Source organism: Panthera pardus, unplaced genomic scaffold, assembly GCF_024362965.1.
Source record: "Panthera pardus isolate Hobbes unplaced genomic scaffold, ASM2436296v1 HiC_scaffold_24, whole genome shotgun sequence".
Classification (NCBI taxonomy): domain Eukaryota; kingdom Metazoa; phylum Chordata; class Mammalia; order Carnivora; family Felidae; genus Panthera; species Panthera pardus.
The window spans coordinates 71712910-71784998 of record NW_026526810.1 but is presented as its reverse complement, the minus strand read 5'-3'; the positions used below and the strand labels follow the sequence as shown (position 1 = coordinate 71784998).

General features: G+C 36.3%; 1 long non-coding RNA gene across 1 annotated transcript; it reads left to right on the top strand.

Annotated features, from left to right (window-relative positions):
* Window positions 1-28831: 28831 nt before the first annotated feature.
* Window positions 28832-55566, top strand: LOC128772789 (uncharacterized). Its single transcript, XR_008416941.1, has 3 exons — window positions 28832-28917; window positions 29672-29781; window positions 55348-55566. It is a non-coding gene; the product is annotated as an uncharacterized LOC128772789 (long non-coding RNA).
* The last annotated feature ends 16523 nt before the right edge of the window (window positions 55567-72089 follow it).

The window sequence follows — 72089 nt, the reverse complement described above, 5'->3', positions numbered from 1 at the left end:
TTTATTTATTTTGAGAGACAGACAGAGAAAGAGACAGAGAGAGAGAGAGAGAGGAAGAGAGAGAGAACAAGTGGGGGAGGGGCAGAGAGATATGGGGGGGGGGGGGGAGAGAGAATCCCAAGCAGACTCTGTTTTCTCAGGTAGAGCCAGGCACAGGGCTTGAATTCACAAACTGTGAGATCATAACCTGAGCCAAAATCAAGAGTTGAACACTTAACTGACTAAGTCACCCAGGTGTTTCTATTTCCTAATTTAAAAATGAGGTCAACCTCATCATGTATATCAAGCAGGAAAAATCATATTGAATCATCCACTCAACAAATTCTTATGTCAATAGTCCTAAGACACCAAAATCTATCTGTATTTACTGAAGAACTACCGTGTACAAGGCTTAAAGCTAGATTCTGGAAGGATACCAAAATACATGACCTTTGTCTTTAAATCCAGAAACCTTGATGGGAATGTGGATGTATTCACAGAGATATAAGCAAAATATCATGATAGCATAGAGAAAATGATGAAAACTCCAATATGAGGTGGGTAAAAGGAATGAGGAGAAAAAGAAAGCAATTAATATGAAGAGGGTCTGGTGTAGAAATTGAGGCAACATGCGTATTTGACACGAGTATTTTCTTAACACAAGAAGAACAACAAGAAGTATAAAAAATTATGTTAATTCTCATTTACTTTTCAAAAGATAAGAGGAAAACTGATTTATCTATCCATCTATCCCCTTCCTTTAATGCACTCACATAAATGCACAAAGATAATTATAAATCACAATTTTTTAAGATGACCCATGGGCTACAGCTTTTTAACTTAATTCACAGGACAGGAACAAGCTCCATAGCATGAAATAGACTGATTGGGCATTCCTAGTACAGTTCTGGCATTAGGACTCTCCAGCCTATGGACTGCCTAGGACTCTCCACCCGCTCTCAGCCTGTAGGGTACACCATTATTGGAAGTGCAGTGAAAGATATTAATGTGAAGAGTAGACCACAGCTACTTGTTCCTTTTTGTGGTTGAAGGAGGTGGTCTGTGGAAGCAGTCTAGAGTTGATTAGTCCCTTTTCCTATTGTTTAGTTGATATGATGAGAGTAAATGAGATTTAAAAATTATCACTAAGGAGCCTTTTTGAATTCACGTTTGTGGTATTTACAGAGCTTCAGTATTAGCTCACCAACAACTATAACGTTTTTTTTTTTTTTTTTTAACTTTAATTTTGAAACAGACATTTAAAAACATCACCTGCTTGCTTTCAGAATGGTTTTAGAGAAGCTTATTAAAATATGTGTCCACAAAAATGCTTTTAAAATAAAGAGATTTTTTTTTAAATAGGTGGAAAACATACTATCACAGGAGGAAATACATTAACTGGTTATATCCTACACTTAGCTTAGAGATTCCTGGCAGCTGATAACAAAGAAAGGAGGATGGATTTCATAACTCTTATTATCTTGGAAAATATATAGCTGCTTCTTCAAAGAATGAAATTTTTTGTTACCAATTTAAAAAAAATTACATATAAAAGTCACTGAACAAAATATATATTGTTATATTTACTATTATAGTTTTATACGATTTTTCCTATATAGACTCTTGATAAAAATCAAGGGCATCATATCAAAATTTTAGTAATTTTTAAATTATTTGTAATAATTTTTGATGATTTTTGGTAAACAATTTATAAATTATTTAGTATAAAATCTGTGACAGTGGTGAGGAACTTAGATTATGTGGTCCAAGTGTACTACTTTCTGATTTAACTTGCTGTGAGGTAATTCTCAATCTATTAGACAAATGATCCATACATGCTCCTCTAAATGTTCTCTTTGGGTATGTACTACTTTGAGCTTTTGTTTAGAAACTAGATTGGGAGGTATGTCCTCTCTCCTGAAAATTATGTTGCTAATAAAACACATTTTGAATACAGGTTCTGTATTAGGAATAAGTATGTTTAGCTCTCAGGTGTTTAGTGTGGTAGTATAAAATACAGTTGTAGAAACAAAATGCTAATGTTCAAATGCAAAACTTACTCTCTTTTTAGTGGTGGGACCTCAGTGCTTTAGCATCTTTTATAAAATGAGATTAATGATAGAGAGGGTTTAGGCAAGGATAAAATACATAGGTATTATGTACTTACTATGTAATTGAACGCTCTTATTGTCTCAGACAAGTGCCTGTTTCACATGCTGTTATGACCTTCAGGAAGTTAGACTGGATTCTGCTTATAGAGAAGAACTCCCTCCTGCACAGAGGTGAATTGAAAGATGCCAATCCTCAAGGCTAGTCTTTTCCTTTAAGACGCAACTTTTGAGATACTCAAATTCCTTAAGATGTATTTGAAAAGTGCATGGCCAGAATAATTTTACCCTTAAACTTTAAGAATAAGCCATCTACCTCAGATATGGTTTTATACCTTTGAAATGTTTGACCTTGAATTATACCAAAATTGCCAGCTAGACTAGCAAAAGTTAGTGGTTAAATCCATTTCTAGAAAATTAAATAAATGATGTACCAGACTGGATTATTGAATATTGCTATCATAAATTTTAGTTTAGTATAATTAATATCAGAAGTATTATTAGTTAGCAATAACAAGGCGAGAACTTATAAAATATAAAGATTTGAAAACACAAAGCCTATACTATGACATTTCAGTAGGGCTGCTTAAAACATTTCATAATATAGGAATGGGTCTCATTGTAGACATGGCTTAGGAGAGAAAATATGCAATACTGGACATAGGGGCCCAGTGGGGAACCCCAGTGAGTCAACGGGTCTTTCTCTTGCTTCTCACTGGACCGAACTGACCCCCAAACTCAGGGGCACATTAATTAATTAATTAAGAAGTATTGTCTCTGGTATATTTTTAATTTACTGATGTAATCTCCTATCTGTGGTCACCAGCTGTGATACCTAGAGTGACCTATGCAGAGTTATTATTAAGGAAAAAATAATGATTTCTTTCTACCAAAGTGCCTCTTTATTAAGCATGAGTTATTAGTACTTGCAGTGTTTTATCTGGCTTTAATCTGAGTCTAGGTCCACTAGACCTAGAGCATATTGGAAAGGTATTCCCAAGCCCTAGGACCCAAAGGGCTTCAATAACTATTAGTTGAATTGGATTGAGAGGGATTAAAGAAGTAAACACTCCAAATCATCTATTTAAATCTTCCTTAAAAGTGATAGTTTGGTGTTTAAATACCAAGGGCTTTGGCTGGACGTCAACAGGAATGGCAGAGTAAGGATCTTCAAAAAGTTACTCCTACATAGAGGAATGAGAATATTTGCAAAATGGTCAAAATAACTCTTTCAGAACTCTGGAAATTACCTAAAGGCCTGCAGCAATCCAAGGAGCATTTATTCAAGAAAAATGGTTGAATCTTTGTAGGAATAGCAAGGTTTATGGTTTTATTTTAACTTGCTCCAATTCCACCCCCTACTCTCCAACTCTGCAGTAGTCTTGAAAAACCACAGTCCCTCAGTCACACTGAGAACAAGCAACTTAGCAGCCCCTGGAAGGGTCATGATGAGTTGAAGCTTTTTCAAAGCCCCATTTTCAGACAATTATCAGTAGACCTGTTGGTAGTTCTTTGGAAATCTCCACTTGTAGGGTTTGTATTTACTTGGCTCAACTCAGATCTCTCAGTGAAAACAGCTTTTTTTCCCCTGGGAGGAAAGTATCAACTGAAATTGTTTGACATCACTTCTCTCTAAAGAAGCAATGATAGTTGGAGCAAACAGGAAGCTGAACCAAAATACACCAGGGAATTTGATGTCCACAGGGGACTTTGAAAATTTCCTACATATTTTAGGGAAGGTAGAAGGCCATGTATGAACAAAGCTATGCACATGCCCAGGACAGTATGAATGCCTGGGAAAAACATGAGGAGGATTGACCTTAAGGCTCTGTGAAGTTGTGATAAGTACTAAAGCAGAGATGTAAGCTGACTACCTTGACATTGAAGGGATGCCCCAAATATCCATACAGAACAGCAAAGGCTGAGAAACGTAACTGGTTTCAAGAATTTGAAGAAATCTCTGTCCAGTCATTAGCTAACTATTAAGCTACCTGAGCAGTGACTTCAGTAACTACACCCAACAAAGAATACAAGCTTTCCAGAATAACCATTATTTCAGGAAAGTCACTAAATGAACAATTAGTAGCAGCAGTAATAATGAACCCTGGGGGAGAAAATCTGATTTCCAGGGTTTTCACGCTGTATTAGTTTAAAATGTTGTTTTGGTGGCACCTGGGTGGCTCAGTCAGTTAAGCATCTGACTTTGGCTCAGGTCATGGTCTCACGGTTTGTGAGTTCGAGCCCCACATTGGGCTCTGTGCTGACAGCTCAGAGCCTGGAGCCTGCTTCGGATTCTGTGTGTCCCTCTCTCTCTGCCCCACCCCTGCTTGTGCTGTGTCTCTCTCTGCCTCTCAAAAAATGAATAAACATTAAAAAAAAATTAAAAAAACATAAAATAAAATGCTTTTAGCAAAAATGTATGACACATATGAAAAAACAAGAAAATTTGGCCCATACACAGGAATAAAAGCAGACAATAGAAACTGCCCCTGAGAGAGTACAGATGTTGCACTTAGTGTACAAAGATTTAAAAAAAATTTTTTTTAATGTTTATTTTTGACAGAGAGACAGAGCACGAGCAGGGGAGGGGCAGAGAGAGAGGGAGACACAGAATCTGAAGCAGGCTCCAGGCTCTGAGCCGTCAGCACAGAGCCCAACGTGGGGCTCGAACTCACAGACTGCGAGATCATGACCTGAGCTGAAGTCCGACACTCAACCAACTGAGTCACCCAGGCGCCCCAACTGTACAAAGATTTTAGATCAGAAAACTAAAATATGTTCAAAGAACTAAAGGAAATTCTATTTAAAGAACTAAAAAAAAATGTATTAGAATGGAGTAATTGGAATGTATAGGAGCAAAGTTTTTGTATACTATTGAAGTTTATTTGGTATTAATCTGAACTAGAATATTGTAAATTAAGATATTAATTATAAAGACCAGCACAGCCACTAAAGAAAATAACTCAAAAATACATATTAGAACAAGTGATATTGAATTAAAATGATACACTAAAAAATATGTTTAACATGCAAGAAGCCAATATTGGGTGAATTAAAGAATGAAAAAAGACGTAAGACATAGAAAATAATAATAAAATGGCATATATAATCATAGCTTATCAGTAATTACATTAAATATAAATGGATTAAATGCTCCAATAAAAAGGCAGAAATTGGTAGAATGAATTAAAAAACACAATCCACCTATATGCTGTATATAAGAGACATACTTCAGAACCAAAGACACAATAGATTAAAAGTAAAAAGAATGTAAAATGATATACTGTGAAACATTTACCAAAGTAGAGCTGGAGTGACTATACTAATACCAGACGCAGTAGAATATTAGAAAAAAAATTGTAATAGAGACAATGAAGGACATTTTATAATACTAAAAGGATCAATACATCAAGAAGATATAACAATTATAAACATACATGCACCCAATGACAGAAGGCCAAAATACCTGAATCAAAAACTGAAAAAATTGAAGGGATAAGTAGATAATTCATCAACAAAAGTTGTAGACTTCAATAAAACAGTATCAGTAATGGATAGAATATATAGACAGGAATTCAACAAAGAATTAGAAGACTTTAAAAATATTAGAAGACAAATAGACTTAATAGACATTTATATAATACTTCACCCAGTAATGGCAGAATACACATTAATTCTAGTGTACATGAAATCCTCTCCAAGATAGATTACATACTGGATCAACTTTCAGTAAAACTAAATAAACTGAAATCATGCTAAGTATGCTCTATGACCACAATGAGATGACATCTGAAATTAATAATAAAAAAATTTGGGATAAATTCACAATCATGTGAATTAAATTAAATTAAAAAACAAACTGAAAAACAAATGGGTCAAAGAAGAAATCACCAAAATATTAAAGACTTTGAGATGAAAGAAAATGAAAATACAATATACCAAAACTTATGAGATACTGCTAAAGCAGAAAAATTCATAACTGTAAACATCTAAATTAAAAAGAACAAAAATCTCAAATTAATAATCTAAGTTTCTACCCTAAGAAACTAGAAAAGGAGCTCTAAATCCAAAGCAAAAAGAAGGAATAAAATACAGATTAGAGTAGAAATAAATGAATTTAGAGAATAGGGAAATAATAGTAAAAAATGATGAAACCAGAAGTTGGTTCTTTGAAAAGACTGACAAATTTGGAAATCTTTTGGTAGGCTGATGAAGAAAAAAAAGAGAAGATTCAAATTACTAAAATCAAGAATAAGAGAGAAGATACTACTATTGATACCACAGAAATAATAAGGATTATAAAGGAATACTGTGAACAATTGGCTGGAAACAGATTTTATAATGTATGTTAAATGGGAAAATTCCTAGAAAGTCAAAAACTACCTAAACTGAGTAGAAAAAAGGAGGAAGAAAGAAAGAAGAAGGAAAGAAAGAAAGAAAGAAAGAAAGAAGAAAGAAAGAAAGAAAGAAAGAAAAAGAAAGAAAGAATACTGCATTTTTAATACTACTTAACTCCTTGCAAAGAAAAGACCAGGCCCAGATGGCTTCACTGTGAATTAAATCAAACATTTAAAGATGAATTAACACCATTTCTTTACAAACTCTTCTAAAAAATAGAAGAAGAAAGAATACTTTCTAATTCCTTCTGAGTCTAGTATTAACCTGATACCAAAACCAAAGATACACAATAAAAACTACAGACCAATATTCTCTATGAATTTTGATCAAAAATTCTTAACAAAACACTGGCAAACTTAATTCAGCAATGTGTAGAAATGATTTTACATCACCAAGTGGGATTTATGCCAGGAATGCAGGGTTGGTTCAACATTCAATAATCAATGTAAGTCTCCATATTAACAGAATAAAAAACAAATCCACATGACCATTTTAATAGATGTAGACAAATCATCCAACAAAAATCCAGCATCCTTTCATAATAAAAAAATTTAATAAACTAGGAACAGAAATTTATCATCTACCAAAAAAAAAAAAAAAAACACTTATGGAAAGGACATTTGTGAAAAACCACAGTTAACATAATACTTAATGTTCAAAGTCTGAATCTTTTGCCCCTAAGATCAGGAACAAGATTAAAATTTACTTCTACTCAACTTTTTCCTGGATGCTTTAGATGGGAAATCAGACAAGGAAAAGGAATAAAAGACATGCAGATTGAAAGGCATAAAATAAAACTGTCTGTCTTTACAGATGACATGATCTTGTATGCAGAAAATCTTGAGGAATTCACACACACAAAATTATTAGAGTTCAGCAAGGTTACCATATGAAAAAGCAATATAAAAAATAATTATATTTTTATACCCTTGCATTGAATATTCCAAAATGAAATGAAGAAAACAATTCCATTTATAATAGTATCAACAGAATAAAGGCTTAGGAATAATTTCAGAAGAGCAGTGCAAGACTTGACACCGAAAAACACAAAACACTGTTGAAGGAAATTAGACTTTGGGGTGCCAGGGTGGTTCAGTCGGTTAAGTGTCTGACTTTGGCTCAGGTCATGATCTCACAGTTTGTGGTTTCAAGCCCCACGTTGGGCTCTGTGCTGACAGCTTGGAGCCTGGAGCCTATTTCGGATTCTGTGTCTCCCTCTCTCTCCCTGCCTCTCCCCTGCTCCCACTCTGTCTCTCACTCTCTCTCAAAAATAAATAAACACTAATTTTTTTTTAAAAAAGAGAAAGAAACTAGACTTCAATAAATGGAAAGACATCCTGTGTTCATGAATTTGAAGTCAAGATTGTTTTGATGGCAATCCCTATCAAAATCATAACTACTTTTTTTCAGGAATTGGAAGCTGATCCTAAAATTCATACAACGGGACATTATTCAATCATAAAAGAGAAAAAAGTTCTTATACATGAAATAATACGGATAAACTTTGAACATACCATGCTAGTGGAAGAAGGCAGACATAAAAGGCCACATATTATATGATTTCATTTAAAGTAAATGTTGAAAATTGGCAAATCTTATTAGTGGCTGCCAGGGTTGGGGGATTGGGGAATGGTAAGTGACTGCTTAATGGATAAAGAATTCCTTTTTAGGTGACATAAATGTTCTGAAAATAGTGGTGATGGTTGTACAACTTTGTAAATATACTGAAACTGTTGAAATGTACAGTTTTAAAGGTAACTTTTATGGTGTGGAATTATATGTCAGTTTAGTTAATGAAAGAGTGAGTGAATGAATTAAATCAACTGAAAATGTTCTGCCAGCCTTTACTAGATCTTCCCTTCCACATTAAATCTATTATCTGACAGCTAGTCATCAAAGGTAAACACAATTCCTTGAATCATGGCTACTTACACATGCCATTGTATACTTACTTCTGGCTATTATGTGCTGGACTAAATATATTAGTATATATAGTTTCATCAGAAACTAACATGGAAAAAACTATCTTGGGTTTAATTAGTATTTTGTTGGTTTTTACCCTTAAAATTGTTATAACTTTTTAAAGCTTTTACTTTTAACTTTAAATTTGGGGAGAATGATTCTTTTTTGTAACTACTATTTTTGCTAGCCAAACTGTTCCCAGGTAAGGACATATTCATGTCTATTGTAGACCAAATAAATCAATAAATGAATAAAATAAAGAATGAATATCTTCATGTAAAACAATATTCATCTCATTAATAAACTCTTATTTAAATTCAAATATAGTCATTATGATGCATTAAGTTAATATATTCTGATAATAATGACACATTATCCTTTGTAGCAATGGTTGGGTAGTCATGAACTGTAGCAATGGTTGGATAGTAATGAACTATGTCATGTCAAAAGGGAACTGAATAATTTAGTTATTGCAAATTTTTGTTATAAGTCACTAAATTATTGGGCCATTTGTTTGCTGAATGTCAATGGCTTTTCTGGATATATGCAAAAGAATGTATCATGATGTCTTTGGTGTTGAAATGCCCTTTTCTAGTCAGATGATAAAGTATTGGAGTAGGCATTTATAGACTGTGGTTCTAGATTAATGTGAAATACAGCCATATAAAACATCTATACAACACCACATTTCTAGATGAAATAAGCACTTCAATTGATTTGTGTCTGTGGTAAGTTTTCTTAGAGATGATAAATCAAATGAAATATTCTCTCAATCTGGATAATTTCTAGTAATACTAAATCAAATCAATTGAAATAATTTTCTCATCTGCCCTTCTAATTGAGTCAAAAATTTTGATTGACAAAGCTGGAGATTTTTTCAGTGTGGATTTCTTTTATGTTTATGTATGTTATGTATTCTCTTTTGATTGAGATATATGTTTAAATATATGTTTAAATTAAGATAATCATAAGCATGGTGAAGCCCTACTCAAAATACTTTACATGCATTGGCATCTTAAAGATGAAGTAATTAAGGCACCAGGAGGATAAATAAGTAGCCTGAGGTCACTCAGACCACCCAACTAGCAAGTAGCTGAGCTGAAATTAAAATCTAGGCAGTGTGTTTTCAGAGGCCATTCTTTTAACTACTTTTCAATACTGCTTCTTCATAAAAATAAGGAACCAGGACACATTAATAGTTATTAGTTGAGGTTATGAAAAAATAGGGGCAGTATTAGGCTGGAAGGATTTGCCTAAGTGTAGGTCTGAGATTATTTGTGGATCTTCACAGCTATTAGCAATTAGTATGACAGCCATTTCTCACCTCTAGTATAAAAAGTCAAATATTTAAAAAGCATATTAGGTACGTCAAACATTTGGTCAGCCATAGACTCAAATATTAGCTGATAATAACTGGTATGAGTATTAGTAAGAACAGATTTTCCACTGCTTCACCAACTTTTCCACCTAAACACCTCAAACAAGAGAGAAGAGTGAATTGGCATTCCATGGAGGCCTAGGGAGAAACCATTGTTGGACTGAAGTATCTTGCTGAAACTTCTATCTTACAGATGTATATGATAAATTTTTAGGCAAAATATATTCAATTTCACACACAAGAAAACCTGTTTTAGAACAAAAATAGGTTTTACCCAACACTTGGAAATAATTTGTCATTCTAGGAAGATGCACCATGTTGAATCTGGATATGCAAATTGAGTTTAGGAAACACAGGATTTTATCTCACGTCCATTAGGATGGCTATAAAAAATACCCAGAACAAACAAAATAAGACATGTAGGCAATGATGTGGAGAAATTGGAACTCTTGTGCACGATTGATGGGAATATAAAATGGTACAGACTGTGGAAAACAATCTGGTCCTTCCTCAGAATAGTAAAAATCAAATTACCATATGATCCTGCAATTCCATTTCTGAGTATATACCCAAAAGAATTGAAAGCCAAGTCTTGAAGAAATGTTCATGCACCCATCTTCATAGCAGCATTATTCATAACAGCCAAGAGGTTGAAGCAACTCAAGTGTTATTTTTTTTAATGTTTATTTATTTTTGAGAGACAGAGAGAGACAGAGCATGAGCATGGGAGGGGCAGACACAGAATCTGAAGCAGGCTCCAGACTCTGAGCTGTTAGCACAGAGCCCGACGTGGGGCTTGAACTCGCACACCGTGAGATCATGGCCTGAGCGGAAGTCAGACGCTTAACCAACTGAGCCACCAAGGAGCCCCAACCCAAGTGTTATTAATGGATGAACAGATAAACAAAATGTACTCTATACATACAATGGAATATTACTCAGCCTTAAAAAGAAAGAAAATTCTGACACATGCTACTACAACATGGATAAACCTTGAGGACATTATGCTAAGTGAAATAAGCTAGTTACAAAAAGATAAATACTAAAGGATTCCATTTATATGAGGTACCTAGAGTAGTCAAATTAATAGAGAAAGTAGAATGGTGGTTGCCAGGGTCTCGGGTGGGCAGAATGGAGAGCTCTTTTAATGGGTACATAACTTCAGTTTTATAAGATGAAAAAAGATAGGGAGATGAGTGGCAGTGACGGTTGTACAATAGTGTGAATGTACTTAACGCCACTGAATTGTACACCCTAAAAATAGTCAAAATGTCACATTTTGTTACGTGTATTTTGCCCAAATTAAAAATTAAAGAATAAAAAGAAAAAGAAGCATAGGCTTGTGTGAGAAAAATATCACATAGGGTTATGTGACCGAATCATCAATTTCCTGTTATCATCTTTATCCAAAATAAAGATCACTGTCTTAGAGGACCACCTCCAGTAAGCCTATAGTAAAGCTTATACTAAGCCTAGAGCCTCATACTATAGGGTGACCATGCATTTGTTAACCAAACAGGTATCTTTGAGAATGAGAGAGGCCACTATCAATAATATTACAACGCAGTTGGCATAAACCAGGATTGTTTTATTCTCAGCAAAGAAGCCATAGTGGTCTTTGAAAAGTGTCAGATCATGTTCACTGAAAACCTGCAGTAGTCTCCTATTTCCACATGTGGCTAATGGTTACCAAACTGGATAGTGCTGATCCAGATGATATATATCCCCAAGCTATCTATTTTTCCTTAAACATCGGGCTTTTCTTCACTTAAAGAGGTTTAATAATTTCCGTAACTTACCACTACTGTGTGAGCTCCATTAGAGCAGGGACTGTATGTTCATTCACTTCTGCCTTCCCAGCATTCAGTCCAGTTTCTGGCATGAGGTAAGGACCTCATATTTGTTAAAATAAAGAATGATTATATTAGCAGTATTCAAACAAAATATGATTTTGTTTTAAGACCAGAAAAATATTTAGAAAAACAGCATAGCATTTGAGGAATTGTGTTCTGGAACTATATATTTTTTCCATTTCTAATTTCTCTGGGAAGTATTGTAATAGATAATATAGAAATATTTGGACCAAAAGATAAATAAGTAGGCATCAAAGGATCAAGATTATGTCAGTTAACTGGTATACCATATCAGAAAAGCGGAAAACACATTTGAATTTTTTCTTTACTGAGTTTTTCATTTTTCCTAGTATTTCTTTGATGTAATGGAAATATCCAACATATTCAAACATATGTTTGAAACACAACCATTAATTGGGACATATTTTACTAATCACTATCCTGTATGGCTTCTACTTTCAAGATATGAATGAGGAAGGAATGGGAAATATTGGTGGCATGCAAGACTCACAAACAAATACAAAAACTGTGTGAAGTCCTGCTTCTTCTCTTCTTCTTTACTTAACTTGGCTCAGATGAGGAATATTTAAAGCTTTGTATGTGTGTATATGAGAGGGAAAGAAAGAGAGAAAAGGAGGGAAGGGGAAAGGTGGAGGGAGAGGGAGTGAGGGAGAAGAAAGAGGGAGAGAAAGGAGAAGGGGGGAGAAAGAGAGAGAGAGAGGAAAATCTGCTTACTCATGAAAGTCAGAGCATAAGAAAATGGTACAGGGATTTGTATCATTATGACTCTGTATTCTGGGCATAGTTCTCAGACGAGGCCTATTATAGGTCAATGGATTTTTCAATTTTATTATGTTGCAAGCAAATTATGAATAGTATCTGCATTTTATTTATTTCTGCATTCTTCACAGTACCAAGCTCTCAGTAAATGTTATTTAAAAATGATAGATTCTGGCTCAGTCCCTTAAGCGTAAGATTCTTGATTTGGACTCAGGTCATGACCTCATGGCTTTGAGATTGAGTCCCATCTCAAGTTCTGCATGGGTCTCTGAGCTGACTGTAGAGCCTACTTAAGATTCTCTCTCTCCCCCCCCTCTCTGCCCCTCCCCTGCTTGCACATACACTGTGCGCATTTTCTCTCTCTTAAAAAAAAAATGAGTTTCCCAATTAGCATTTATTATCAACCAGTGGCTACCAAAATTATATTTCAGTAACAATATATGGATATTGCCCAAATTTGCAATGATTTGTTATTATAAATAATGATCTAAAAGCTCAACATTTCACACATCCAATGCAAGTGTTTTCTTGATATATTGAATTACTGTGATAAAAAGTCTTATTGCTTTGGAACAGATGACTAATGATGCAAAGATGAATACTGAAGATATTCTTGTTAAATGGATGGAGGCATCCCAAAAGGTTTTGAGGAAAGAATCTACTAACCACTTATCTATGTGCAGTCTCAAGCAATTTAAGAGGAAACTGGTGTGGGAAGTAAAGACCAATGGCGAAGACTTTTCTGTTATTTTTTAATTCGTGGCATAATGTTCAGTTAGCTCATAGGTGCACAGAACTTAATCCCTTTCCTCTCATTCTCTCCTTTTATAATTTGTATGCCATGGAGAGGTTGGAGAAGCCTGTTAAGGGACAATGGTGGGAGAACAGAAGACCACAGAAGAAATCCAATAATGAAGCTACTCTGCCTGGAAAGTCACCCATTGGAAAGTAGTGGCCCTGAAAAGTAGTGACCCTGGGAAGTAGTGGCCCTGGGAAGTAGTGGCCCTGGGCCATAAGTTGGTGCAGGCACTTAGTTTTTGCAGCCTCTGATTTCATGTGAGCTGCCTGACCGCCAAGAATTTGATCAGTACGTGTTAAAATAGGCACTTTTTCTCAAAATAAACTGGATGCATAATATATGCGTCTCAAATCCTGATTTATAGCAACTCCAAATTTCAGAGATAAGGATTTAGGTAGAGTTGCATTTAAAACAAACATTTTGCCATTATCTGTAAAAATATAGTTCTTCTAACTTCAGGATTTAGTCTTCCAAAGTCTTTTCCCTTTATATGTACATGTACTTACACACACACACACACACACACACACACATATAGTGAATGATGATGGCATATAATAAAATAATACCACTTTCAAAACCACTTACCTTTTAACCTACCTGAAACAATGTCCATTTACACTGATTATGTGGTGGTTGGGTCAGATGCCTTCTGACTTCTTTTTCTGTTGAAGTTGCATTCTATAAATGACAGAAGCTTTAACCTTTATTTAGTGGGAGAAGCCATTAATCTGTCTTCAGACTTTCCCCTACCTCCCACAGAAAAAACAATTTGCTCTTCAAAAGTTTGTTTGGAAATGAAACTGAATTCTGTGTTTCCTCTACAGATGGTTGACCTCTTTCAGTTGGTGGCTGCATTACTCATTTAAACAATTATACAGGTCAATATAGTGTAATCTAAATTATTTAGTCTCTTAGTGTTTTTCAGACACGACTGACAGTTGGAGAGGCTCCAGCTGCTGGTTGTACCTGGATTTGAACCCCACCCAGTGATAATAGTTTCACTCTGAATTCCAGAGCCCATCCATTGACAGTCTTGCACACTGGTCCTGAGGGAGTTATAACTTAATAATCGATATGCCGACACATGATGATTAATTCTTTTCAGATGAAAGGTTTCAAATGTGTGTGATTTTCAAAGACTTGTTGCTACCTGGAAGGTTTTTTCCTTCTGAAGCCTAACTTGAAAACACCTTTCTTTTTTTGTTTGTCCCCCACAGGGAGCAATTCAAATCTACCAAATAGACTAGCAAAATATTATGATAACCTTTTCCATCCTAATTTGTACTGGAGGCTGAGTGTGTACTAGGATCAACATTAATTACTGTATAACATTTCAGCAGTGTGGTTCATGGAAATGTCAGAGAGTTAGCTAAAGGGGACTTGGGGTCTTGGAAACATCAGGGGGGAAATAGCTAAAGAACATGTGTTCCACAGGACAATGGGGATTTACAAACATGAAATTTAGGACTAAGATGAAAATAAAACCCAGTACTAGGGTGTTAACGCTAAGCAAATCCAGTAAAAGTTAGGTTTATCGAGGTAGAACAAAGTCACAATGCAATACAATCTGGTGGTCTTTCCATCATCTTTGACTAATTTTAAAATTAGTAAAATTTAGTTTCCAGCAGTGAACTCAACAGCTTGTAAAAATGATTCTTTAAATAAGGAATCCAGTTTGTTAAAGTTAATATATCAGTTTGAATTAATGAATTGTAAATTCAGATTCCTTTTGCAGCTTGAATTCAGACTAATTACAGGTTTTAAATTGTCACTAGTCGGAGCTCAGCCAAGGCATATCTCCTCTCTTCTTTACTTATACCCTGAGAATTCATGAATCAATTTTTTTCTGGGTCATGACTTTGCCCCACCAGGAGAGAGAAAACCCTTCAGTGAGAAGAAAATCCAATGGCAGCGATCCCAGTCAGTCAGAATACGCAAAATACAAGGAAGTAAACAACAGAGGAAATTTCCCAGCTCTAAAGGAAAAAGGCTTAAAAATCATATATACAATCGAAACAGTAATGAATTTAGTAAATACTTTTAGGCACAGCAGTATCCACTTCTATCCTTGTAATTTAGGATTACTGAATGTTTTTAGGAAAGGGACTGGTTTTTGCAAGCCTTTTTTTTAAACAGCAGAGGTCACCTTAGTACAAACCTCTTTAGGGGGGAAATGCTTTCTGTTCAGTGGTGATAAATTAAGTACTTTAAAACCATCAGCAAGTCTTCTCTTATTTCACTGAAACTCAAAAATCAAACACACATGCTTACTTGGATTTTTTAAAAGTTGGACAAAATGAAATTGTTTTAAAATTAAATTGCTTTCAAGATTATATCTTTTTTTTAAAAAAAAAATGATTCTTTTCCAAAATGAATGAGAATAATTTGAAACAATTGAAGTCATCATAGCATCAATTATACTTCCAACTTGCTTAACAAAATTCCATTTTGTATTTACTATTAGAAAAATATCCAGTAAATTGTCCTGGCTCAACTACTGTGGCTTATTTTAGAAACAAATTGTATCTATAAAGTATATTCACTAACAAAAGCTAATAAATAGGTGACTAGATATAAAAATTCCAAAAAAGTTATCCTATAAAGCTCAATTTAATAAGACATGCATTAGTTTAGGTAAATTGATAATAATTTCAATTCTTGTTTTGTGACTATTCTAAGTTTATGGTTCATCCAATGTTGAGTTATAAGCTAGTAGGGACATTTATTTTTCAGATATTTAAAGACCAGAAGGCATACAATGGAATGTTTGTTTTATGGGATTCTATGTAAAATATCTTTTAGTTTCTAAAGTTTATTAGAATATACTTTTAATTGATAATTACATCTAGTTACATTATAGAATCTTTAAATATTTAATGCATATTTTCTAATGAACTCATTATCTACAAGATGTGATCAATTTTAAACAAATACTTCCAATATCCTCTTATTATATATGCCAACATATCACTTTTATATTATAATGAACAACATAACTATCTTGACAATGAGAATAAGATTTATTAACACTCTCCTTTTCTTGCCCTGTCCTTCTCAGATGACAGATGACAAAGTTTTTGTAAGTTTCGAACCAAGACTGCTAAGACAATTGCCATCATTCAGTGAATGGAGGGAATATTCAAAGACATAAAAATGCCCAGGAAATTCTTAAAAGCTATTTTAGATTTTAATCGCTTTATTAGATTTCTTGCTTGAGTGATTTGTGCAGAAAACATTTTATCTATTTTGTTTTCCTCTGATTACCAAACTGTGTTAGACACAAAAGTCTACTTGAAACTAGCTTACAGTTTAAAGACAGGTTTAATAACAGGTGAACACTGGAAAATATGCAAACAAAATGGCAGACATGAATGACTTCATTTAAGGCATAATTGCTTCTCATCAACCCAAGAAATCATGCAGAAACAGTCTCTGTTTTACCCAGCCAGGAAGAGACCAGAGAAATCACTCAGGCAGAGATACTAAAAGGAAGGTCCATTCTTGGGTCTCAGCCAAACAACCACTCCACACACAGATCCAAGCGTAAAGACAATAGTCCTTAGAATCACAGTTCATCATAACAGATAATTATACAGCAAGTAAGACAATAAGGTTTTTTGGCCTCTGACTATATAGACTAATTGCTGGCTATGGAGCTCTGCCTGGAAGGCATACAGCACAGCCTCTGCAATGTCTTCTTATTCTGTGAAGACTGGTGTAATTTGGGTGGACAAGAGGTTTAGTGTCTAGTGAATTCCATATGGTGGTTTTTTTTCTCCTTTGTGAATTTCCTTTTTCCCCTGACAGACAGATAGTGGTTTTCCAATAGCAGTATTCCAAATGACTGATGACATATCTACCTGGAAGGAGTTTTAAAAGGAAATGCTGACCGGTATTCCCAAGAAGTTTTTGGTTGATTAAAAAAAAGAAAGATCAATAAACAAAAGACCTAAGAAAATCTGACCACTTAAATATGGGGTTTGCCTTTATACATTATGCAATATTAAGATTAGGATATGATGTTAAGTTTTACTTAAATGCACATGGGTGTCAGAAGATTTGCTGGATAACACAGGCAAACCCCAGAGTTAGCAAACAATCCTTGCTTTCAAATATGCATGTGGAAGGAAAAGAGTCTCACCTTTATTTTGATTTTGTCTTGTTTTCTTTTGTGCTCTTTCCACTCTCTGACAAGATCTATCACGATCGCTTGCTTGCTTGCTTTATTTATTTGTTTGTTTATTTATTTATTTATTATCAGGAAAGGTTAAAGGTGTCTGTTTTTCAGATATTTGCTTATGACAGCGAGTTCTTGGCAAGATGGCAAGGAGATGCAGAGGCTCTGGAACAGTGACCTACTCTTCTTCCACTGGAAACAAATATGTCTCCAATTTGTGCGGCCTGCAATGCCAGCCAATTAACTTGAAGTTGAGTTTTGACTCAAACTCATGACCCTTCAAGCCATAGATCCCTATTATACATCTGGCGTCATTGAACCAAGTTAGGGTAAAAATAATCTCCGCTATTGTTTTTGTGTGTGTGTGTGTGTGTGTGTGTGTGTGTGTGCGTTGCTTCTTTTCCTTGCTTTTAAAACAAAACAAAACAAAACAAAACAAAACAAAACAAAACAAAACAATTGAGGTTTCTAAGACCTACTGAAGTCTTTAGGATTCCTAAAGCTTTCTACATGATATTTGTATGTTTTCTCCTCTTTAGGAGGGAAAAGGGGCTGGAGCACAATCATTTTTATTGAATAAAGTTTGCAGTTCATGAAAGGCTTTCTTGCTCCCATGTACAAGCACTGACCATTACATCATGTGCCCTGAGGGTTGTGCTAGAAAAGAGAAAAGAAGCCGAAATCAGCAAAAATAAAAGAGTCTTCCTGACTTGAATTGAAAAATGTGCTTGTTTTTTGTTAAACACTACAAATTTGCAGGAAGGCTGGCAAGTGTAATAGCATTCTGAGCATATGCTCCCTCAGAGACACAAAGCCCTTGCTTAAAGAAATACACACAAAATGTACACTTTGATCCCCAAGATTTGTTCAAAGAAAACTAGAGTTTCCAAGCTGTGTCATCTATTTTGAAGTTAGTTTAAAAATCTGATTAAACAGGATTGAGTATGCACTACCCAAACCAATTTTACTTCATTTACTTTTATTGTAAATTAATTTGAAATTCTTTTTTTCCAGTGGAAAAAGAAAGAAGGTGGGATATCTTTTGAAACAAGGTGAGCTGAGGATCCAAAGAAGCAAAAAAGGAGTCCTGAGCATAGTGAGTTTACTCTCTCTTTTTTTTTTCTTATTTTTCTTCTGTTTTCTACAAATGCAGTGACATTTGACTACTGGAGATGTTTGGTGCATAAGATTATATATAACATATATAGTCAGGCAATATAAATGATATTATGGTAGAGGTGCCAGGAATGTAATGATGTGCATATGTCCAAAAAGGACTTTGAGTGGTGCTGCAATTTAGTGGCTTTTAAATACTCATCTCATTTTGACCCTGAATGTCTATTTTTAATTGGGAACAAAGTGAATTCACTATTTATCTGTGGTTTGATTTGCAGAAGAAAATGAAAACAAAACCAAGCCCAACAAGGCCAATCACTCTGCTATTGTGGCGGTATTTTAATGTATTCTCTGATTCTGTGTGAATATTTTTTTTTGAAAGTACACAGATCTTAAATATCGTCGCTAGAGAGTTGATATGGTTTGGATTTCAGATGATAAACACTACCAAACGGTGTCATATTAAAATGTAAAAACTATGCACGCGTGCCACAGCCTCTGCCTGCTATGAATTTGGTTGTACGAATGTTTTTTTGACTTCTAAATCACACATTTGCTAACATGAGCTCTGCTAGATATCAGTTTGCGCACAGGCACAATGTGTCTCAGTCAGATTCATAAAACAGATAGCTGAACTAGACTTTGACTTTTGACATCAACAATCTGACTTCAATATTTCTCCACAAAAAGAGTCTCCTGACTCTGTGTGCCGTTTCCCTGTGATGGATAGCTTTTCAGCTGCTGACAGCACGGAACATAATAAATGTTTTCATTAGCAGTGGGGGCTGCATAGCCCATGTCTTAAGTTTTACAGCTAGTGGCTTTGAAATGCCACCCAGAAACACCTGCAGCATTGCCTTGTCTCTGCAGAACTGCAAAGCCACTGTGCAAAAATATTATTATAAGTTGTCTGTATATCAGCATTTCTCTGCTAAACAACCTTTTAATTGCCTACCCTCTAATTTTTCTTTGCCTGGAAACACTTGCAGCCACATATTTTAATTTAAGCTGCTCTGTTTGACTCCTCCGATCATCTGGGTTTTCATTGTCATTGCTTCACAATAATTTAATGTCATATATAATGGCATCAAATTGAGGAAAGCCCTAAAAGCTGCCAATCCAAAGTGATCTCAGAACGTTCCGCGTACAAGCCTAGATAAGCTTGATTTGTTTGTGCCAACATTATTCATCACATTCTGTGTCTAACTGGGCCAGTGTTCTCTTGCTCTTGCATTTTCAAATCCTCTTCCCACATACACTGAAGCTTCTTAATCAGTGTGTTTTCTATACCATAGTTAACAAAATGGCTGAAAGTATGCATTTGCGACACAAAAAAGAGAGAGTATTATGATGATGCTTACCCTACTACCATCTAAACATTTTACCATACTGTTTTTTAACTTGCTTCTTGTTTTAAAAATCTCATTTTGTTTGCCACTAGATGAGAAGAGTTGAGCCACATATAAAATTCAACATTTGTTTTAGATTTTCATTTAGTAATATTATGGAGAGCTAACTACCATTAATGAAAACTTTATTTGTGAGTCTACTCCAAAGCTGATCATATATGTCTTCTTGGGAGGAGAAGAGTTTTATTTTATAGCTAATTAAAAGTTTCTAAAGATGCCATGGATTTTTTTTGTGCAAATTAAAATTAATTAGAGTTATTAAGGAGCCATGAAAAGAAGGATTTGAGAAATAGTGAGAAATATTATTTAAACCCTAATGGAATTCAGTGAAACCCACAGGTCTATTACAGGCCCCTGATTTGCCAGGATCACTGCAGGGAATCTAACATTAATAAGCACACTGGTAATTAAATCATTTGTTACTTTGTCTGTAATGTTGTAATGTTTCACTGATACTCTGTCAGAGCTCTTTGTGCAGATCAGAGCTAATCAAAGGTAATCAATTTTCAGCATTTGAGAAATCTGTAAATGATTATACATTCATCAGATCATTTAGTGGAGTGCAAGGAAAGTGCAATGCAATTAATCTTCCTGCATGAGGAGGAATTACCACCACAGAATTCAACAGTTATAATTAATTTCATTGTCTTGCTGTGAATTTTGATTGCTTTTCTTTGGACTGTATAGTACAAATGATGATTCATTGCAAAGTATTTGCAAAGCAAACACACCAGTGTGCTATGCAAATTAAAGTAGCTGTATAACAGATAGGTTTCAAACTTCCTATTTACTCAGGGTTGTTGAGTACTAATTTGCCAAATAATAATTGCTTGTTAACTTTATACACTCTTCCCTTGAATATCAAGATTGGTAACCAACATAAATAGAAAGCACGTGCTATTTTGTATCTTATGGTATGTATGCAAAATACTAGTTAGCGCTTCAACTTGTTCGCTTTACCAAGTAATTTAAGCATGAAAAATATTATTTACCTCTGAAATAATTTGCTACTTATTTTACTTACACAAAATAGATAGTGGCAATAGATTTTGCATAGAGATTTTCTTGTGAATTGCTTTTTCCATTATTGTGACTTTAAGTCTTTAAGAGACTTTCACTAGCACTTGCAACATATGATGCATAGAATCTATTGATACCTAGAATGTTGCTTGTTTAAAAAATATGTAATTTTGGGTACAGAGTAGGGTGTTGCCAGAATAGATTCTCCAAAATTTATAGATTTCCTATGTAATTTCTTTTCAGTTTCCCAATGTTCTGCTAATTTAAAAATGTGCCTCTGGAAACAAAAATCAACGCAACTGAAAAGGTTCGCCTCACATTTTGTGCTAAAATGAAATGAATTTAAAAATGAAATTAAGGTTAATGGCAAACAATGAAAAATGTGCATAACTTTAATGTTAACTGCCAAATGACTCCAATTCCAGAGTACTTAGAATGTGGAGCTTACTTTTTCTTTTCTTTAAATTACCTTGTGAAATCCAAGTCTCTAATGTTTTCTCCCAAATTAAACTCTATAAGGCTTAAAATGAGCTCAACATTTTAAAATCCATATAAACCCACAAACCTGAAACCCTATTTTATTATTTCCTAATCAAGAAGTTGATATAGGTGCCTTGTTCCCAGTCAAAAACCAACATGAGATGTCACTTTTCCCCCAAACTTATTGTGTGTGCGATGTCACTGAGGCCTTTGTTGAATGCACATTGAGGAATAAGTCTCTTCGTATATGTTAATTTTTTAACCAGTAAATTAGTTCAAACCATTGCTTGCTAAAACCACAAGGGTTAATATAAGACTTTGCTATTCCGAAAAACAAAAACAAAAACAAACCAAAAAAACCCGAATGGGTTAACTGACTAAATCAACACGTTCCAAATAATATGCAATTAAAATGTCAAGGTATTGTTGCTTAAGATTCATGGTAAGATAAATAATACTAGGAAATAGACGAAAATAATGCAAACATAATAGTAAATTAATGCTATTTTTTTTCTGAAAGAATTAAATTATTAAATCATCTGGAAATCCAAAGAGATAGTCAAAGGGCAAATGAGGCCCCAAACTACCATTTTGCTGTCAAAAATCAATAAAACAACTGGGAATATTCTCTGATAGCATCAAATCTTCAATACACTTTAAAACATTTGCCTAATGTGGAGATGCAGTGAGTGTCTCATCTAAGATTTTGATAAAAGACGATTAGTATATAGGTCAAAAGTTTTTTGTTTCTTAACTTTAAATGTACTCATATTACCTATTTTTTTTCATCAGAACTGTTTCTTTTTAATTTGTTCAAGTTGCCCATCTTTGCTAGTCTCTTGTCTTTAATGATTCCCCATTGTTGCTGGGATCATCATGTTCCTGTTTGACACTTCTCTCTAGTTTTCATGTCTGATGCACCCTGCCGATTTCAGGTATTGAAGTTGGTTCAAGCAGTATTCTGTGCTAAACATAGTTCAACTAATTTAAAATTATTTGAACTGCCAAACTTAGAAAATTCATGTAATAAAAATTAATCCTCTTCACTGATGCCTTCCATCGTAATTTCTTAAGATTAAATCTGCAAATCATCCGTTTGATCATTTTGACTAACTTCACTGGTGAAATCATCTGGAAAAAGTATATTTGAGTTAATAGAGGAAATAGAGACATAAACAGAGTGTAGAAAGAAGATAGAATAAAAGTTAACATACAGTACAGTTTGTTTTGTGTAAAGATCACAGGCTTTTGGACGAAAGAGACTTAGTTCAAATCCTAGGTCAACTTCTTTAAAGCGGTATGAGCTTGAACAATTTTTCTTATGTAAACTTATAAATCTCATCTCTAAAATGGGAATAACAGTCTATTTTGTAGGAAGTTGTTTTATAGCAAATGTACATTAACATGGTCGGCACACAGTAGGCACTCACAAGAATGAAAGCTGTTGTTTTGACCCATGGAATAGAGAAAAGAAAATGTGTAAGTTGACGGTGGAGATAGTGGAAGAAAGGAGCCTAACAACTGGGGTGTATCTGTGATTGTAAATCACAAATAGTTCTCCCATCATACTGGCTTCTGAGTTACAAAAATCAGGCAAACAAAAATATAGAATATTATTAATTAAGGAATTTAAAACACATTTGAGTTGGAGAAAGAAAGGTTACAGATGTCTCCATTCACTGTTTCCAAAAAAGGTTTTCTTTTCTTTTTTTCTCCACTAATACCTTTGAACTGCTTCAAGCTTCTATGTCTGAAGGTTCATAAACTTAGGTGTCTTGTGTATCTATTTTTTAAAAAAAGTTTCAAATCTCTTGAATTATTCACTTCTCTTTCAGTTGCATTGGGACAGACAAGCTGGAAATGGTAGGATTATTTCAATAATTTCTACTGGCTGTTTCAGTATTCTTTCTTATTAACAATACCTTAAAATATCATTATGGTGACTTACCATTAATTTAGTTAAGCAATGATTTTCTAGATAGGATTGTAAAATCTAAGACATTCAGAAAATGTTGGCTTATCAGAGGTCAGTTTGAAAAATTCGGTCAAGGGTCAATATCAAGTTCTCAAAATGCAAGCTCAATATTTTTTAAAGTAAAAATATTTCTGGAAACATAGATTTTTTTGTAGGTGGGGGAAGGATAGGTTTTCATGGTATAGTTTCTCCATAATTCTTGGTTTGCTCTCTTCTAGATCTCTTGCAAAATTTCCTAGTTTCAGTATAAATGAAAACCCTTTGTAAGTGAAAAACAAAGTCAGGGATAGTTTATAAGATTGGAAAAATCTAAGTTTTATTTTGTTTTAAGTAATTACAAATCCAAAGAAATTCCCTTTTCTGGCATTCAATTAAAAATTTGATGAGACTTGATATTTCCCCCAGTGCAAATTTCAGGGAAACTTTTTATGACTCAGTAATTATCTTTATTAACAAAATATATTTGATGAATATTGTTTCCACTGGTAATTTCCATCTACTAAGTAACAATGGCTTTTCATTTTTCCTATATTTTTTAATTCAGAAAGTCTAATATCCTTTTGTTGGACATCCAAGTGACTTTGAGGCATCTTCAACTATAATAGTTAATACAATTCAATTGAGGAATGAGCCATATATATTTTTGATAGATTTAGCAACTGTTCTGTTCATATAAAGCACTAGTCTTTGAAATTTTTCTTTGGTGTAAGATGGAGAACAATATAAATAATCTATCTGACTTAAAGTATTTGAAAAAAAGAAAACAGAAAACTTGATGGGTTCTTACAATATCATAATTTATGTGAACCATGAAAAAAAAACCATGCATACATAACACCTTTCCTGTCTGGCTTCATCTGTATTTCTTTGTTGTCAAAACAGGTTTCCATATTTAACTTCTTTTTTTGATTATGCCTTTTCCTTTATTTCATGGAATGATATGTTATTATCTCTGAAGTGTAGATTTCTGCCAAGTTCTATGCACTTCAGTGTTAAGAGTATGGCCCACAGCTCTGGGAATCTTTGTTGAAGCTGTGGAAATAAAATGAATAGTATAAAAGCTTGATGGCATCTGTGGATAGGAAACTCATTAAAGGCCCCAGCCCTCTGTTTTATTTCCAACCACATTTTCCCTGTGGGATTTCAATGTCTTGCAGGATGAAACCAGCAGGACTCATTACTTACAAAACAATGTTTAGAGTCCTTTCGTGGTGCTGGAATGCTTCTGCCAGTCAGGTAAAGAACCTAGGCCTTTATCCTTTTGGGGACAATGCCGGCCAGCTCACAAACGCTTGGAAAAGTCATGCCTTTGAATGTAACTGCAGGTGTTGCTCCCCAAAGCCTGTTGGTTGGTACCCTCCTATGCAATGTACAATGGGATAATAGAAAATTCACTTTGGAATTCAAACAAAGTCTTAGAGAAATGGAAATAATAGGAACACAATTTTGAGACTTCCTTAGTTTTTCCCACGAACTATGGACCATGACTAATACCCTCAGGGCAAAAAACATCCCTTTGCCTTTAAGGGATGTATACAATTCAGTGTTTCAGATAAATAAGTTTCATGACCTCACCAATTCTGTGGGTTCCATTCATTGACTAGAAAATAAATTTAAGCAAGAGAATAAGGCCACGTTATGGACTGAACTTTAAGACACTCAATCTAATAAAAGATCAACGCATATGGGTATAAAGTATAACAAGTAGTTTTTTTTTTTTCCCTAAAAGAAATCACTGCTTTAACTGGGTTCCCTAAATCAAATTAGTATAGTTCTGACTGAATTGCCTGTCTCTCTCTTTGGCAATGTGGCTAGTGGCATTTTGGAAATATTCTTAGAACTTGTAAAATTCCTGCAAGAATAATAAGGACCTTGCCATTGTGGAATCAAAGAGATTCAATCACTTAAAGTAGTACTATAGGCTTGTCAAGTGGAATTGCTTTTACAGATTTGCTGAATAACTCATCCATAATGGCTGAAAATTTCAGCCATTTTGTTAAAACACCCAAGGCAGAAGAGATTAGTGTGCACCATAGAAAAGCATATGTATAATCACGAAGAAGTTTAGACCACGTCTGCACCGTGAAGTACCATTTAAACATCCCAAGTTCTAGTCATTACATTATGGAAAACAATGTGAGCTATCTAAAAAATGAAGTGTGGCTTGCTCTTTGCTAGCTGAGGAGACTTTAATAGCATTTAAACTTGGTAAAATGTATTTCTAAACAAAGTTGCTATCTTTGCAGCTTATCTTTACAGATGACAAGGTCAGGTAGAATTTGACTGGAGGGAATTTTAAAAAAAAAACAGTTAAATGTGGCAACTATAGAGAAGAAGTTAAACAGTGAGAAAGCGCTAACCTAGTTGTTGAAGAATTAATATCAATTAGATTCCTATTAATAATAATAGGATAAACTGACAACAAACATCTGGGTTGCTAAAACGAGAAACAATTAAGCTCTTCCCTTTTAAACACATTTTGACAATGGAGACATGTTATGTTATTTTTCAATGGGTAAGTTTCAACTTGAAGGTTTCTAGCATTTATTTTCACAATTTTATCATAATTCTGAAAAAGAAATCAGGAAATAAATTGCTATTTTAAAGATTGTCCCTCGAGCCACTGGTGCTTTGCAGAAGTGGATTCTGGAGGGGAACAGTATATTTTTAAATGTCAAATTCACCCCATATTTTCTATGTGGAAAATGTCATGAATACTAAATTTTGTCCAAAGGCTCAAGTACGCTTAATGGAGAATAAGTATTTTTCCTCCTCCTATATTTTGCATTTTGGACTTTGGGGGCTATATTTAGTGTGGGTTGTATCTGGTGTTCAGTAGAATAAAAACATGTATGTAAAACTTATCTTCAGCTTGAATTTAAGTTCATCTGCTTGCTACCTTGTTTAAACAATAAAAAGGGAAAATATTCCCCAGGAAAGATGTTTAAATACCGGTATGTAAACAATGATGTCACCTTTCAATTTGAATGAAATATTAATGGAAAGAAGAGCAGATGAATATCAGAATGTATTAAGAATAGAGTAAATGCAACAGAAGGCTATTTTCTATCAAAAGAAAGGTGGTAAGAAATTTAACAGATATAGTTCATAGTCTCAGTGAAATTAATACATTTGGAATAGAATATATAGAAGTCATTTAACTTCTCTGTTCCAAGAATCTCAAGAGCCTAGACACATGCAGATTAAAAAATTAAGTCAGAAAGATGATAATTCAATCAACAATCTCTTCTGGTTTTCACTGTTTGCATAGCTTTTGCCAGAGGTCATGCAATAGGTCATTTGCACTATCAGGAATCCAAACTTTAATTCTAGCAGTATTTCTCCAACACTCCCATGTCCTCCAAAGCAAAGTTGTCTACATAAAAAGGATTAGAAAATGTCTCTTGTACACAAAGCTATTTGGAAAAAAAAATCAACTAATTAGCCCATCTAATGAGTCATTCAGTAGTAAAAGCAGCATTTATTTGACATGTTCCAAATATGTCAGTGATGGCCGCCTCTCCTTCCAAATCATATTGGGTCCTTGTCTACCAAGCTTCCCCATTCCAGTTAGCTGTGCTTAGGATTCTCGAGGAAGCCAATAAATAAAAACTTCTTGCTCTCCTAAGTTTAGAATCAATTAAAAGATAGGTATTCAATTGTACTCCTCAAACTAGTATAACACTGTATGCCAATTATACTTCAATACTAGATAAGTAAGTAAACAAATGATAGGTATTCGAGGCAGCTGGATGGAGCTGAAATGCTAGCTTTATTACTGGTAAGTGGTGGAAAATCGGGTCTAACAGGTGAGCCACTCAAAACACCACTCAGTAAATAAATCTCCCACCCCTCTCAGGCAATGTCACATACCTGCAGGCCTCCCTAGTAGGGCTAGGGTCTCTTGACTCACAGGAGGGTGGACCTAGACATTCTCCCTGTTGTCAGCAGACCTGAAGGAGAAAAATGCTGAGCTTTCTCCTGAATGTATCTTCAGAGAAATTGCTCCCCCTTTCCTGAGACCTAAATGTGAAGGCTGCATGGGTCCCCTTGGACCTTTCTCCTCCTAGGAAATAGAAGGGACATTCCCTCTCCTTTAAGGAAAGAAGAGGAGTTAGAAAGCACATGTGTGTGTTTCTTTTTAACTTGCCTGGATTATTTTCTCATGTAGGTATTTAGGGACTAGAGAGGAGGATTATATATATATTTTTTTTCTACCTACATATCTGCATATAGCTTCCTATACCTCAGCTCATGGTGCAACTTTCTATGTGAGAGTATCTAAGCCAGACACTATAGCTGAAAGAGGTATATAATAATGATAAACCAATGAATTTTATTTTGAAGGGGCTTGAGGAGATAGGTGTCCATACGTTTGTCTTAATGTATCATATTATGCCTCTCCCTCATTCTCATATTTTTGCAGGCTCTTCCCAATTGTTTTTTTCCTCACTGGTGAGTGACCCTTCTGTACCAGTCAAATAAATCAGTTGATTTGGGAAAGTAAGTTTATTTGAGAAGGACATGAATCCCTATTACTTAAAAAACTTTCTTTTGTTTTACATTAGATCCCACCAAAGCATGCCATCGTAAACAGGCACTGTATAAAACTGATTTTTGTTTTTCACACACGAGACAGCTTATTTTTGCTACTCAAAGCACGGTCTCAGGGCTAGCAGCATCAGAATTATGGGGAGGCTTTAGAAATACAGAATCTTGCATGCCATTCTTCAGCCAGAGCCTGTAATTCACAGGGGGCTCCGGGGCATGTTCACTTTTGAGAAACACTGGTTTAAGAAATCGTTACCTTCCCCCAAGTGGTCAGCGGGTGGAGGAGACTCAGTCCTTGTTCCACTGAGGCTCCTTACTCAAACTATTTCTGCAGCTGTAGGTGGAGGAGTGGTTGGGCCACATTGTTCTCGTGGTTGCCAGGAGTGTTTTAGTCTAGTAGCTGGGACCGTATGTGGGTGGGCAGGGGCCTGTGACGAAGAGCAGCACAGGGCATTATTCAATCAATATGGACCTGAGTTTGAGTCTTAGCTTTACCATGTACCAGGACTGGGAGCTTGGCAAGTTACTTGACCTCTCTCAGCCTCAAATTCTTGAATGTGGAAATAGAAAAACGATGATGACCTTTAGATTTATTGTGAAGATTACATTAAGAAAAGTATGGTAAGTGCATGACATAAGTAGGGAAATAATACATTTTAGTTCCTTTGCCTTCATTTCCTGCAAATGAAAAATGTCCTTCCTTGTTTTAATAGCCTCAGCTTTCACATCCTGTTCAGCCAATGTGAGGGATGTGGAGGGAGGGAGGTTGCTTCCCTACATGAGGCTCTCACCCTTTGTGGCCAAACAATAACTGTCATATTCTATTCTGTTGCTGCTTTAGCGCAACTACTTCTTGTGTGCTAATTGATCACTGACTCTTCTCACAACAACCCATGGAGTGAGATCTATTACTGTTCCCATTTTCACAGGTAATAAAGAGGCACAACAAAGTTATGGAAGCTACCCAAGGTCACCCAGCTTGTCAGAGTTCAAGTGAAGATTCTCACCCTGTGCTATTCTTCTAGAGCCCATATTATTGACAAGTATGTTAGACATGGAATTAGAAAGATTCAGTCACTTTCTTTTATTGTAGTTTATGTTGTGGCCAAGAATGTGTATTTTCAAGAGTCAAGTCCAAAATCTGAGAAGAAACACAGAAGCACATGTATAAGAAAGCCAAGCCTTAGACCCTGACCCCATTTTTCTAGGTCAGGGTCACAACCCTTCATCCAGCAGTAACAATTTCTTTATACTTTAAAGTTAAGTCATTTCATCTTTACTAATTCTCCTGGGAAATAAACAATTCTGGTTTTTCACAGCCTACTCTAGAGAACTCTGGCCAAAGAATCAACAGTTGTGGAGGAGAAAATGGGCCAACTGCCTCCTTGGCTTTCCTCTGTGGTCAACAGGGGACTGTCATCAATGCCCATTTACCTCTGGAGCAAATATGAATGTGAACTCAACTTACTTTTTTAACCTCTTCATTAATACTGTTATTATTTCAAAATTTTTTTATCGATAGAACAATTATGATTTCTAATATACTTTCAATGTCTTGAAAGTTTCAATACTATACTGAAGGTAATATTGTTTTAAAGAAAGCCTAAAAACTCTGAATGTTATTACTATTGTGTCATTCATTCATTCATTCATTCAACAAATATATATTGTACATCTTCCTAGGTACTGAGCCTTATCACAGGCACTGAGGATATAACACTTAAGACAGATAGGATGCACAGTTATATGGAGCCTACCTTCGAGTCAGAGGAGACAGAATCTGTGCCTCAGAGGTAAAGTCTTTGCTGTCTCATTTCCTCAGTCCTGATGATTTTTAATGATGAGAAAAAAGAATCTTTGATTTAGTGAAATGCACCAATATTTGTCGCCACATGAATAAAAAAAAAAGATTAGTAACAATCTTTACTGGATGAAAACTAACCCATTTTGGTAGGCACAATGTCTTAGCAGAATTATATTCTATCTCAGAAAGCACTGTAATAATTTAAATTAACAATATAATTTACAACTGCACATAAGATAAATCAACTAAAATCTAAATATATGAACTTGGGTTTCTAGAAACATACCAACTAATGTCCAGAAAATATTGTATACAACATGAAAGCATCTATCTAGCAATCCGTCTATTTGTTTATCTATATACATAAGATCTGATAAATTTATTTTGACACAACTGAATTTTTTGTCAGGTGCTATTATTTAATAGATCAAGAGAGCATTTTAATTACCTATACTTCAGTGATAACTCTTTGAAGGGAAATGTGCCTTGGAATTTTCCAGGTTATTATTGTTCTGTGGAAAGGTAGTATTGCACATTGCCTGAAGAAGGTGCTCATAGTTTTACTTCTTATCCAAGACCCTTAAATTTTCTATTTTAAACATTTCTTTTCCTCCATTCCTGACATTTGAATTCATCATTCACGTCTGTGACATGTTTTCATATTATCTTTTAATACCGATGTCAGTACCAAACAGTAATAAGGGTGCAAACATCTGTTGTTTACTCGGAAATGATTAGCTTCCATATATAATAATAAAAATTTACCCTATTGCAATAATGTTTAAAAAAAACCCTTGCAAACATTTTGGACTGTGGTGATACCTTTAAAAAGGCAGTGCAAAACCAGCTATATAAAGTTTGCCTGCTATTTGCTTAATCCCAGTAAAATCTAGAATGAGTGGAAATAAACTTTATTCCAGAAAATGTTTACAGTAAGGAGAGTCTATTAAATACATTCATAGGCTTACTTGGTGCTTAACTTCACAAAGACTCAGAAACAATGCAACAAAGTGGTAAAACCATGTAGACTTTTGCTGAGAAAGGCCTATCATTTTACTGTCCTTTTCCAAACTGGCTGGCTGTGTCTTTGGTAACATTTAAGGACAAGGCACATTTGGTTGATAATACTGCTGACTTTAAGCCGAACTAGAAACATCTGGAGGAATCACATTTCTTTCCCTGGCTAACCTTTATTCCTCCTTTGAAATTCTGCTAAGGCATCATTTTCTTCTTTTTTTTTTTTTTTCTTTTTTAACGTTTATCCATTATTTTTTAGAGAGAGAGAGAGAGAGAGAAAGAGAGAGAACATGAGGAAGCAGGGGAGGGGAAGAAAGAGAGGGAGACACAAAATCCAAAGCAGGCTCCCAGGCTCTGAGCTGTCAGCATGGAGCCCAACATGGGGTTTTGAACTCACAAACCTCAATATCGTGACCTGAGCCAAAGTCAGACACCCAACCAACTGAACAACCCAGGCACCCCAGGCATCATTTTCCTTAGCATGCCTTCCCTGAGCCCCTAGGTTAGGCTGTTTCTCTTTGAAACTCATAGCACCTGGTAGAGCCCCCTAACTCAGAACTCATCATAGGATTATATTTGAACCATGTCAAAAATGAAAATCTTCCCTGTTAGACTGCAACCAGAGACCCAGCCTTACTTACCTTTGTATCACTGGTACCAAATACCCAAATACAGCAATATATTGCCTGATCAGGGATAAGGGGCCAAAGATGGACAAAAGGGCAAGAGTTAGAACATCAGGCGATGTGTAAAGCAGGCCCTGGATGAACACAGTATTTCTGTCCTTTAAAATCTAATCATCCAGCAATCTAGGTGTAAACAGATACTACCATGAGAATATGCACAGGCTGTAGTGGGGAACGATCGGGAGGTTAATCAGCCTGATGGAAAGGGATTGACAAGCTAGTCTTCAGAAGATCTGATGTGGGGGCCAAGTACTGAAAGATGAAAGTTACTCATTGATTGCTTCAAGAATAAGAGAGCAAGACAACTTTGGGAATCTACAAATTGTTAAGTGTGTCTTGAATTTAGGATTTTAATGGTGGACGATGGTGCTGAAAAAGTAGGAATTAGAACAGGAAGTTGAAACACCAAGTATTTAGTTTTTTAAGCTGCAAACTGAGAAGCCATTGAAAGATTTTAAACAGAGGAGTGCCATAGTAAGATTTAAATATGAGAGTGATAATCCAAGGTAGTCTGATGGAAGATGAATTATTGGGGGCATAGTGAGGAAACGAGAACATTGAGGAGAGTACTAAGCTGGGACTTGGGGATGGTAGTCAGGAATAGATCAGAGATATATTGAATAGATAAAATCGGGAGGACGTGGTGAATTAAGGATGAAGTATCTGGCAAAGTGAATTGAATTTTGTGGACTGGCCCATTAGGGTATGAAAGTGATATTCACTGAGAAAAGCAAAACATGAGGATAAAGATGTGAGCCTCGTTTTGGAGAAGGTGTATTTGGGGAGCCTGATTGACAAGGAGAAGGTCCAACGGACAGGTATATGGGTCTGGAGTTCAAGGGTTAGGTCTGCGATAATGAAACAGATTTGAAGTTTGTCATACTAGTTGAAACTGTGATGTTATAATGGGCACTGACATTTTGCACACAGATGCCCTGGGATCCTTTTTGCAATTTCTGTTTTCTAGCTAGCATCCCTACCCCAGCTTCCTTATGATTTTGTATCTAGTGGCCTGAACCCATGGAAGGCTGCCCTTGAGTACTGTGGCTGCTTTGTCTTCAAGCTCAGAGAGCAGGAGGTATCTGTTGTTTTCAGTACCCATGGCCAACCTTAGCCAATGATCAAGGGGTATAGGCGTACAAAGGCCCAACTCTTTTGCCTCCAGATGGAGCAAACCGTGAGGTATAATTTGCCTTTTAGGACTCTTCCCCAAACTGTACCTTTGCATGCTTTGTTCCCATTCCCTGGCCTACTTCCCTACCTTGGAAACCACTTGCACACAAGTAAATTCTCTTCTCATGGTGTCTTTCTGGGGATGTCTACCTAAGACATGTTGTAAATAAGGCCACCCAAGCAGAACATTGAAAGCGAAAAGGAAAAATATCCAAGAAAGGAATTTAGGGGTAGGCTGCAAGATCCATTATTTTGAATTCGACAATTATGGGTAGGGCCATCATTAAGGCTGAACACTGTCCTCTCAGACCAGTTAGTTGGTCTCCTCACCCCCTGCTCACTTTCTGACAGGACAAAATTCCTGCTGCTGACAGCATGGAGCCTGCTTGGAATTCTCTCTCTGCCCTTCCCCTGCTCACCCAAATGCGTGGTCTCTCTCTCTCTCTCCTCTCTCTAAATCTCCCCCTTGCCACAAAAATGTCATATCTAGAGAAAATGCCAGTGCAGACCCAACTCAGAGTCAGAGCAAGAGGCTCCCCTCTCTAAGTCTGGTGGCAGTTACAAAATGCCCCTGGAACTTAGAACTGACTCTGAAGAGAATATGGTGTGAGTAAACCAGAGCAGAAAACTTAAACCTCCACAAGGCTGAATTTTTAACCTGCATCAACCAAGTGTGAGGTTAGTTTATTGAAATGATCGAACCTGAAATTGACTAGGCAACATTTTCTGTAATCCAGTGAAAATGGGGGCTTATAATAGAGATGGTGTTGAACCATGAGGAAATAAAGTTCTAAATTATTCACATGAATATGTGCATTTAACAAAAAATTCATATGACTACCAGTGTGAAAATGCACAAATTCCACTTAAAGACATCAACCATACAAAAAGAGATATCTGTCCTAGGTTGTTCATCACAGCATCATTTGTAGTAAGAGAGACATGGATAAAGCAAGGTATCTATCAATGAAGGAGTAGTTATTTATTAAAACATAATTGACATGCATAACAGTATGCAATACAATAATTAAAAATAGTGATGTAGATCTATATTTATGTGCATAGAAAGATGTCACCATGTAATAATGAATGAAAGGGGGGAAATGATAGCTCCTCCCCATATATGAAGTATTACATTTTCATTCTTCCCTTAATAAACAAATCCATAATAACTGCTTGGCCCTCATCCAGGGCTCATTTTCCCATTACGGCCAAAGATATGCTTATCAGTATCCTTGCTTACAGTGTCATTGTGACACTTCATCAGACAATCCTTCATCTCCTCACATTTAGCAGCAACAGGAATTTTGTCCTGGCAGAAAGCGAGCAAGGGGTGAGGAGACCAACTGGTCTGAGAGGACAACGTTCAGCCTTTGTATCCCTTGGCACAAATGGTGTTCAGTGTTTCTTCAATGATGACTAGTCTGTGGTTTTACTGGAACACTGCCTGGATCTTTGGCCCAACTGATTTCTCTGAGTTGCAGCCATGTTGTCCTCAGGTATCTGACTGTGGTTGGAACAGTAACCAGTTCTGTGTCCCCTCATCCCCTGAACCCCTGCTGGGTCTCTCAGCCAATCTTCACATCTCACTTGGCACATGGGAACTTTGGATTTCCTCCACACCAATTAGGGAACATAAACACCTGTAAGAAAGGTAGAAAGTCTAACAATTTCCCCCTTTGTAGCCCTTTTTACTTAACTTTCATGAGAAAAGAGATAAAGTCACTAGGTAATTCCAAAAAAAGAATGAGTTTGGAATTAGGGAGAGTAAAGTTTTGAAAGAGCAGTTGAGGAGAAAAGTGAACTATGGAGAAGAAATGTCAAGCAGCTTTACAAGTGTAAGTTCCAGACCATAAATTTCTAGAGGAAAAAACTGGGCAAATAAGTGACAGTTTCTCCATCATTACTCAGTGATAGCAAGGAGTTGAAGACTGGGAGCAAATGGAAGGATGTGGGACCAGAAGCTGAAGGGTGTCAAGAAACTGTGGAACAGAACAATATAAATGAGCTGGACAGATGGCAGGTGTGGTCAGAGAAGAAGGTGATGGATTTTAATAGTTTAAAGGTAGAACGTTTTGGGCGATGAAACATATTTTGTGGGGGAGGCTTGGCGAAGAAGTGAAACCCATGAAATTGAGGAAGCCCAATCACTATGAGACAGGGGTTTTGTATGGAAATTGGAGCTAGTTAGAACAAAGGTTGAACTTGGGACAGACGAGACAAAAAGGCAGATTCTGAAGTGCTCAAAACACATACTGACGTGATGAGGAATTAAGTGGAATGAAATCAAGATAATGTGAGTTGACAACAGCAAGAAGGAATAAAACATGACATCGTAGGGGGCAAAAGCCTGACAGGAGGGAAGATTTGATGTGAGGGAGGAACATAATGGTCTGAAAGTGAAAACCAGAAATTGGAATAGTAATTAATCCCTCCATTCCACTTCTCCAACTACAGACGTGCAAGACATGGGAGGCTCTCAGGGGAGAGCCAGATTATTGTAAGGGCAAAGAGGCAGAGGGAGTTCATTTGGCAGAAGAACTCAGGGAGCAGGAAGAGCAAAGTGATAATAAGTGAGAGTACGGGAGAGAGGAGTGGCTGGTGGGGCTTGTGTTTGGGATGGTGGGCAAAGCAGACTGGACTAGGAGAGAAACTTGGTTGACCGTTCCAACGTTCTGAGGAGAACTTCTGAGGACATCTGTTTGCTGTTGCTTGGCTGGGGTCTCAGGAGTCATAGGCCTCTTCATTGCCTCTCTGTGGCCTAGCCAGCTGAAGGTAAGTTGGCTTGAGGTATCAAACAGAATATTGATTAAAATACATTTTGAGGATTAAACCTGGAGTTGGGTGTTGAGAACACGAATGAATATGCTTCATGTGTCAAACAGAAGTGGAAGACACTTGTGAGATGAAGTGGTCGAAATTCTGATGTGAACCCGGCAGACCTCAGCCAAAAGTTGCTGAGTTTCTTGGATTGCATGGTGTAATTTGCAAAAGTGTTATTAAAGGCATTGAAAGTCATCTTTTCCAAAACAGATGATAACAACAGCAAAGGAAGTAGTCTATTTTATCTAGAATTTTAGGATTATAAGAGAGGGTAAGGTGGCCACCCTGCATAAGTCACAGGCGAATTCGACCTACTCTGTTTGGATCCTGTCATCCTTTAATTCTTACTTTGTGGTTATAATGACAAAATTGAACCCCTCATCTCATTAAGAAAGGAATAAAAAAATAATAAGTGGAGAAATTAAGGGAAAAATAAAGGACAGCATTCTCGTTTTTCTCTTGCTATCATTCCCACTTCTCCAAGAGAGTGGCACTAATATCGGGCAAATATAGGTGCTATTACATGTTATGGTCCTGTCCTACAAGGGCACAGCTAAAGATCTCAGACCCGAGTTGGGTCCTGGATTTGCATTTTCTGTTCTGCCTTTAATCAGTCATTTCCTGTTTGGTGTGAGTTAACAGTTCCTTTGGTGGATTTTTTTTTTTTCCCTCCCTCTGAGTCATCTTACTTGATAATGTCAGCCATGGGCTCACTGGCACATGTTGTATTGTCAATCTGTGATTCTCACTTTGGGCCATTTCTGTTGCTTGTGTCTCTTCTACTTGCAATTTCCCTTTGGTCGCCATCCCCTATTTTAGGAGAACTCAATCCACGTGCAGAGAAATATTATAGGTTAATCTCAGCAGGATGTGTGAGAAAGAGACCTTGGAAACAGGATGAAACTTGGAGTGTCATAATTCTATTTGCAGAGACTTGATCCTTGCTTACATGGACCGATCACAGTTGCTGAAAAAAAATAACTCTGTGATATTTTCATGGATTCAGCCATATGGCACCGCCCTACCTGAACCATCATTCTGTTTTCCCTTACAGACACTGAGGAATGCAATATGGACATCCCGTCTGACTACACAGTATACAAACTCTTTACCTAATGTTGCAGATGGGTTTCATATATCCAAAGGGCTGTTTATTAATGTGGATATTTTTTCTCTCACTTATTTACATATTGCTCAGAAGCCTGCCTACAACATGGAAATGATTTGCATGCATCTCATATCTTAGGAGTAAAGCACACTCCTACACAATAGGGCACATCACTTTACAGAGAGACAAGTCATTTTGGGGTCTCCATCACCATGTTTTGTGGGGGCAGAGCCATAAAGGCACTCTCTAAACAAACCACTTTCTACAATTTACTTGGACTTTTGAACAAATATAAAGAAGTGCCTCAATGCTTGGAAATAGTGGGGAGTGGTAGGTCAGAGGGACCCGGCAGCAGAGGGGGAGGGGGTTGATAGAAGGAGTGCAGGCCTTGGAATAAGACATAGTCCAAGAACTAAAGGAATATTCCTGGATTTATTATTTACCACGTGTGCAGTCTTGGAAACTATTTAACCTGTATTTACTTGGTTCCTCATTTAAAGAACAGGAAAAATAACATATATCATGAAAAGTTATAAGGACTGGACACTGTGGATGTATGATTAAAAATGGAGATATTAGTAATAATATTGTTAAAAATTAATTAGGCATGATTACTATCTCCGTTTTCTCAGGACAAGAGTATTGATGCTTCCAAAAAGTAAACATAATTGTCTTTGCTTCTCTTTACCCTGAGAGAGTCCTTGAAATGTATATTCCCAGTCCCCGTGCAAGTGCCTGGCAAGTAGTAGATACTCAATCCATGTTTGTTTAATTAACTGTAAAATTGATTCATTCATATGAAAAACATTTAATGTGCCTAAATAGGTATTCATATTTAAGGAGGTGAAATCAAAATTTTATAGACAATCATTGGATAATTTTATGGAAGAAAAAGAAATCAAATATGAAAAGAGATGTAGATTTTTTTCACCATTTACTTGCTTCAAACTTTTGATTTAGAAGTGAAAACCTGACACTTGGAGGACAACAAAAGAATAGGAACATCATTCGGTGATCTCTTCATTTTCATACACTGCCTTCCTTTAATAATAGAACACTAGCTTGCCTGAGAACAGAGATCTTGTCTGTTTTGTCTTTGCTAAAATCCTTCCCTGTGCCTAAAACAGTGTCTTGAACATAATGGTTGCTCAATAATTATTGAATAGATTTCTATCTCTTTGCATCTAATATCCAGAGAGAAGTTTATAATAACCCATCTTTCTTCCTCTTCAGCTATAGAATAATGAACACTATAGCCCTTTTATTCAAGATGTTTTTAAAAAATTTCCAGTATTCATTTTTATTTTGAATAAAACATTTCTTCTTTTACTGTGTATTTCTGCTTCTATCACTTGGTTAAATGTCACCCAAATCGTTTAGCCTGCATACTTAACTTTGTTTCAATCACAGTTCTTAAATTTGGTTATCTGTAGCAATCAAATTACTGTTTCTTGTTTTGTTTTGTCTGTGTAGACTCAGTCCTGGTTTTTCAGGTATTCCAGTTTGGAGCAAACCTTGGTTAGCCCAGCAAGCTCTGTATGAAAAAAAAAAGTGTATATTAATTATTTTTTCAGGACTCAATTTTTTTGTTTCTATCAGATAAAACTTCCAGATGGATGGCAGATCATCACATTTCCCTGCTATCTTATGGCACATTGAAACACTTGATTTGTAAGCTGGAACACAGCGATCTGACCATGTAACTGTCAGCAACATAACCGGGTATACACCTTATGCCTGGATCCTCTAATTTGCAAATTTTTTTCTGACACATTTTGAAAGGCTACAGTCTGAATCCTTCAATTCCTGTTCATTTAGATGTTAGTAAAGTTTGAAAGTATACCAACTCTAATAGAAGCGGGATGATAACCAGTAAGCAAAATCATAGATTATTCCCAAAGCCAACTGATGTCCTTTATTGGCACTAAAGTAAGGGCTGGCAGTAGTTAAAATTTTATTTTTCTTCAGTTGTTCTTCTAAGTAAGTTTTCTCATAAACATAGCTGGCCACGAAATGTAGATGTGACACACGCTAGGAGGGACTCAGCAGTGGAGCAGAAAGGTAGATTCTAGGCCCCCCAACCCCTTGTTGTGGTTGAGTGGTCTTGGGTAAGCAATTTAAACTTTGGGCCACTGATTCCTATAGAAAGAAGGAAGGGTTTCAACAAGGTAGTTTTGAGATCCTTTATATCTCAAAAATTTTTATGATCTACAAACCAGATAGGTCAATCCTAAATTATTAAAAAATGATATATTTCTATGTGAAATGAAGTAGGTCTTTCTACCACAATAAGCCCTTTAAATAATAGCAACGATGCCTTAGCCTTGCTTACATTATATGACAAAACACCATGCCATTGACAGCCTCTGACCTAGGTGATACCATTCATCAGTAATACACTTTAAAGCATTTGAGGGTTTCAAAGGATTGCTCATAATTTGTCTCATAATTTGAGGAAAAATAAACTGACAAAAGTATAATCCAAGGTCTGGATTAGTATGCTCTGGAAAATATTAAATATTAAAAACAAACCAGCAATGGCACATATAACAGTAATTTATGGATTATGATAGAGCTCAGGCTTGTGTGTGGCTTATCTCTATATTCTAACATGTTGACAACGGAGCAATAATGATGTTTAATTCAAACAATCTTTTTATGGAAGGCAGTATGTGAGAAATATTTTTGATGTATTCATCATGTTTTTGTGTTTCAGGATCATCTTGCAAAAGCAAGCTTGAATCCTTCCTAAATGCGTGGTCCTTCGATTTGAACTGATAGAATATTATGACTTCCTTTGTCTTCTGTTTTGTGATTTTGCCAGTAGTTGAAACAAGGAGAACAATAGAGTGTACATGAATAGAATTGAGCATTACGGAAGGTGTAAAGATACTGAAAGCTGACAAAAGAGGAACACTAATGAACCAAAAAAAAAATTAGTTTAATTTCTTGAGTTAGGGGTTTCTGTATCTATATCTCTGTATCTTTTGTTTTCCTTTAAAAAAGGACAAATACTTTATTCGAAGGGAATTAATTATTTCACTAATAGCTATATAGGACAATTTATTTCAGCTCAAATGGAATGTATATAATACGTACTGAAAAGACAAGATAAAAATGATACTGGTCTCTGCAGGGAAAGGAACCATATAAAAATAATGGGACCTTAAATACATGTGTTAAAATTATTTATTGATTTATTTATACACATTGTTAATGTATAATGTGATTCTTGCTCTAATCTTATCATTAGCAACCAGCTTATCAGGTTATCATTAGCACAAAGTCAGTTGCTACATTAAAATGACCTTTCATAGCATACAACCAGTTTGTGCTAGAAATCCAGGCACTTTTGTTAATGTGGACTGTAGGTTTGTCTTAGAAAACCTCCCAAAGGCCTTTGTTCACCTTTATTCAAACACCATGTTGCCACCTGTTCTGTCGACTGGCAACTCATTCCCTTTCCCTTGAGTTGTCTATGCTGCCGATTTCTTCAAATGATGGACTTCTTTCTCCAAAACTAACACTCAAGACTCTTCTCCCTTAGTCTATTAAGTTAGATATTTTAATGTAAACTGAAGTGCGAATACATTTAGCTCTAGTGTAATTTGCATTTTTAATGCTACTTTTTAATGGAAAGGGATCTCTAATTGGGGGGTTTATCTGACTCCCAACCTTACCCCCTGTTTATTCTCCTTCTTAAACTTTGCATTCTATAAAGACCTCATTTGGTTACTTTGAATTTTCATGTTTGGTGAAAACTAGTTTATTTCTTTACCAAAAAATCAAGAAGTATTTTGTGGGGAAAACATTTTATGTCTTTTCCTCTAGTCTGTGTGGTCCATAGTTTTGTTCTTAGATTTTACTATTGTTACACTAGATCCCACAGCTAATGAGTGAGAGCATTTTAGTTATTTGTTTCTGGGCACAGTGGGTCCAAAGACTTCACCTGCCAAGAAAAGCAATGCCTTTTCACCCTCCTTTGTGTGGGATCTCTGTAGGCACTTCCCAAACAGGTGAGGGGACTCAGAATTGCAGCCCCAGTGTGTGCCTCAGCTTCTCTCTGCTCCAGCTGCACTTTTTTTTTCTAGTCTTCTTCCAGGTCTTTGGTATAAAAATGATGGCCCTGTCCTCATTTAATGTGTTTCACACTATCTCAGAGGCCACATAGATTAGTTTCTAGTTGCGTCCACTTCTAGCCTTTGGCAGTAGAATTTTTGTCTATCCAGCAAGAAAATACCTTCCCTTTCGGTCTGTAGATCGTTAGTGGCGGTGGTCCCGTGGCAATGAGAGTAAGGTGCCAAGTGACACTGAGTTTCAGCTTTCATGCATGAATGCTCTGTTCCTGAAACTCCATCCTCTGAATGAGGTGTTTGACTTTGCGTGGCAAAGCCAGTTTTGAGCCTCACTTAGGCTTTTCCTCTTAGGAGACCTCTGTTTCTCAGTGTTACCTGCCTTCTCTCTTCAATCGCTTTTAGTCTATAAGACATATTAGTATATGTTTGGACTCCTATTGAAGACCAGGTTCAAGTTCTTCCCCATGATGTTCATGCATGGCAAACAAACCAGAGGATGTGGCTGTTGACCTCTGCTTAAGTTTCTGTAAGCAGATAACGAGACGTTGTCTTACTAGTGTCAGCTGTGGCCCAAATAAATCATGTTACACCACATTTCTTCATTTGGTCAGAATAATTTATTTATTCAGAGTATAGGAGGGAGAAAAGATCTCTCTCTTCACCGCTAGTCTAAATATTGTATTAGCCAAGCTGCCTGCTTTGTTATTGGCTTGGGGAGGGTGAATGGCAGGGCATATGGTAGTTATCATGACTCTATGAATTTCATTACAGATTATTAGTTGCCCATTCAAGACAAATATAAGAATATGCTGAGTGGACCCCTCCTCCAAAGCTAGGGTCAGATGAGAAAAAAAATGGGGAGACACGTGGTAAAAATTAAGTGAGCATGAGTTTGGAAATAGAGAAAGAGGGATGCACAGCTTCTGCAGGCCGAGTAGAATTGTGTGGCACTCTGAGGGTGGAAGACACAACTTAGAAATTCAGAAAGCTTCTCTGTGACGTTGGGAATGGAGGCATGAAGATGACGGTGTATTGACAAAGCGGGGTCCGGTTGTGTCAGGGCTAAGGGAAACAAAGTTGGACCTGCATAGAAATAGAAGTCTCCAGAATAGTAAGGGCAAATAGAAGAAAAGTGCTTTAAAGGTGAAATTAATTATTCTCCAAATCTACCTTATTTTCAATTATTTCCTTATTTTAGAATATTTTATAATCCTGAGTTTTCTGCACACTGTTGGAGAAAATAGGTTTTATCAACTTGTCACATTTGGTCACTGGCTAAAAGGGGATGCCATGAGAGGAAGGGAATATAGGATAAGTGATTTTATTTATTTATTTTGAGACAGAGAGAGAAAGAGAGCAGGCACATGAGCAGGGGATAGATACAGAGAGAATCCCAAACAGGCTCCACCCTGTCAGCACAGAGCCTAATGCAGGGCTTGAACTCATGAACCCTGAGATCATGACCTGAGCCAAAATCAAGAGTCAGACTCTCAACTGACTGAGCCATCCAGGCATGCTGGAAGTATTTATCTTAAATAATCCTCGGTGAATTTAGGAATTTTCTATTTTACCCTATAATTACATGTTGGTAAATATGGTTAGAAGGTTAATAGTGACTGCCCCCAACTAAAAATAGGAGATTTCAAGATTTTAATTTACTTAGCCAGAGGTTGGCAAATCATAGGATGTATTTCTTTAAAAATAGTTTCTTCTCTTTGGGCTCCAAATGTAGTGAGGTTAGCATATATATGTGTTGCCAGAGAACAGTGTCATTAGAAAAATGCAAAATTCTTAGGTCAGAATCAGTAGAAATTTCAACCAATGATGTTTCATGAAAGTTCTTAATCAGTGAACTGTTTTTATGCAACTGGTTCTGGAGATTTTGTTTAAAAAATTTTTCTTTAAGTTTATTTTGAGAGAGACAGAGAGAGCACAAGTAGAGAGAGAGGGAGATAGAGAATCCCAAACAGGCTCCATACTGCTGGTGAAGAGCCTGATGTGGGGCCCAAACTCAAGAAACGACAAGATCATGACCTGATCCGAAATCCGCTCAGATGCTTAACCTCCTGAGCCACCCAGACACCCCAAGGTTTTGGAGATTTTGAAGACACAGTCTTGAGTGTTTGTGAATGCCAACTGGTGTGTGTCTCTAACTGTTGTCTCTATATGATTTCATTGGTGTTTCAAACTGAGGGTCATAATGGTGGGAAATCCACTAAAATTATGTGATAAAATTGGTGCAGGAGAGGGGTGCCTGGGTGGCTCAGTTGTTTAAACGTCTGACCTGATTTCAGCTCATGTCATGAACTCACAGTTCTTGAGATCAAGTCCTGTGTCAGGCTCCATGCTGTCAGCACAAAGCCTGCTTGAGACTCTCTCTCTCTCTCTCTCTCTCTCTTTCTCTCTCTGCCTCTCTGCAGGTCGTACTCTCTCTTTCTCAAAATAAATAAACTTAGAAAAAAAACAGTGCAGGAGATTTTATTCCCCTGTAAGATTGCATCTTAGTGTTTCCTTAATATGAAAGCCCCACATCACACCGATGGGGAAATCAAAGCTCTAGTCTGGTTATCTCCCATCTCAGAGTGGACATAAACTATTAATACTGTGATTGTGCTAGTTGTGCTTGTAAATTGTATGGATTCAACTAGAATTTTAAAATCACTTCCAATTCCAATTGGTTCTTAACCTGATTCCTTATCTGCCAATTGATGAGGAAGAGATTTAGATCTTTACAATATTGATTCTTCCCATCCTATTCATTTATTTATTTTATTTTATGTCATTTAATGGTTGTATAGTACTTATTTAGCGTTAACTTTTTTACTTGGTATTTTAGAGTTTGTTGTTGCTCTGGTGGGAAAGCTAATATCATCCCATGTCGCCAAGCTCTCTCATAATTTCTGTGAGATTTTTCTGTTGACAGTCATAGTTTCTAGGTAGATATAGTAATATACCTCAGGTACTTGACATCTAGAGTAGATAATTTTTTAGCACGCTGTACTCTATATGACAAAATTATTTCCAGTAATAATCATGAAAGTAAGTAAGTAATAATAATGGCCAGAAAAGAAATGTAGACAGATTGGAAATTTTCTTAATTGAAGTTCATACATTTTTACATGCCAGTTAATATTAAAAATAATACAAATATTACAATACTTAAAAGGAAAAGATCGGTTGGTTAATAATGTTTAATTACATTAATGTATTTTTTGAAAAGGAGAATTAATATCTATATACAGTCTGTCTCAGTAATAATAACCTTAAAATTACTATTTTCAAGCCTTAATTTCTATACAGTTGTCGATTAAATTTTGGAAAAATTAATCTTGGTATATATGTTTAATGGTATAGCTAGGTTTTTTAATCCATTTTTGCTTATAGTAAATAGACTATGTTTTGATTAGTTTTAGTTTTAAAGTTTTTTCCCACATGAAGCAGGATATATACGAGTAGGAAAAGTCTTAAACATAAGAATAACATTTTCGGGGCGCCTGGGTGGCGCAGTCGGTTGAGCGTCCGACTTCAGCCAGGTCACGATCTCGCGGTCCGTGAGTTCGAGCCCCGCGTCAGGCTCTGGGCTGATGGCTCGGGGCCTGGAGCCTGTTTCCCATTCTGTGTCTCCCTCTCTCTCTGCCCCTCCCCCGTTCATGCTCTGTCTCTCTCTGTCCCAAAAATAAATAAAAAACGTTGGAAAAAAAAAAAAAGAATAACATTTTCAGTGATTTATAAAGATCCTATTTCTTAATACATTCCAGAAATTGAATACTGTCCATGTCTGTGTTTCTTAGGGATTAATTCTATCAGCTTTCAAATGTCTGTATGTATAAAAAAAGTTCCACAAAATAACTTCATCAGAAAAGTCATCATAAATTTCTATTACATTTGGTTGAAACATCAAAAACTTTTCTTCTGCAAAAATCAAAGGAATTAGATGAATAAAATAGCAACCATTATCATTATTTGATCCATTGCTGTAGAACAAGTGTCAAGTTCTTAGGGAACATGATCAAGGCATTCAAGCCCGGTATCTTTTGTCTTTCTCCTGGCCTTCATATAATGACAGAATTAAAGTAAGTCCAGTTCACTTTCTTTATCTTTATAATCACTTTGATATTATTATTTTTTGTTTAAAATCTGTTCTTTAAATTCAGGAATATTTAGCAGAATAGAGGTTCTCGACACAAACAATGCCTGGAGCAACTTTGACTAATTCTGAACTGTTATGAACTTTCTGTCAATAACAATCAATGTAATGAGCCCTCTGACAGGGGCTGACTGTATAACTAAGAATGCTCCATATCAGCTTCCAGATATTAGTTATTAAAAGGTAAATAATAAGATGTACTAATTTGAAACATATGTATGACATATTTAAAAAAAAAAAAACAGCCACCAAAGCAGTAGTTTTAAAACTTAGACCAAAAACATATTTTTTTTCAGAGAGAAATATGTTGTTATTGATGATATTTAGAGTTGCTGGCACATAGCAATAATAAAAGCAGTCTGAGTTTTAGTTGGTTTTGCTACTGTTTTACAATTCTTTACAGACAACACATACTTTTATGTATCTGAAGCGAACAACTCCTTGCAATACATTGGAGCTGTGATCATGAGTGTTCTTGACTAGATCTTGACTGAAATGAAAGTGTCTCTAACTTTTCCATTACATTTAAGTCCATAGGCACTTTGTAAATAACCCATTCCCAAGCAAAAGAACATTCCTTCCATTTCTAATTTACTATTTTTTTCATCAAAAATGTTCTTATGAAATGTTTTTCTGTGTCTATTGTGATAATTATATGGTTTTTATTCTTCAGTACGTAAATACCACATTAACAGTTTTCCAGATGTTGAAGCATCCTTGATGTTTGGTGATAAAACCTCCCTCATAATGTAGTATTCTTTTATATACTGCTTTTAACAATTTGCTAGTATTTTGTTTATAAAAATTTATCAGCAGTATAGATCTAGAGATTCTCTTTTTGAGTATCAATCATTTTTAGTTTTGTTACCAGGATCACACCTCAGTGAATCAGTTTGGAAAGTTTCCATGTTTTGGGTACCCTGGAAAAATTTGTGTAACATAGTAATAGTCTGTTCCTTGCAGATTCTGTCCTTTTTTTTTAAGGAGAAGTATTATATTTTGTTATCTCCTATAATTCCCAAATTAAGTTTATAATACTGTGATACTGAGTCTATCTCAATTTGAAATACAGATGTGTTATTCTCTTTAGTAACTATCTCTCTCTCTCTCTCTCTCTCTCTCTCTCTCTCTCTCTCTCTTTCTCAGAAACATTATGTAAGTTATTTTAGAGTTACCAGTGCTTTCCTCGAATAGCACTATCTCATTGGTGCGAGGAATAGCTCCTTTCTGGGTCGACGGACTGTGTTGACGTTAGTTTCCCTCTTGCTGGTCATTTTGCTCAAATGCCTGCCAATTCTTGGTTATCTCTTTTCTTGTGTAAATGAGGTTCTAGGTTCAACAGTATTGGTATCTGAAACAGAGTTTCAAGATATCTGAAGACAGCAAAAAGTTGCTGATGGAATTCAAAAGTCTTTCTCATCACTTCACACTTTTCCCTCTCCAGCCATGAGAACCAACAGGCCCTAGGAGAATTGTAGCGAAGATTAGACTGAATAAAAAATGATCCCTTCTTCCTGGTCCAAAAATCTTTATTTTGAAGGATAGACTAAGTAGTAAGGAAGTATTCTTAATGTCTGTGAATGATGCTGAAAATTTTTATAATTACTAAAATCCAGTTACATTTCCTTTACTTCTTGTTCAATGATTCAGAGATAACAGGGTTCTATTTGTCTCTAAATAAATGGTTGGAAGAATTTTCCATTTAGGTTGACATATTCAAATGTAGGTTCCTGTCCATGAAAAAGGAGCGAATCAGTTTCCAAACTCTTTACCACAAATCCTGGCTTAATATCTTCTTTATGGAATATATAGGAGAAGAATAGATTAAATCAAATAATATTTTTAATTCAAAAGTAATTAGAGCAGGATTCCCGTCAAACTCCCAGGAAGGAATCCTCATCATATGGAGACACATTAGTCAGTGCACGGAGTCCCAGTCAGTGCATTGAGAAAGCAGAGTGGTTTTCTAGGCTATGTGGAATCCACTTTGTTCTCTTTTCTTGCTCTGATGCCAGCACCATGAGAGGCTTCTGATGGGATGGGGAATTCAGCTGAAGTTGCTGTAAAGCCATTGTTTAACTTCAGAAGGCTGTGAATCGGACTCTTGCCAGAGTATCCACAAAGCCTCCTCCCACATTTCCCTATTAGTTAGTCCTTAACATTTTTTGTGGATGACGAGGTATCAATGCTGAGGACTCTGGCATTGCTGCCCTCTGCTCTGGTCATCCCACAAATATTTTAGTCAAGCAGCTAGTTCAGGTTTTTGTTCTAAGACTTGGGGATGGGACAGTGATGGGTAGTCTGGCACATTCCTCTCAAATACTGGCTAAGACCCTTGGATCTTTGAGTCTTTTTCCCCCCCCACTTCCGTGTCTCCTTCAGATGAGTTCTTTTCCAGGAAGTTCCTAGGTATTTTAAGCAAATAAAGCCTTGATGAGGCAGGTTGATCATGGGTGTTCTCAGACACAAAACCTTTTCTCATTCGTAGAGTTCAGTCAGTTTAGTTTACCAGATGAAATGACAAATAATGAACACATGATAGTAAATAAATAGTGTTCTGTTTTAAAAATCTGGGGCTTGGATAATAGACACATAGATGTTCATTTTGCTATTATCTTTTATAATTTACATAAATCATATATATACATATATATATGAAATTTTTCAAAAATAAAAATGAAAGGCTAGATGAAAAAAATAGTACATAATTCTAGGATCTCTGCCTATCCAGAGAATTAATTTTTGAAATTATGTGTGTGAAGACTAAAACTACACACATAAATTTATATAAAGATGGCTAGTTTACATGGTATAACATGATAATTCTGTTAAATTCTACCTATTTTTTAGATTTCCAACTCTGTTTTGTGTCTGAGTTTGGAATGGTTCTACCTTGAAAACTCCCTCTCACATGGGCTTTGCTTTGAAGAAGGAATTGAGGGTGAAGTTGCCCCTTTCAGCTTAACTAATGCATTAACATATATTAAAGTAACAGGTTCTTTAGCTGCCATCTTGCACACTGCAGAAACTCTGAACCTAGAATGAGATGGGAGAAGTGGAACAACTATTATGCTTCAGTGGGGGGCATAGCCATAGCAATCCAGATCCTGGTTGACTGGGGTGGAGGCCAGAATAAGAGGGATTGCCCTGTAATTGCCCTGTTCACTCTCTTTTTCTTTCTGTCTAGATTGTCACTATTGTTTCCAGATTATTATCCTTGACTGAAGTCTTCACTCCTCTCCCATTCATCCTCCATGTTATCTTTCTAAAACACAAACTTGAGCAGTTTTTCTCTTCTTAAAAACCTTCAATGTCTCCCTAGTATCACAAAATAAATTATAAATTCCCTGAACTGACATTCAAGGCCATTCCCTTTCCCTCATTCTACCTTTTTGCAGTATGTATTGGTTTTGGGAGCTCACACCCTGGCCTGACTTCAAATCTTGACTTTACTGTTGCATGGCTTTAGGTGAGATACTTTGTCTCAATTTCCTCTTCTAAAATAATAATAATAATCCTGTATGAGATTGTTTTGATGGGTAATCGAATTTAATACATGTTAAGTACTTAAAAGTGATACATGCTAAGTACTCAATAGCTGTTAGCAATTATTACAAATATCATGTTACACTCATCTCCTCCATGAAATGTGTGCTAAACTACATTAAAGTATTTACAGTTCCCAGAACGTGCTAGGTGTTAGTCTCCATTCTCCAAGTGCCACAAGTTTGCTTATTCTATCCTAGAAGTTGCAAATATAAGTACTTTCAGGAATCTGGCAAAGTGGGGAAGGGGATTTTGTGAATTGGAGAACTTACGCCTTTTCCTCACAAAGGCATACAAATTAAGGTACATATTTTAAATCTGTGCTGACCAAAGAATTCATATCTGTGGTTTCTTCTCTACTTTTATGGAAAATTACAACCCGTCACTCATGGCCAACAGCAAACACTATTTCTTCCATTGACTTCTTTGACTTCTTCCCTCTTTTGTACTCATAGAGTGCTGACATATTCATACTCCCACCTTAATGCTTATAATATTATAATTCAGTTGCCTACATAATTGTCCGCCCCCTTTCTTGTTTTTAGTTCTCAAAGAGCAACCAAATTTCTTGTGTATTCTTGCTTTTTCAATATCCAGCCAGTGTTTATTACCCGTTTTTGAATGAATGGTGATAGTACCTGGGATGCATGCAAATATGGAAAACCAATATGATTAGAGACGAAAAGGGTAAGAACCTTGACTGGTGGAGCAGTGAAGGCCAAGATAAACTGCTCCCCATGTTTGTGTTCCCTTTCACTAGAATCTCACTTATGGATTGGTTTCCTACATTGTCTTTGGGGAAATATTGTTAAGGACACCACTGTGAAGCCTCTGCCAATTCAACAAGGCAAGCAGTTAGATGGTTTTCTTTCTATGGTTGTTTATTTTTATTTTGAGAGAGAGACACACAGAGAGAGTATGAGCAGGGGAGAGGAAGAGAGAGAGGAAGAGAGAGAACCCCAGGCAGGCTCTGCACACTGTCAGCACAGAGCCTGATGCAGGGCTCCATCTAACGAACTGTGAGATCGTGACCTGAGCCAAAATCAAGAGTGAGACGCTCAACTGAATGAGCCACCCAGGTGCCCCTGGAAGGTTTTTTTTTGATAAAGTAATGGACTTATTTCCTATAGGAGGTTGGTTTGTTTTTATATAAAAATTACCAAGAATCATCAAAGACATTGATAGAAAATACTCAATAAAAGATTATTTTTCAGATTTGGTAAAGATGATTTTCTTTGTTTCTTCAAGATAGTTTTTGTCAAACAAAATGGCTGAAATGCCAATAATTTACCCAATTGAAATGTTTCCATTTTTATATACAACAAGCTGAAGTTAAACAAACAGCTCCCTCCTACCCAAAAACACACAAGAAAACAAAACGAAACTGACAAACTAAAGCCAAAGCCATCAATAGGAAGGGAGACGACAAGTGTCTTAAATTTGTGGCAATGTTGGCTGGACTGTTTTGGCCCCACTGCTACTTCAGGAACATTCAGAAGCAGTTCTCACCTACTCACAGCCCAGTCCTTGTGACTCATACACCCTTCTTTTCTGGGTGTATTGCAGTGTGGGCTGCAATAGCAAAATATTGTAGACTGGGTGGCTTAAACAACAGAAATTTATTTTCTCCCAGTTTTGGATGTTGGAAAGTCCACAGTCAGGGTCTAGCAGGTTTCCCTTTCTGTGGAGATCACCCTTCCTGGTTTGCAGATGGCTGCCATTTCCTGAGTGCTCACAGGACCTCATTTTTGTGGGCTCACCAAAAAGATGGAGAGAGATAGCTCTTTCCTTTCTTAAGGCCACCAAATTCTATCAGATTAAGGCCCCACTCATGACCTTGAGTAATTTTTAATACCTCCTGAAGGCCCTATCTCCCAAGAGAGTCACACTGGGGGTTAGGGTTTCAAAATATAGATTTGGCTGTGAGGCTTGCAATTAAGTCCATAGAACTGGGGTAATGTCCTCTTAACTTGCTTTGTTTGAGTGCCAATTCACAAAGTCATTCTCTTTCTTTCCTGTAAAAACACTTTTTTTTTAATTAATTATATCATAAGTACGGACTTTCTATCTTTTGAACTTCTCTAAATATTTGTTTTTTATTTTTAGTTTTTAAAAATTTATTTGAGAGAGGGAGAGAGAGGGCAAGTGGGCGAGAGGGGCAGAGGGAGAGAGAGAGAGAGAGAATCTCAAGCCCGCCCAATACTCAGCGCGGAGCCTGACAAGGGGCTCAGATCCCACGACCCTGGGATCATGACCTGAGTGGAAATCAAGAGTCAGACACTCAACTGATTGAACCTCGCAGGCACCCCAACATGTTATTTCTAACTTTAATGAATTTTGTAAGTTTCGATTAGTACTGGGGGCGGGTCTCAGCAAATAAAACGTCTTTTGAAACCTTAAAAAAAGCGTTAATAAAGGAAAAGGAGTTAACATTGTAAATACCTTCCTTCTCAAACGTTTTTAAACAATGTATTTACCCATATTGATAGCTCCATGCAAAACAAAATCCCACGGTTTATTTGCAATCATGTTCAACTTCAAAAACAGTACTGACAACTTTGTTCTGATTCATCTTAGCCCCAAATTCTTGAGAACCCCAAATCTGGTGGTATAAATATAGTTCTGACTAAATAATTCAATTGACATCCATAATGCGATAGATAAACCAAAGGAGAGGAAAGGAGGTATTTTTAAACACATCTTTTTGGTGTTTACATTAGGCTTGATTTTTTTTTTTTTTTCATCTCCCTGAGATACCCAGTCCTTCCTAGAACTTTACTGTCATGATAGTACCTGCAGAGTGATAGCACTACCAGACCTGGCTGTTTGTTTCCGAGTAAGAACAGCTGTGCGACAGACTGTCTGAACAGTTCCCGTTTCAGGACGCAGCGCGGATCTCTGACACGAGGCAGTTCTGCACCAGCTGGCTCTGTGCTCGGTGCTTTGCTATTCCTGGATGATTTACCTGTTCTCAGCCCTGTCACCTTACTGTTTCTGCCATCTAATTAAAAACCCATGTTACTGGATTCACTCTGCTACAAATTAGCAATGCTATCTGTGTTCTTTCTGAGCCTAAACTGGCCATTTTTACTTTATGATACATGATTTATTTTTAAATTTATACAAGATGCTTGATTATTTATTTGTGGTATATTTTAGCTCTCTTGTGGAGTCTCGATCAGAGTAATCCTCTTCTAATGTATTCATATAGAGTGAAGATCTAAATTTCCTAATCAAAATCATGTCAGCAAAAGTAGAGCTGCTCTTAGGATAACATTTTAGTCTAGAAAATGATTTTCCTTTAAAAGGGATTCAATGGACATGATGACATAAAAAGAAGCGGCAAAATTACACACAATCAGTTCACATAATCAAAACAGCAATGTTTTATATTCAGCAAGGATTTCTTTTTTACTATAATAAATGGAACAAAATAGTCCTTTTGGAATTCTGCAACTGTGTTATGGCTACAAATGCAATACTACTAGCATTCTACAGAATTAGAGACCAGCATTTTCAAAGCTGTAGAAGAAATGATCCCATTGAGACATAGTCCCTAAATATACATTTGGGTGACATTTTATCACTAACGATGATGTTCTACCTTCGCTTTAACTTCATTAGGAACTCACGATTACATCAAGATTAGTCTATTTTTAAAAGGCCTAATTCATGCAAGTAGTCAATTCAAATGGTTGGATTTTAATCATAACTGCCTAGAAAGGAAATTTCATCCTAATATATACATTGGAAGTGTATAAGATCTATGGAGGCTTTCGAGATCCATCAGAAAAATCTGGTCCTGTCTTGTGGGATGCTCCAATGGCCTCTGGGCATGCTTCTGTCATAGTATTCTAGAAGAGTGTGTTGTAAGCCATGTCCGCTTGCTTAGAAAGATTGGGGTTCTGTGAAGCAGGTATCATGTATTGTACGTCCTTGTAATTCTAGAATCTAGCCTGGGCCTGATGTATGCTAGGTGCTCCAAAAATGATTGTTGAATCACTTTATGGAAACCAAAGGAATATGGATTAGCATCTGCAGGGACTAAGGTACTAAATTAATTGCCTTCACAAGATGTAAATTATAGTCACACCTCTATAAAAGAGTGGCTGAATAAATTTCATGAATAGATGTGCATAATCTAAATCAAAGCTCTGCTTTTTAAAAAAAATTTAATGTTTATTTTTGAGAGAGAATGAGACAGAGCATGAGCAGGGGAGGCGCAGAGAGGCATGGAGACACAGAATCCAAAGCAAGCTCCAGGCTCCAAGCTTGTCAGCACAGAGCCCCACACGGGACTTGAACTCACAAACTGCGAGATCATGACCTCACCTGAAGTCGGATGCTTAACCGACTAAGCCACCCAGGCACCCCTGTCCTCATTCTTTAAAAAAAAATTAATGTTTATTTATTTTTGAGGGAGAGAGAGAGTGTGAGCAGGGGAGGGGCGGAGAGAGAGGGAGACACAGAATCCAAAGCAGGCTCCAGGCTCCAGGCTCCAAGCTGTCAGCACAGGGCCCGACGTGGGGTTGGAACTCACGAACCATGAGATCATGACCTGAGCTGAAGTCAGATGCTCACCAGACTGAGCCATTCAAGTGCTCCAAAGCTCTGCTTCTATTTTACTAAAGATTCTTCAATTCATAATCACACACACACACACACACACGCAACTGCTTCCCATTCAATAATTAAATTATCCTTTGGTCTTTTTTAGACTTTTGACTTTAAGCATTTTATCTATATAGTGCATTTCTTTACTTTTTACTGTGAACTATAACAAAATTTGTGTGAAGTTTGGAACTATCAGTTTACATACTTCAGTGGGTATTTTTGGAAGTAGAGACAGAGTGACAGAGTTGCTGGAGAATTTAAAAAGTCTGAAGCTGTCCCTCAGTAGCTAGTCTGCCTTTAATGTATTGGAAGTCACACCTCAATTCGGGACAGATACATACGGCCACAGTTACAGGAGCTTTTGCTATGAGCCTGGAAGTTACTAAGAAATTTTAAGGGACAGAGGAAAATTTTAAGGGATAAGAAGAAAGAGGACTTAATTCCCTAGGGAGTCTGAGTAGCCTTCCTTTTCCCCAAAGCTATTTCTTCCTGCTTCCCACTATAAGGGTATCAAGAAAAGAACGTTCCTTTTGCGTTATAGCAAACTGTAAAGATTCATAAAGATTCTCAAATGAGAACAGAGCAACCTGTTAATGGGAAGTTGTGACGAGTTACTTTGTGACTTAGAACCAGCATTCATGACTGGCTGAAGTTAAACTGGTCAGCTTACAGCAACAGGAAAGACAAGAGCATAAGTGAGCAATAAAGCCGTTGATGGAAGCATGACCCGGAAGAAAATTGCTTTTGTAAGCACGAGGAAACAGCTAGTACGTAGCCAAAGAAAAAGTATAACATTCAGTGTCTTCATTGACAGCAGCAGGAAATGGGTACAAGGGGAAACCATAGAGTCAGGAAAGGCACTAGGAGAAGAAGATAAAGAAGAGTAGTATTGGTAATAAAGTTCTCATAGTGTAGTAAAAATAAATAGCTGTGGATATAAGGGAATCTGAGTTCCATTGATTGCTTCTAGGAAATGTCAGTGCAGAGCCCAAGAACTGGCAATCCGATGAGGGAGTAAAAAAATAAAGGAGGCCAAAGACTATGATTTTGCATACCATTTTCTTACAAAAGTGCATAATTATTTGTATAGACCACACATGCCTTTTCGGGTTTATAATAGGAACTTGTGTTTTGCATTTAGGTACTTTTTTTCTAAAATTTTTCTGAGCTTGAAAAATGTCTCATTTATAGTTTTTCTTATCCTTATTTTAATTTAAAAATGTATTTCATTATGTTATATATCTATTTGGTTAAATAATCCTCAATTATTTGTAGATTAAGGCAGATCATTTGAAAATTAAAAATATATATGTCTAAATTAATATACACATAACAATTACTTTAAACACAAATGTAATTAATTATGCAATGTATTTTACATATAAATTTATAATTAGGTGTATAGTGTCTACATTCATTATGTACACATATTTACTTAAGTGTTAATTTAGGCCTTCTGTAACTAATTATGAGAAGTTATAAAATGTATTTTTTCACTCAAAGTGTCATTTCATTCCTCTGAGCTGATCAGTGTCTTTCTTCTTTAGTTCCTAAAAAACCTCTTCAAACGTTATAAACCATACACAGCTGAACTTGATGCGGGGGCAACCAGCATTAGGCATCATCTTGAAACATTCTATTACAGCTTATGCTGTGCATCATGAAAAAAGCAGCACAGTACCTTGTAAGCCTCACCGGGCTTTGAATGCACTACAGACCACATATTTGAATGCCTCTGACCTACAAAGATGACATAAAAGGCTGCTGTTTTGACAAGGGGATTGCATCAAGTCTAACTTGCAGTAAAGTAGCTTTGCTCCCTGGCCGATATCATCCGGCAAACTCCCTGGTATCAGATGCATCGATGGTGGGAAGAATGGCATGTAGATTTTATGGCAAGCTCCAATAGGCACATCACAACACAGACGGCACCCTCTCTCCTCTCTCCCTTTCCTTCTCCCTTCCTTCTTTATGATGTACTTTCCATCCTGTTGAATAATTTGACACATTTGTTTCTTTCTAAGCTATTAAAAGCTTTCCTATCTATGCAGCATTTACTGCCTTGATGTTTGTGATTATGGTTCTCAGTTGCAATAAGAAATTCTATGGAAATCATAACCAATCCTGGTTTCAACTGATCAGCTTACAAAGGGAGAAAACCTTTCAAGATGCTCTCAAACGTGTGAGGCACACCTCAGTGAATGTAGTGTTAGAAACCTGCTGGCACTAAAAAAAATTGCTTAAAAATTAGTAAATAAATACAGGTTTGCTGAGGTTGAGCATAATTTTAGCCAAACTGCAAATAATAATGGTTTAGTTGAAAGCATGCCTGACTTTTGGTCCACTCTCTCTTTTTATCATTTAGGTACTCAAAAGACAAAATAACACCATCTGACACCTTGAATTACTGAGTAAACTTTTGTACCACTGAAAACTCACATCAGGTGCTTGGACAGAATTGGAGGGGGAGGACAGCCCTTGTCATCTGGTAAGTTATACAAGTATGTAAGCTGCTCACAGTGAAGATATAATAGCTTTCAGGAGTAGAGAATGGGTAGAAAGTACAAAAATTAAAAAAAGCAACAACAACCAAACTGTACTGGTTTTTTCTCCACAAATGGTATAATAAGATCAACCCAATAATTTTTAATTTAATAAACTTGGAAACATTGTTAATATTTGGAGTCTGTTTTGTTCCATCTTATTTGCTATAATATTTGCAGAAATAACTGCAACTAATAAGGAAAAACAATTAAAACTGTTCTTTCAGGAATGGAACCACTCATAGATATGGTCTTTCCATTTTCTTATTTTTCACAGAAGACTTCAAAGGATAGATTATGTAAGTCAAAGAAAGGGACATCTTTCTTTGACTAAGATCTAGCCTTAAGTCCTTTTACTTCACAGAAGAGAGAATGCCGTCTAGAAAAGTGACGTGTTCATGGAACCAGAAACAAAAACCCATGTCTCCTGACTCCCTATATCTATGTCTTATTTCATTACACACATGAAGCAAGATGGGAAACATTCAGCTTTCAGTACTGGGGACAACTTTCTCAACTGTTGTGTAAGCACACTTCGATGGGCATGTTTACCAAGCATAGGCAATAGGTACATCACGTACCAGATGTACGTGATAATTATTACTTGAGGGTAAGATGATGAGTGATGGTTTGTGATTAGATTTTACACATAGTAAACAGACATCTTGGATATTATTATATTTTTTCTTATTATTTATTTATTTTGAGAGAGATAAAGATAGTGAGAGTGAGGGAGGGGCAGAGAGAGGGAGACAGAGAATCCCAAGCAGGATCTACACTGTCAGCACAGAGACTGACATGGGGCTTGAAACCGCGAGATCATGACCTGAGCCAAACCAAGAGTCAGACACATAACTGACTGAGTCACGCAGGTGCCCCTTGGATACTCTTATCTTTAAAGCAAATATGAAATTAATACATTAAAGAATGAGTATCTTAACAAATACACAAAATAGCAGGGAAGAGGAAAGAAGGATTTTAGAACAATGAATTTAGAAGATATGATTAAATTTTGATGTTCAGATGTCCCTTCACCTACAAATAACTTGATAAAAATGACCTAAAAAGTTTTTTTTTTTCTCATGCTATCTCCTCCGCTCCCAACTATGTCATTTAACTAGCAGAAATGCAGCCTATTTGTACTTTTTCCCTTCTGCATCAGTTTCGATTCCTTTTTATGTGCTTGCTTTTATCTAGGTGTCAGATTCTCTCTAAATGATAGATTGTAATCTCAGCTATAGAAAAATGAAACTTACAAAATGGATGGATTTGATTTTAAGAGATGTGGTCTAGTCAGGTGGCAGCTACAGAAAGAAGAGCCTCTAGTGAGTTGCGGCATTATGTGTATTTTACATTAACTCTTGGTCTCATGAATATAAAAATATTTTGTAGGAAATTTCTTTGTTGTGTTTTATAAAATTATTTTTAAAAATTCTTCCTCCTTAGGTCTCTCAGGATAATCCCAAACCTCTGGCAGTTTTTAAGTCAGAATATGAATTGCATTATGAAAAACAGTTTCTTTCACTTCGAGAACATGCTAATCAGTCATGTACTCAATCTTTTTATATATTGAGAATTTACTAATGCTATATATTGGAAGCACTTAGAAATGTGAATGAAGAATGAATAAAACTTTTGTGGAATCATCTAATGGAGGAAGCAGGGAAGTAGAGACAATTATAGCATGGGGTGATGGACTTTATCATAAGGGTATAGAAACCATGCTAGATGGAATAAAGCTAAGTCAGGAACTGTGTGGAAAGCATGCTTAGGTCTTATTTTTAAAAATGTATCTGTGCATTGAGTTGAAGGTCTATGCAGATCCTGTGATCCTTATTCAGTGGATCAGACAAACATCACACGCCTTCAAGTTCTTACTGACTGTGTACAATGGATCTTAAAAACAACTGAATCTAGAAAGAAAATGCAAGGTAAACCAAATTATTTAAATGATTTCCTTACCCCAGTGATGTTTAAAGAACTGTATTTAGAGGAATCTAGTTTCCCATGACCTCCCAGTGTGGTTTCATTTTTTAAATTTTGCAATGGAGTTTCCAAATGTCATACTCAAATTTTAAGTATGAACATTACAGAGAAACATATTCCTAATCAAAAGAATATTCTTAGTTATAGCAACAATTTAGTTTCTCCCTTTTCTGTCTTCTTTCTTCCCTCCCTCCCTCTCTCTCTTACTCTCTCCCTCTTCCTTCCTGTCTTCCTTCCTTCCTTCCTCTCTCTTTCCCTCCTTTCTTTCTTTCTTTCTTTCTTTCTTTCTTTCTTTCTTTCTTCCTCTCTCCTTCCTTTCTTTCTTTCTTTCTTTCTTTCTTTCTTTCTTTCTTTCTTTCTTTCTTTCTCTTCTCATTTCCCCTTCCCCTTCCCATTCTTTCATAGATCATTTTTGTTGGTGATTTTCCCAGGAAGAGTAATCACAGGAGACAGGCACATGGGAGGCGGGAGGAATGGTGAAGTAATTCTACCCTTCTGAATCAGGTTTGCCATAATTTCTGTGGTGGTCGTGTTCCTTTATAGCTTTCACTTTCTCTGTGCTTCAGAAACACTGTTTCTTCCCCTCAACCCTACAGGCCCAAGGTATGCTCATGGCTTCTAACTGTTGTAAACTATCTGGGAGCTTCAGATCTAATGTTGGTTCCATGAATTTTGTCCACACCTATGTAAAATGTCTCTTCATTAAGTTCTCAAAAGTTCAGTTGAGTATACCCTCTACTTTGTTTTGGAACCCCACTTATATATAACATAATTTAAAATCCTGAATTTTCCCCGGAAGTATCCTAGAGTTAAAGCCTCAGTGAGCTCATAGTTTGAGCCTCTAGACAGAGCTGGGAAACACTGGAAGTACATTACAATGAGGCCAACCAACTCTACAAGCTGTCATCACTGGGCCCAGTCGTCCTATGTTTTAGGGTATATTACTTATAAGACCCCAATTTTAGGACAACGTTGTATAGCAAGTACGATGTCTTCATTTGTAAATGCCAGAAAATCTTACTAAAACAAGCAATAATATTAAAGAAGATATATTACTTCATATGACATAAAAACCAGAAGTAGGAAAGGCTTTAGTCATGATTCCATCTGAAGAAAATTTATTTAGGTATCTTTCTGCTTCTCTCCTCACACTGACTTTGTTCTCTTCTTTCTTTCTTTCTTTCTTTCTTTCTTTCTTTCTTTCTTTCTTTCCTCTTCTTCTTTCTTTTTTTTTTTTTTTTTTTTTTGGCTAACTTCATTCTTATAGTGGCTTCCTTCATGGTTCCAAGATGGTTACCAAGTGCGATCAGAAATACAAGGTTCCTGGTTTACACTGGACCCTCACAACTGTCATGCTCACATTCCATGCTTTACAGTATATAGAATAATTAACAACAACAAATATTTAAAAAATTGGGCAGAAGACAATGATTTTGTGTGACTTGGCCAAAAATATCTGGATTCTGAATAATTGAATATAGGAAGGATACATTTATTTTTCCTTAAATATTAGATGGCAGTTAAATATATTCAGGGACATGTCTGTATTTTATTATGACAAAATGACTTTAAACACTTCCAGCTTGTGTGAGCTACACTTGTCCTTTTTTACTTACAATTTGTCCTTAGACAAGAGTTCACTATACCACTATTGAATGTAAGTGGTATATACTTTCATGAGAATAGCAGTATGTCAAACCTTTAGCTATTTAACAATAGCTATGAAATTCATTCTGTTGGTATTATTAGAAAAGTACAGAAGTACCATTAGAAAGTACAGAAGTACTTTAAGTATTATTAGAATAATACTCTAAGTATTATTAGAAAGTACAGAAAGATGCCAGGAGAACGATGATGTGGTCCTTTGTGAAAAATACGTCCACACTTTTAGCTGGGTAGCATAACATCTACCACCCACTTCCGGTGAAGATAAGTAGGTTAGATGCTGTTCAAAAGGTGCATTGAATTTGATCCTCAAAGTGTGTTCCAAATAATGGCAATTTTAAGCTATGGTAGTAAGGTTACATGGTCCAACAAATTTAGGACATGATGGGTTAAAGACTGAGTCCAAAATGTGTCTTTATACTTGGATTTCTCCAAACTTTTAATATGGAAAGCTGCATTGCAGATGGTCAAGAGGGCAGTTTATTCTGCTGTGTTTCTCAAATATATTTATACGGTAGAAACTTTTTTGAGACTACTGTTTGAAGGAGTGTACCTAGATAAATGACAGGTTAAACTACTCGCCGCTGAAGCTGGTTATCTTGTGTTTATGTTCAGAATTTGTAAATGTCTACATGGTTTGAAAAATTATTTATTCATTCAGCAAAAATTTAAGATTGCTTACTTTCTCACTGTCTTAGTCTATTCAGGCTACTATAACAAATTACTATAGACAACAGGAGAGCTTATAAACAACAGAAATTTATTTAACATTTACAGAGAATGGGAAGTCCACAATCAAGGAACCAACCAGTTCAGTGTCAGGTGGGGGCCTGCTTCCTGGTTCATAGATGGCTGTCTTTAACTGTGTCCTCACATGGTGGTAGGGGCAAGGGACCTCCCTAAGGCCCCTTTTATAAGAGTGCTAACACCATCCACAAAGCCTCCACCATCATAATCTAAATACCTCGCAAAGACTCTATCTCCTAATACCCTCACATGGGGGGTTCAGTTTCAACATATGAATTTTTAGGGGACAAAAACATTTGGTTTATGATACTCTCTTTGATAAAGTGAAAGGGACCAAGTGGAGGCTCCATAAACTTTGAGGCTAATCATCTCTATTAAATGCCCACACATTATTGACAGTGTCCCATTATGCTTAAGACAATGTAATAAGATACTATGACTTTAGGAACCTCATGTTATGATTTGAAAGGCCAAATTCACATTAAAAAATTAATTAAATCTACCAGGTACTACATATAACAGATATCCAAGTTAGGGGTCATCACCAAAGACTAGAAAGAAAGGTGATACAAGGCCTTTAGAAGAATGTAGGAGCTGAATGGAACTTTGAAGGAAGCTTAAGGCTTGTAGGAGATCCAAATGAAGAGGGCATTTTGAGATCCCATGAGAGTGATTTTCTTAGAGAAACAGGATGATTCCTCTCAATTACAGAGATTGTCTCTCCCTACAAGATTAATAATTAGCTTTTTTCTTTGTCAATGTAGATTGAACATCTTTATCTTTAAAAAAAGGTGTAAAGAAAAGGATTCATTGGAGGAATTACAGATGATATCACCCACCATTTAAAGAGGTGATTATATCAGGAATGGTTTTTAAAACATCTATATAACTTTGAAAATAAGAGAAGTTATACCATTTTAAAGCATTTTTTGGATCATGCCAAATCTAAATGACTATTTGAAATCTAATAAGAACTAAAGTACTTGCCACAGAAAGCACCTCTTATTGTCATCTAATTTCAAGGTTATCTGCTAGGGATAGTGGAAAATCATGAACACCAAAAATTGTAGATTCTGTAATTTCCCTGCCTTTTTCAATTTTTCTTGTTTTCTTCCACAGGTAAGTTTTCATTTTAAAGAAATACATTTCTTTCCTTTCCAGTAGCAAAGTTAAAAACCTTTAAAAAGTTTCCCAAATTGACACTCTGTATCTCAGGTATGCTAGTTTAGACTAAACCAGAAAAAAGCCTATCAAGTAAGTTGTAATTATTTCTTGTCCACTTTAAGAGTCATATATAAGCTTATGTTGGGTCCTTTAAATTCTAGTTGTTGTTTCTGAGAATTTTATTGTTTCGTAAGCACTCAGCTGGAGTTAATGCACTTGAAATTACCAAGCCAGTTTCTGTTTTTGTTTGTTTGCTTGTTTTGTGTTTTGTGTTTTGTGTTTTCTTTTTGTTTTTGTTTTTCCTAGTTGGCCATTCTGATTATTTATTCATAAAGGCTATTGACCCTAATCATTGACATCATGTTCCTGTTCCAGTGGTCCATTTTGTTCATTTTGCTAAAGGACAAGCCTAACAACATAAGAATATGGGAGAGTTTTCACCCAGAGTCTAAGTCATTAATTGGAAACCAGAAAACTTTGGGCTTCTCACCAATACTATTAAATCAATATTTATCAAAAATTTATTGAAAAAAAGTATAAAATCTGGGATACTATTAAAATCATAGCAGGGGGCTCAAAGATGGATGTGCAAGTCATAGACCATATTTCCAAAGGTTTTATTGCCTCCTAGAGGGACCAAACAAGTAACTAAGCAGTGACAAATCAATGCAAATACGTTAAACAGTGTTAAGACAAACATAGGTGAGAAATCATAGTAGGGAGTGAGAACAACTAGGGCTACTGACCAGGAATAACCAGTGTGGTGGAGAGGAAATTAAATTATAGCATTAAAAGAAAGTGAGGATTTCTATAAGAAAGAGTGGAATCTGGGGAGGCAGGTGAAAGTGAGAGATATGTCAAGGACAAAAACAGAGAGATAGGAAAGTTAAGAGCTTCAGAAAATAATGATTACAGTTGACCCTTGAACAACTCAGGAATTAGGGGCACTGACACTGTGTGTAGTCAAAAATTTACATGCAACTTTGGACCTCCCCCAAATTTAACTACCAATAATAGCCTACTGTTGACCAGAAGCCTTACTGATAACATAAACAGTTGATTAACACATATTTAAAAAAATTTTTAACGTTTTTATTTATTTTTGAGATAGAGAGAGACAGAGTATGAGCAGGGGAGGGGCAGAGAGAGGGGGAGACACAGAATCTGAAGTGTGCTCCAGGCTCTGAGCTGTCAGCACAGAGCCTGTCACAGGGCTCAAACTCATGGAGTGTGAGATCATGACCTGAGCTGACATTGGACGCTCGACTGAGCCACCCAGCGCCCCTAAAATTTTTTTTTAACGTTTATTTATTTTTGAGAGAGAGAAAGAGAGAGAGAGAGCGTGAGCAAGCGCACAAGCGGGGCAGGGGCAGAGAGGGAGAGGGAGAGGCAGAATCTGAAGCAGCTGTCAGCACAGCTGACACAGAGCCTGATGTGGTGTTTGAATTCACAAGCTGTGAAATAATGACCTGAGCCAAAGTTGGCTGCTTTACTGACTGGGCCATCCAGGCGCCCCAACACATATTTTTATGTTGTATGTATTATATACTGTATCTTTACAATAAGGAAGCTAGAGAAAATAGAATGTTATTAAGAAAATCATAAGGAAAAGAAAATGCATTTACAGTACTGTAAAAAATCCATGTATAAGTGGACCCAAGAAGTTCAAGTCTGTGTTGCTCAAGGATCAACTGTAATTTCATTTCGATTGCTTCCTGGGTTGTCAGTGGGGAAACGGCTGGAGCAAAAGTTGGAAGATGGGGTCGGATCACACTGAAGTGCCCTAGGAGACAGGGTGAAAATTTGGTTTTCATTTGATTTTGATAATGAGAAAGGATTACTTAAGAATACTTACACTGGCATGTAGATTGTATCTAAGTATAGATAAAACTGAAGTAAGGTTACCCAGTAGGAGGTCACTGACTTAGTGGTATACTGTTGACCTTGTGTGAGAAGGAGTCTCCTTAAGCAAAATAAAATAACTCAAGTCAAACATTAGAAGGCATTTGAATCTAATGAAAATTTTTACTAACCCTTGATTCATTTTTTCTTTTTCTAGACATAAAATACTGATTGAAAACTTTCCCTAATGCCTAATTTTATACTAGCTTTCTATTCCAAAGATAATGATTAATGACAATAATAATTTCTTATAGGTCACAATGCTTATGCTTAAAATGTTTTCATATTAATAGGCCATAAGTAAAAAAATAAAATTAGTATTTGGCCCCTAAACTGTAATCATCCCTCAACCCATCACTTCTCCTCATGTGGTCCTCCTCCTCCTCAAGCATTTTTTCTGTTTGCGGGTTCAAAGGCATTATTATTATTACTTTTTTTTTTTTGCCTTAGCAAAAGGACTAATACAGTGTGTTTTCCCATACAAAAACAACTTTTTTTTTTATTCTTCACCGCTTTCTACCATTCCTTCAGTTGTCTTCCTTCCTTCCTTCCTTCCTTCCTTCCCCTCTCCATTTCCTTTTCACACTCTTCCCACTCTCTTGCATACAGAGAAAGTAAGGACAAAATATAAAATATATTTATTTTATATCTCCTAATCAATTTCTTTCATTATGCTCTAGTATTTTTTGGACCATAATTCTTTGCTTTTGTATTAACTTTTATGATTAATCTAAGAGCAATTTCTAAAATTTAACATATTATATTTGATACCTTTTTAAATATTTCTAATATATATGTATATATGTATCGTATAATAAGCTATATTTTTCTTTTAACACACAAAAAATTATTTTTTTAATGTTTTTTTGAGAGAGAGAGAGACAGAGCATGAGTGAGGGAGGGGTAGAGAGAGAAAGAGGGAGACACAGAATCTGAAGCAGGCTGCAGGCTCTGAGCTGTTAGCACAGAGCCCGATGTGGGGCTTGAACTCACAAACTGGGAGATCATGACCTGAGCTGAAGTGGATGCTTAACTGACCAAGCCACCCAGGTGCCCCTCTTTTTTAACATTTTAAAATATAGGATTGTCAGATAAAATACAGGATACTCAGCCAAATTTGAATTTCAGATAACAACAAATAACTATTTTGTATAAGTGTGCTCCAAATATTGTGCAGGGAATACTTATGCTAAAAATTATTTCCTATTTATCTGAAACTCAAATTTAACTGGTGTTCTGTATGTTTTGTTTTGTTTTTGCTAAATCTGACAACTCTTTTTATTATCTAAATGCAAAATAATTACTCTCCTTTCAATGAGATGATTTTTAGGTCTAAGCAGCTAAGCTCAGTGAGGCATTACTACAGGTATTTGGCAGAACTTTGCCAGGTGGAAATAACACATGGAAATACTTTTTAAAACAGCTTAGCCAATGTAAACAGTTCTTGATGTCAGCTAACAATTAAGGAATTGTAGCTTTCTTAATAAAATTAAGCCGGATCTCACTAAACAAGAGTAAATATTTCTTTTTAAAAATTTTTTATTTTATTTATTTTGAGAGATAGCAGGAGTGGGGGATGGGCAGACAGAGAGGGAGATAATGAATCCCAAGCAGGCTCTGTACTGTCAGAATAGAGCTCAACACGGAGCTCCATCTTGCAAACAGTAAGATCATGACCTGAGATGAAATCAAGTGTCAGATGCTTAACCCACTGAACCACTCAGGTGCCCTACTAAATATTTCTTGAGATAAAATATAAAAAAAAGTTTGTCAACCCTATTCTACCTCCTAAAATCCTTTAGAGAATTTTATTATTTTCCCTAAACTCTGGGAGCCATTGATTCAAAACATTTCATTGTTTTTAGATAATTTAGTTCTGGAACTGTATGTTGGTTTATTTTCTAGCTTGCAGAAACATAAAAATGACTTTAAGGTAGTTTTTATCAACATGGGGTTATCTTTGCTTACCTGATTACTCCCAAGGTAAGTCGATCTACATTTTCCATTGAGACAGAATTTCTATTATATCCTGAATGGACTATCTCCAAGATAATATATGATATAAATTATAAAAATAATGTAGATTGACTTCTACTTAAAAAAAATAAATTAGAAAGATAAATTAGACAAACTATTCCCTGAATAAAACTAAAAACCCTGGAAATTATATATAAAACAAACATAAGGACATTCTGAAAAGGGAAGAGAGAAAGGCACACCACCTAGGGATGTTATGCCCCAGAATGAGTTCCCTAGGTTTTCTTTTTGCTTCATGTACCCCAGACTTGGAGATGAAGAAGTTGGTAAGTGAGAAATACCAATAGGTACAGACACAAAAAGCTCCAACAAAAGCCAGTTCTCTGGCCAAAGGACAGGAATTGGGGCAATCTAGCAAAACAAAATTTATGGAAAGTAACTGCTTTGCTTTACCAAAACACTGTAGGAAAACAAAAAAACAAACAAACAAACCTGTGGACCATCCTCTACTCACAATAGCGAAGGTTAGGTGAAGAGCCTAGGATTCTACCCTCTCTCGAGGCTATAAGGAGTCTCCTCAAATCTCTCACTGGGGTGGTATCAGAGAAGGTTGAGTAGAGAGCAGAAGCTTTCATCCTCTACCAGGAAGTAATGAGCCCTCCCAACACCACCCCACCTGCCTCTACTGCTACCCCATGATATCAACAGATACCACCTAGAGAGCCTGAACTCAGACCCTTATGTAGCTTTAATGAGATGCCAGTCCCCTTCCCAGCTAGGGTGGTGTCTTCCCACTCTCTTCTCCTAATCCCTGTGGTGTCAGTAATGAAGCAGTCCTACCCTCCCAGGCAGAGACTCATCAGTGGAGGCAAAATAGATGCAAAGCAAGCAGAAGTAAGAAAAAAATAAAGAACAGAAATCAATGACATTGAAGGAAATGCAGCAGAGGAAATATCCATGAAATAAAGAGTTGGTTGTTTGTGAAGATTAATAAAGTTGAAATCTCTAGCGTATAAGTCCAGTAAATCTTACAAGAAAAAAAAAGAGAGACAACACAAAATATCAGCATCAGGAATGAAATGGGGATACCTCTACAGATCCTGCAGACAACGAATGAGTAATAAGGGAATACTATGCACAGATGTAAAAACTGGGGCACTGGACACATGTAAGAGCTCCCCTGAGAGATGCTGGCACTCAGGAACATGGCAGAGGGAGAGTTCAAAGATCATGCCCACCCTCTGCGGTCTTAGGAAAGGATTACAGTCAGCCTTTAGATGTGTTTAATTATAATCCTGCATAATTCAGGCTGCAGCTATGATGATAAGCTAATAGACTTCTTTCCCAGAAAGACTGAGCTTTAGGTCTGTTGCCTCTTGCTGTGCCCTGGCAGTAATAGCTACTGAAGAACTTTCTCCATTAATTACATGGGACCCATGAACCCCACTGGCCACCAGAGTCAAGCAATGTAAAGATATCTCCTGGCATCAACTCTCTTCTGGAAGATACTGGTGATCTGGAGTGAGGCAGAGAAAGAGTGCAGAGACAATGTTCACTGACCTCCCTTCTCTAAGAGAACTTCTGTAGACCTCTATAAGTGTGCCAAATCAAAACCCTGCTTAGGCCTGGGGTGCCTGGGTAGCTCAGTTGGTTGAGTGTCCAACTTCGGCTCACGTCATGATCTCACGATTCGTGAGTTTGAATCCCACATCGGGCTCTGTGCTGGCAGCTCAGAGCCTGGAGCCTGCTTTGGATTCTGTGTCTCCCTCTCTCTCTGTCCCTCCTCAATTCGAGCTCTCTCTCTCTCTCTCTCTCAAACATAAACAAACATTAAAACAAAACAAAACAAATAAACAAAACAAAAAATCCTGCTCAGGCCAAAGCTCCTAGACAAGCAAATAGTCCTCTTTCTCAGGAAGCCTGGGGTGTGTTTCAGTGTGTTGTCTATGCAGTGCCCTGGGAGTGGTAGTCTGCCAAGAACTGTCTGATTGTTACAGTCTCATGGGATCCAGGAAAGCAGGGCCCCCTGACCTCCAGAATCAGGCAATCAAGGGGGTGTTCACTGGGTAGCCACTGCAAAAATTGGGTAACCAGACTTGTGTAGAGTCCTTGGCCCCATCCTGGAGCTCTGGAATGTGGCAATGGAAGAGCACCAAGATGGCACTCACTGGCTAGAAGAGGCAGATGTGGGATGAAAAGATGGCACTCACCATAAAAGGAAAAAAAGAAAAGAAATAAAAGACATTTAAAAAATCGTGCCCTGTGGCTTTTGGCAGAGGGAGATCAGAAATATGGTGCCGACCAGCGTCCTTCCCCAGACAGCATCCCAGCAGGCCCCTGTCCCTCAGACCAATGCTTTAAGATTAGTAAATGAGCCTCTTTCATGTAAACACTGGACACTTTTCAAAGGACTCCTTCTTCCCTGAGGCGTAGGGCCAGTGAGCCTGTACGTGGGCCCTTTAAGGGCCGTCCCTCAGTTCACCATAGACCATGGGTCTCTGGGATGCAAGCCCTGTTGGTCTTCAAAGCCAGACGTTTTTAAGGCTCTTCTCTCAGGTACTGGTCTTAAAAGTTGGGGTGCCCGTTGTGGGGTATCAGCCTTTTGCTCTTAGGAAGAAGCTCAGGGTTTTGAGTTTCCTGCTGATTATGGGTCGCTGCACTAAGGGTGGGGTTTGTGGTGAGATTGTGCCTCCGCCTTTCCTGCTTGCTTTGATGTGGTATCCCTCCCCTTTGCTCAATATGAAGGGATTGCTCTGCCAGTTTTTGGATTTTTTTTCCGGAGAAAGTTGTTCCATATACAGCTGTAGATTTGGTGTGTGCATGGAAAGAGGTGAGCTCAGGATCTTCCTAAGTCACCATCTTGAACCAGAACCTCTAAAATCTTAATAGTAAAAAAAAAAAAAAAAAAACAGAGCATCAAAATCAACAAACTTATGGGAACCAAGTTAAAGTGAGAGATGATACCGGACTCCTTATTTCAGACGTTTATTTTCCTCTACCTGAATACTTTTGAAATCTTTAAAACTCAAAGTAAAGCCATTGTGTTTCCACTTTTGTGACTTTCATGCTCAGCTGAATTGATTTGGAGGCTGATCTCTATTTAATTGAGGCTATTTGGGGTGGAGTTTAGTAGTTTGCATTGAGAGAAGAGCATTTATTACATGTTTAATGTGGTGAGGTAGAACATTCTTTATGGATCATTTCAAGGAATAAATATACTTGCTTTTCACAAAAGTCATTCAGGTCTTTACGTTTTGAGAAGATTCCAAGTTTTCTTTCCTTGAATGTACATAAGTTAGGCACAGAAACAGACATTTGTTTTTAGTTTCCTTTGTTGTTAACTAGCTTTCCAACTTTTTTCGAAACAACTTGATTCAGGATTGATTACAGGTGACCACAGAGATGCTAAAAGAACATATGAAATCCTGAGAAATCTAGTAAGGTGTCACATGCCTTTTGCTTGTCTATCTTTGTTTACTTTCAACTAGTATTAATTTCAAGTGGAAATAGGTTAAAGATGTAATTATTTTAAAGATCTAGGAATGAGTGAAATTTATAGGACCACTCTCCTTTTGCTCTGTAAATTTTGCCAGTGATATGCCTACTAAGAGCAACTCCATGCTTTGGTAATTGAACTGGTGGCTGATTACAAGTGATTTTCATGACTCATCTCTGAGTTTCCTCTGATGTTTTCCTTTAGTTTTTCTTCTCAGATATGATATAAAGAAGATAAAGCAATAGAACTAAAATAAAATAGAAGGCAGCTGGGTTGTTCAAGTGTCAGAATTAGCTCATTTGCTGTGAGTATTATATGACAACATTTGCTTAGGTATCACTTCAAAAGTCAAACTGAGTCACATGTTGAGTATATGGGACTAGTGACAGTAGCATGGTTTCTTAAAGAGCCTACAGTTAATGCCCATATTTCAAATAGAAATATGCTGAAAACTTTACTTACAAAATAAAGTTCTCTTTTGTAAAACTACATATTCTCTTTTTTTGTTTGTTTTCATATTAAGGCTTTTAATCAGAGCTTTTGGTGTATCAGGATCCAGAATGTTTGAACAAGTGAGTGAAAAACATGTCAAGGCTTGGCAAAAAGATGGTTGAATTTGGATGTGACTTCTTGAGAAAAATCATTTTTTCATTTTGGAATCAGAAATGGTCATGTTTCTAATATCTTGGTGTGCTCAGACACTGAGGCCAACTTTTGAACTATGTGCTTCCGATTTTAAACTGTCCTTTACTATGGCAGTTATCATAAAGACAAGACCTGTTTTCTCATCCTCATCCTCTCAAATGTGTTCTCTCTATGAAATACGTGTTTTTCAAGGTAAGGGCTATTTGAATGTATTGTTTATTTCTGCTTGTTGGTGTACCTAAGCCAGTATCTCCTTGTTACCTAAAATAATAGTACCATGTGAAGCCTTTAGATATAATTTGGGAGAACATTCAAAGGATAAGATTATATTTATAAGAATCCTATAACCTTAAATTTGTAAGAAACTCCAGAGCTCTCTTAAAAGCAGGGAGTTTAAATATTGGATGACAGTAAATGTAGAAGCCCAAATCTATCCCTCAATTATTCACTAAAATAATCTCCAAACTTTAAAACAACCAGAGCATAAAAAAGAAGAAGTGGAGTTAATTTGTTAAGAAAAGAGAACTGAGTGGGCATTAATTGATCTCAAGAACACTGGTGACATAAGTAGTTTCTACTTCCATTAAGGAAATGATGAATACCATGTAATTTGTCATCCAAACTTGGATAATTTTGAAAGGAATGGGGCCTATTAATAATTAAATGTTAAAAAATAGGCAAATAGCAGGATATATAGTCACCCTAAGAATGATTCCTTTATTCACCAATTTAACAGGCACTCTGCTAAGTACCTGGGGAAAAAATGAAGACACCATCTCTGTCCTCAAAAAGATCAAGGCCACAAGGGTGGAATATATATGCTCTTATTAGGAATTAAGATAAAGCTTTTTAGGGAGCACAGATGTGCAGTTTCCGTCTGTTACTAAGGAGGCAAAAAGATTCTGTTAAGCCCTTAAAAATCCATAGGGTTGAGAATAATGAACTCTCACTCCCATTTGACAGGTAAGAAAAGTGTGACTCCTGCTACTCAACTAGTTAACAGCAGATATGAGGCTCAAGTATATGATCCTTGAGTTCCACTCTAGAACTTGCCATCCCACTATGTTATTCTCATGGGAGTTACCAGAAGGAAAGGGACATAAAAAAAATGCTAGAGATTTGCTTTACATTTCTTTGGAGACAAAGGATAGCACAAAGCTTCTTTGTGATTGAGTATCCTTGTTATGAAGAGAAGAGCTAACCAAGCCCACCTATTCACTTTTAACCATATGACTCTTAAATCCTACTTCCCAGTCTTTTAATGCTTTGAGATATCTAGTATGTGTTTTTTTGTTTTTTTGTTTTCTTATTTTTTTAAGAAGACCCTTTATTTTCTTTGCAAGTTACTCATGACAAGGAATTGCAATTTATATATTCCACTACTAGGATAACTGAGCCTTTTTCTGCACCGCATTCTAAATGGAATGTCATTATATCCAAGTATAGCAAAAGCAGGTCCTACTGTGTATACATATCAACTCCACCACAATCCATTATGAAAACATTTTTCAGAAAATGCTTTATTATATTGTAGAAACATACTTATTATCTGTTAGCTGGATATTGTGCTAGTCCATAATACTGGGAATGAGCCTGCCTGCATGTAGACATATACTCATTTAGGCCCAAGTTACATTGTAGAACTATTCCACCATTCATTATTTCTGTAATGCTACTCATTTCATTATTCATTTGGTTGATGTTTTGATTCGATTCACCAGATATGACCGTCGAATCTATCAAACAAACATGAATACCTCAAACTTCTTTTTAATATTGTTCCTTGTTTTTATTTTAGGATAAACATGTTTATTTGTTCAGCGTATTTATTTTGAAGATGAGATTTTAATGATAGAAAATGGTAATTGTAAAAGAAGTAATAAAATGCACTGTCTCTGAGGCAGAAAGCGCAGTACTTAGCACAAGACAATGGCCTACATTCTCTGACTGACAGGTGGATATCACATTAGATGAAAATGATAAGCATTTTAGGGAACTGAAGAATAACTTCCTCTTGACAGCACCCTGACCCTTGACCTATGGCCTAACTCTTGTTAGCTTCACTAACACAGGGTAATTGTCACAGGTGTAGGATAAAAGACATCTCTACAGAAGCTACCAACAGTCTGAGATTTATTTCTTTGGATGACCACAGATGTACGGCTGAGATAAAACCGTAAGTTCAGACCTTCTCAGACCTATAAGGACACGAATATGTATCCACGAGAAAGCAAAATTCCAAATACAATGAGTTTTCTTTACTGTTTAGCTTGAAGATCACTGTTGTAACAGGGAGGGTATGTGCATCAGGGCAAAGGGATGGTAAATATGTTACTGTTTTTATCCTGAAAGTATGTTTCATACATAATTGTGACACAGATGTAATAAAGAATGCTCTATACACAATAGACTCCCCAAATTTTTATAATTATTAGTAAACTCTTACTATGTCATACTTTAGAAGTGTGTCCTATTCTGAAATGATTCTTTTGTATTTATATGCTAATCACCTCCTTCCAAAGAAATCAGTTCTTTGAGCTTTATTTAAATGTTCTCTGAAGGTAGTAGCTGTAAGAGTACTTACGGATGATGTGATAACAATTGTGATTTCTCATGAAAGTTAATGCCTCCTCCTGTAAGAAAATATATTGTATTCTCCTTTTTTAGCAACACAAGTAAGAAATTCAGAAAACACAGTGAAGCACAATGAGTTATGCAAATCCATGTTATAATAGAAGAATATTACAAGGGAAAACCAAATGACTGTAACATCCATTAAAGTGAAGTCAATATAGTCATATACCCATGTTTTAACAAAACGACAGAAGAATGACTATTCCTGGTAAAATGAAAATGACTTCACATTTCATTAAAATGGAGTCAAAGCAGCAACCTGGCAGTGTTTTCAAAACGTTTTATCATGAGGGAAACGAAGTCAACTTTTCAAACACTTGGCACAATAAAGTGGTGTGTTTCATTATT